Below are 72,089 nucleotides of genomic sequence, written 5' to 3'. Positions count from 1 at the left end.
TGCAAAACAAAAGAAACCAACGTTGGTTTCTTGTGTCAGACTTTAGGTTATTGCAGTGCAAAACCTTGTGACTTCCGGCTGGAGGTCCTGGGTAAGTTCTTTTGCCGTTTTAACATGGTCTCTTGAATTGGTTTATTTGTGCACTTTTGTTGGCACTTGGTTGATGGTGTCTTTTGGTGTTGGTTTAAGTTGCACATTGTAGGTGTGTGTCACAATTCTAGTCCCATGTTTTCTTTTGGGATAAGTAGACGATACCAAGTAGGCAAGGTCATTGTTATATTTATATTGATATTGATATTTATATTCACATATGTATTTGTTATAGATAAATATGTGCAACGCTTGGTCCTGAAGATGGTCCGATGGATTGATTTACCAACAAAGGACCGAAACGTCGACGCTTGACAACGTTTTGCTCATTGTTGTATCATCATTTGATTTCTAAATGATTGTACTGTGAAAAGTTTTTCTCGTACATGGTATTTGTTTTACATGTATATAGCAAAAGTTGCCATACTACTCAGACTCGTATCTGTCAATATAGTAGTATTCTGGTTGCCATATTCTACATATTTGCGTGTACAAAAGAATAATTGGAATAATAAAAAACAGTTTAAATCTGTTTTTTTCCTTGCTTCTCCTGAATAATTGATCACGATGGTGACAAATTACTGAATTTATTAAGTTGTGATTGAATGAATCCTATAGGGACAATTTTTTTGTATATTGTTAGTGGTACATATGTGGCGGCTGACGTCCGGTGCCTGAATTGTGCCGGGAGCAGGCTGGTGAGTGACGGTGCCGCGCTGGATCTGTGACGTGTTCCCCATGTGCAGCTGAGAAGGCGAAGACCAGGGGAGGGCCCATGCATCGGAGCTCCTGCGGCGGATGCCCGCTGTGGTTGCATGTTTGTGCTCACCCAGCTATCGGGAGAAGTGCTGCCTACTAGAGAGCATAATCAGGTACTCTGCACATTCGGAGGTGCAGAACAAGCAAACTCTGTCCCCCCTATACTGAGCGCACTACTGGGGGCATTGAAGTAAAAGCAGGGGCAAATAACAATGCTCAAGTAGAAAGGCGACTGGTGTGGAGCATATTGGTGGAGGTGGTGCTGTAAGAGACAGGTGTGGCCCGTGATAGACTTGACTGCTGGGTGTTGCCCACTTTCCAGACGCACCAGAACACACGAACACCCATACAAATGGCTGCACAGGCCTAAATGGTGAGAAGGCCTTGTTAAACAAAGGTGTCACGGGTGTGCTTCTCCGCATGCACTCCCAGAATACATCATACGCAGCCCTGTGTAATTGCCCTGACATGTATAATAAATTGGAACCTGTACAGCGAACCTCTAGCGTGACGACCCAGGATCTCCGGTTGGGAGCTGCTGCAGGAGATGCTAGATGCAACCCTGTTAAGAAACGCGGCGCACACGATAAACCTGCTAAATATCTCAAGTGCCACATAAAGATAACTTCCGGGACACCCACTGCCCTGCCATACTGCATGAGTGAGATATACTAGGTTGCCAGCACCAGCAGACTACACCCGAACTGCGCCACAGGCATTAGACATCTCATTGTCTCACGCCCGATGCCTTTCTTTGACGCAGAGCAGACCACGCTGCTGTGCCTAAAATCGCTACATTCACACGCTACTCGTAGTGAGAGATAGCCATGGGGAAACCAGATAAAAATCAGCCAAAGCTTCACTTTGAGCAACACAAAAAGACAGTGGATACTGGGACCGAGGCGCCGGGGCAGAGTCATGATGCTGCAACTGCGCCTGGCCCTGAGGTGGCAGTGGATTTTCAGTCAATGTTCGCAACAATACAAATAACACTATCTAACATCGACGGGAAGATAGACTCCCTAACCTATCGAGTTGACCGTATGTGGGAGAGGCTGGACAAATATACAGAGTGCATAGATATGGCGGAGCGCAGAATATCAGAGGCGGAGGACTCCCAACGTCAAATCGAAGTGAAGCAGACAAAAGCCTATAAAACAATACAGACCCTTTTGGCGAAAACTGAAGACTTTGAGGCCCGGTCGTACCGATGTAACCTGTGCATAATGGGGGTGGCAGAATCGACGCGGACAGAAAACATGGAACGGTACATTGAAACACTCCATATTAATCTCCTCAGTCGAGAAACATTTTCTGATCTCTTCATCGTGGAGCGTGCGCACAGGTCTCTCGCGCCGCCGCCGGTACCGGGGGCCCGACCTTGTCCCATAATTTCAAAGATACTGAACTTCAGGGACAGGGATGCAGCATTGCGTAAGGCTCGAGAGATTGGATTGTTGAATCATGAAGGGATGAATATAACCATATATCCGGATTTCACATCGCGAGGGGCAAGAGGCACTGAAGAAATTTCTGGATGTCAAGAAGAAGCTGAGAGAAATGAACATTCAGTATGCAATGATGTATCCTGCCTGCTTGAAAATCACAGAGGATGGAAAGAGCACCGTTTGTAATGACCCCAAGGAAGTCCTAAAGTACCTACAGATCAAACATCCACAGACATTGCTTCGTAAATCTCCAAGGGGTATGAATGCCGAGCAAGATCCCACCTCCGATGTAGAGTGACTGCAGTGACCTAGAAGCCTTGGCGCTCATGATTGAACATTTAGACTATACTGGACTCACAGCAACCCACTGCCCTTCATAAGCTATCATAAGAACTTTTGAACTAAATGGGGTATGTGAGTATGTCTTGATTTTAGATTAATATGACCCTCGATGTGTAGCTACTGTGTCCCCAAAGCCTTCATGGCATGCATATTTTGCCCATCGACTAGGGCTGTTACATACCCTAACAATAGAGGTACGTTATGATCTGTTGGAAACGTGGTTCCCCAGCTGACCCATAGTTGGGGTAATCAGCAGGAGGCCCTGCTCCCCCTGTGTATACCACAACCCTTTTTCTTTCCCAGAGTGAGGTTACTTTGAAGGTGGGATTAAGGGAGGGTTGTTTTTGTGTGTAGTTATGGGGACTTGTCTTTGCCACAGTTGGGATGGCGGAGTGGGTCGGGGGGAGGGAAGGGGCAGGATTTTGTAATTTGTTAGATCGCACATGTAATGAGACATTGCAGTTACATGGACACATGTACTATGTGATAGGGCAGGGCACACATGAGTATCTCTTATCTATTCACAAAACATGCAACATTGGAATTAATATTCATCAATGGTAGTATTCCACACGCACTCTGAGGCAAGAGCTACACCCCTGAAATTAATAATGTGGAATATAAGGGGACTTAATAATCCTAAAAAGATTAGGCAAGTTCTTGCATATCTTGACAGGCATTATGTTGACATTGCGATGCTTCAGGAAACGCATCTACTCAGGAACAGGGCAGACAGGCTGGGTAGTAAATGGGGAGAGATAACAGCATCTGCGACCTACTCTTCGTACGCACGGGGGGTCACTATTATTATACGTAAGGGCACAAATGTTCTCCTAGATCAGACAGTTATCGACCCACAAGGCAGATATGTCATTGTCACGGGCGTCTTGCGGGGAACCAAAGTGGGTCTTATTAACGTATATGGTCCGAACTCTGATGATCCTGACTTTTTCATGCACCTCCTGATGCAGATACGCACACTACCCGACATGGAACTGATATGGGGGGGTGACATGAACGTGGCGCTGGATGATACGATGGACAGATCTCACAACTCTACGGAACAACACACACATGCAGCTTCAGTCATTCTTAATGGCATGATGGAATTCCGCATGCTTGACATTTGGCGTATGCGCAATCCAGCAACGCTGGATGGCACTCATTCCTCAACAGTACATAATAGTTGGTCGAGATTAGATTTTTGGCTACAGACGAGCCAAGCCACTACATGGACGAAAGACGTAACGCATCTCCCCAAAACGCTCTCGGACCACAAACCTGCTGCTGGTGATTCCGTCATATGAACCGCCGCCATTTGTGTGGCGCTTTGACGCGCTGCGCTTATAGATCCTCTCTATAAAGACGAACTACAAACAGCTATAGAAGACTATTTTTCAAACAACACAAATTCGGTAGACAGTGCAGGTACATTGTGGGAAGCCTTCAAGGCCACACTGAGGGGCATCTGCAAAGGTACGAATGCTGGCATATTGAAAGATACTAGGACACAATTAAAGATGTGCGAGGACCGTATATGGCGCCTAGAAGCAGACTATGACAGGTCTAATAGTGCACTCACCCTGATTGAGTTACGGGAGGAAATGAACACATATAATACCCTAGCATCTGATGAAATAAAGTATACTTCTCGTCGGCATGTGGCGCATAGACTGGGGGAGTGTGGAAGGGCAGGCAGAGTGCTGGCGCACAAAGTTCGAACTGAGAATAAACAACACACGGTTACTCAAGTGGAAGACGACAGTGGACGCATACACTATGACACCCAAGGCATACTAAATACGTTTGTACAGACATATAGTGATTTTTATAAATCAAAGCACACTGCTCCCGAAGCTGATACTCTAAAATATATTGAAGACATAGCCTTAGTATGGCTGTCGCATTAACATCTAGAATACCTCACTCAACTCATAACGGAGGAGGAGGTGATGACCGCAATTAAATCACTACCTAACGGTAAATCATCTGGTCCTAATGGATATACTGCAGAATTTTACAAAGCATATCCGGATCTACTAATCCCACCCTTGATAGAGTTGTACGATGACGTCTATAACAACGATATTCTCCCCCCAACATTACGCGAAGCACTTATAGTGGCTCTCTTAAAACCAGACAAAAGACCAGACAAAGCAGACTCGTATAGGCCCCTGTCCCTGATAAACACAGACACTAAGATATTAGCCACAATACTGGCCACAAGGCTACAGCCACTCATGCCCATAATGGTGTTACCAGATCAGTCTGGCTTTATTCCTGAGCGCTCGACAGCACATAATTTACGCACCATTTTCGCAATCCGGCATCAACTAAACCCGGATCTACAAGTGGTGGCGGCACTTTTAGATGCGGCCAAGGCCTTCGACTCTGTTGAATGGCCTTATCTTTTTACGATACTACAGGTAATGGGCCTACCACCCATGTTCCTCAGTTGGATCGCCTTATTATACAACAAACCCATTGCCCACATCAAGATAAATAGGCATGTATCGGACACATTGGAAATACAACGCGGCACCAGACAGGGCTGCCCGTTTTCTTCATTATTATTCGCTATAGCGCTGGACCCACTGGCCTGCAAAATCCGCCAGAAATATGCATATGCAGCACTGCAATTCAGTCAAAGAACTATTATTATATCGCTATACTCAGATGACATGGTATTATATTTACGTGACCCAGAGGAGAATCTCTCCCCAGTACTGCGGAAATACATAAAGTATGGGCATATATCAGGACTACACATAAATTGGAGTAAGTCAGCTGTGATGCCTCTAACGGTGCACACTAAAGCGCCACATATGGAATTTCCACTTGTCTGGCAAGAAGATCCAATCAAATATCTAGGTATTTGGAGACACAGAGATGCGGACTTAGTACTAAGATACAATTATGGAACAACAATAGACCGCATAGAAATGCAGATAACCAGATGGATCACACTGCCTTTGTCACTAGCGGATAGAGTATCATTAATAAAGATGGTGCTGCTTCCTTAGCTGTTATATCTCTTTGTAAATATACCAATAAAACCACCTACCCCAATCTTCAAACGGATATGCTCAAACTTCAGTAGGCTCATATGGGCTGGGAAGCAATCTCGAATAAGCCTCCAAACATGACACTCCTGTATGAATTGGGAGGCTTCACGGTCCCAGATATCCACTTATATTATCTATGCACACAGGCGCAATATGCGTACTAGTGGTACCACCCAGTGCGATGCCTGCCACATCTGGCAGTGGAAGATGGTAATGCTGATCCGATACCGTTCATAAGTATACTCACACACACTCAACATCACCTATCCTCCAGAGAAATAAACACGATACGAACGACTTCGCAAGCGTGGCACAGTATTAGTCTAAAAGCAAACAAGACCCCAATCCATGCCCCGGGTCTACCGCTGACATGCAATCCCGCGCTATCAGTCACGCACGAAAAAAACAGCATGATGATCCTAGAACAAATAGACATGACGAAGATGAGGGATTTATATCCGGATGGCACGTTCATCACATTAGAAGATCTGTCCTATGTTACCAACCAGTCATTGCTATTCAGGTTTATTTAACACAGATTAAGGGCGGCTATTAGGGAATTATACCCCACATTCCCAGAGGAACCCCCAACATTACAGCCCCTACAGACATTGATCACAACACCTACTCATAGTAGCATTATTTCGAAGCTTTATAAACAAGTTCAGATGGAAATTGGAGCAAAAACCTATAAGGCCCGTGACAATTGGAATAAACTCCTAGACGCTCCACTGTCGGATGAGGATTGGTCAGCGTGCTGTGCACTTATTACATTACTGACGCCTAATGGCAGTCTTCTTATCATTCATTACAAATATATACACACCAAGCATACCATACCCCAGCCAAGTTACACAAATATGGGTTGCGTGACATTGCGCGTTGTAGGCGATGTGGGAATGATCAGGCAGATGCTCACTTAGCATGGAATTGCGATAAGATAAAACGTTTTGGGGAAATTGTGACTCATCCCCTGAGTGTGATGCTTTCAACTACACTAGTATGTACACCGCAACTATGCCTATTGGGCCTATGTATACCCGTGAAATCGAAGAAAAAGAAACTCATTGGCATTCTGCTACTCTTGGCAAAACGCAGGGTAGCGATGCATTGGGACAGTAAACTAACACCAACTCTAGCGAACTGGTTACAAGATGCGGTATACTGTAGAGACAACTTTTTAATTTACTCGGAAGAACTGCCCACCGCGTCAAAGCCGTCAGATATATGGGATCCCCTTACAACATATTTGCGTGACCACCCTAACGTATTTCAAACTAGCCATTGACTCAACTTTTGTTATTTTAAACATGCTACCGCAGAGTTGAAAGAATGCTCACTTGTGTGCTACTGGAAGATGTGATTTACAGACCATGTATTGTAGTGTCATTAAGATTATCTTGGAAATTGCGACTGTTATGTATGATTTTCAGAAAATTTCAATAAACAAAATAAAAAAATTAAAATAGAAAAACAAAGCTAGATACCTTTACTCCGAGGTCCCACTAAACCTGTTTTCAGTGTGGCTGAAAGCTCTGAGTTGGACATACCTGATTTTCATACTCACCTTATGTGTGAACTCCCCAGACAAGCCTCAGACCCTCTGGAGGTGAAAATAAATGTCCGACTTTTCTCTAGCTCTTGGGGCAGTTCATTCTGGCTAGTCCTAAATCCCCCTGATCCTCAGGGCAGGCACTATATCTCTCTTTGGCCTGGGCTCTTGCAAGGGGGAGTCCGTTCGTCGTCAGAAATCCTTCTGCCTTTGTGTCCCTGAAGCAGGATAAGGAAAGGCCCACCGCTTGACCCTCGGAGAATAATTCCAGTCCCTGGGTGCGAGTAGGAGTCAGGATTCCTGGTGTCCTCTTCTTACAGCAGGGTCTTCTTCTCCTTCAGTTGTGTTTTCCTTAAGTTCAACAATATTCTCAGTAGATAGTAGTGAGTGGGCAGTCTTATCTTGTGCATTAACAAGTGATTGGAGAATTTCTAGCCTTCTATCAATTGTGTTAAGCAGCACTTCCTCCTTACTGTAAACATTTCCTTTGACAGATTCAGAGTGGCAGAACCCTATTTCCCTCGAAACGAGAACTAGGCAGGCCCTCTAGCCATTCCCTATTAAGATGAGTTCTTGTACAGAACTGGTTCTGTGTCCTGAATGAAATTGAAAAAAAACAAAAAGAACAATTAATGGATGGAATGATGCACAATTTCAAACATTCACTCCCAGTAAAGAGATCTGGGCCTAAATCCATCTTTTTTTGCTCACCGTGGCACCCACGTTTTGACCCAGCCATATGCAAATCGGTCTTGACCCTGCTCCCCGGGAAGAGTCCAGGTCGAATTGCCAGAGCAGGTCTTCCCTGGACCAGAAACAAGCATCTTGGGACTGAGTTCGGGGTATCGTCCCTCATCAGCCTTGCTAGCTTGACTCCAGTGGCATGGCGAGCACAGGACCCACGTCTGGAATACCCTTCCCACTTAGAGCTATTACAATGACACAAAAAGAGGATGGACAGAATGCTAAACATTGTCAAACATTCAAGCTAGCCTGGCCGATGAGGGGTGATACCCCGTAACCAGTCCTAGTTTGCTTGTTTTCCCGTCCAGGGAGGACCTGGCCTGGCAGTTCATAATTTTGTGCTGCTGATAGAAATTGAGCCAAAGGGTCTAGGTTGGCTTTTAGGAATGAGAGGGAGCAGATCCTATCTGTCCCATTTGGGATAAACAAATCAAAAGAACAAGTGTTAAGGCTGTACTTTGTTTTGCTTGCCATCTTGAGCTCCACTCACATGGCTAATCACTGCTAAGTGGCCAGCAGTTAGCAAAACCCTCTTTTTTCTGGGCTCAGCATCCAGCAACTGTCTTCTCAGCCAAGGTCATTAACTCTCCCATCAAGGATGTTTATTCTATCTTTGAGCTGTGATGAGTGGTAGATCTGGTTTAAAGGCCATTCTGACCTAGCCAGCTCAAAGCACATTTTTATACATTCATTATTCAGTTAAAGTTATTAAAACAGAGGCCAATGCATGATTTTTAAAGTTGGTGGAGCCAAGCTACTGTATAAAAGAGACATTTAAGACAGTCCAAGCCGCATATAAGATTCGAGCACTGGTTAAGAATTTTGGTATGGGGCGTTATCGCCATTATACTCCTCTTTGGAGATCCCCGTTGTTCCCAATTATTTTTCATGATGAATATTGCATCAGGTGGGAAACGTATGGAGTTGAGAAACTTGGTGATTTTTTTAATTAAATCCGTTAAAATCATTTAAGGAGTTACAAATGGAATATGGTTCAGAAAAGAGGGATTTTGAGAAAATATCTTCAGTTTAGGGATTTTCTGGAAAAAAAAGGGTTGGAGGAATAACTGGGTTTGAGAAGAAGCCCTTACTGGAGCAACTTTGTGGCCTTGCAGGCTGTAAAAGAAGCCACAGTTATAAATGTTTAAGCGGGCACATTCCAGATGATCTCAAAAAGCAATCAGATAACTGGGAGAGAAGGCTGGGGACTACAGGTGTTAGCTTTTGGGAATCACTGGAATTGGGACAATTCCTGTTGCGTTCAGCTGGGCTGCAGGCACAGCAGTATAAGACATTATACAATCTGTATTACACTCCAGCCAGAATAGCGAGCTGAGGGAGGAATGCAGGGTCAAGCTGCCCGCGATGTGGCAGCCAGGAGGCAGATCTTGGAAATATGTTTCGTAATTGCCTGGTGGAAGACTCTCTCAAGCAAGGGATAGCTCCTGTTCTTATGGACGGACCTAGCTGCAAACAAAGATAGTTTTAGCTCCCCAGCTTATGCTTTTGGGGGTACATAACAACGTAGGAGGTGCTGATTTATAATATTTTGTTTTTGTGGCCATGACAGTAGCCTGAATTTGTTTGCTACAGCCTGATTTTTTTTGAGTTTAAAAAGCTTTATTGAATGAAGATAAAACCACGTAAAACATCATTACAAAAGTAAATAGTTTCAAAAAAGCAGGAAACATTTGAGAAACAATAATAAGTAGACTACTAACCCCCAAAAGGGGTATATAACTCTACCAATAAACTAAGCTTTTTGTGGGTAATTTTTCAAAGGGGGGAAAAGGGGGGGAGTAAAAGGGAAAAAAGCATTAAATTCAAAGTCTATACTTATATATATCTAATAACAAGAAGAAAAGAGAGAAGAAAGAAACATGAAACAAATCAAGGGGTATGTCTAGAGAGATAATCCGTTAAAGGTAACCATAACAAATCTCTTTTGATTAATAACGGTACAGTTGTGGCATAAGCACGATCAAGTCTGTGATGGTGACAAAGCAGATTCCACCAAGCATTGTATGCAATTTTTGAAGTGTCTTTCCAGTTAGTAGTGATTATCTGAAAGGAAATTGCTATGAAAAGGTCAATAAATTTATGGACATTACATTGAACATTCCATATGGGAGAGGAGCCACCCAGAAAAATATGTACAATCTCAAATGGGATATCAGTAGACAAAATAGTATTAAGTGTAGACCTAATGCGACACCAAAGAGCTTTGACCACTGGGCAGTGAAAAAACATATGAAGAGGGGGAGGAGCCAAGATGGCGATCGAGATGGCTCCTTAACCGCTCGGCTCCGGGAGCCTCCTCACCCCGCACATATATCCTGGCACTTATTCTGAGCTGCAACGGCATCAAAGTATGGGCGACGAGTCACTTTCACTTACCGCTTGCTCCTGAGGCTCCTGCGTGCTGCTGACCCGTTGGAGTGTCCCCGACTGTTCTGCGGCCTTCACGGAGCTGGGACCGGGGTCTCGAGTGTGGACGGTGGCCGGCCGCGAATGCAACAACAGCGGCCACTGGTGATGGTGAGGACTCGGCCGGTGGAGACTGCCGACCTGAATGTCGATGGCGACAGTGCCGACCCGACCCAACTGGCGGAGGACAAAGTGGGAAGTGTGATGCAGCTGGGTCGAGGGAGGTGCCCGACTCTTAGCCCCCCGCTCCGGTGTCGTCTCCGGGCCCGTTACTGACTTTGCCCGGAGTCAGCGTGTTACCCCCAGGGTGCGGCGGAGTTTTTAGCCTTTTGGTGACTCTCCTGAGAAACCTGCCCTGGCGAGTGAGATTCCCGCTGTGAATCCTGTTCCTCCCCGATGTGAGACCCGTTCCCGAGGTGAGGTGGAGAAGGTCGATGCCGGAGCTGCAAAGATGGCGGAGAGCACCCTCTTGCGCACACCTCACCCGGGCAGAGAAGCCGCTTTGCGAGAGAGTCCTGTGGCCTGGCGGCACGAGAGAGGGCCCACACCCAGGGATGTTTTGGCTGCGTTAACAACTCTGCATATGTCCCTGATCCGTGACGCCCAGGATCTGGGCAGGAGGATGGCCGCCATTGTTGTCCCACCGCTCCACATGGGTAGTGCTGAATCACAGGGAAGCGCCGATGTGCCCGCCTTTGCGTCAGTGATGGACGTTCCAGCTGCGCCTACGTTTGTCGGGACGCCGATAGACCTGGTCCGTGACATTGCTTTGGACTGTTCTGTTGCGTTTGGGAGTGACTCGTCGAGGCCTTTATCTGTACGGCGGCGGAAGAAACAACATCGATCCATGGTTTGGGTTGCCCCGGCGGCGCTTCCACATTTGTCGGATTGTATGCCCTTTTTCTCCTGGCTGGTGAGACTGAGTTCTGCCTAGGGGATGTCTCCGGCATCGGTACTGTCACACACGGAGTTCCACCTTGTATACCTTCCTGGGTCCTGGGGGCCATGGTTCCGTGGAGTACTGGCGCTTCTCGAGGCGCCCGGTACGGTTGGACCCGCCACATTGTACTCTAAGCCGTCTGCTGAATGGCCGTGTGTGTGTACTATTGATAGAGAAGGCCAGGGATGATGTCGTTTACGATATGGTGGGGCGTATTGTTGGCTGTCGGAGTTTTTTTAGGGGGACACTCCTCGAGGATGTCATCGCTTGACTTTGTGACTCTTGCTTACTGTGGCTCTTATTACCATGCTTCTGGTGTATATTGTGCGCGGTAGATGGGGGGGAGCCGGGTGGTCCGATTGTTGGCCCTTCTTCATAAATTTTCTTTTCCTTTTTCTTCTTCTTTCTTCTATATTTCGGGTCTCTTTTAGGGCGATAGGCACGCTGCTGGGGGGGGTAGGCCGTAGCCTTCTGCAGGGGTGCAGGGTGGGGGTAGGGGGCAGAGGGTTGTTTATTTGTCCTTTCTTTGTCTCTATGGCCCTTTCCTTTGTCTTTTCTAGGTGCCGTCGTCTTCATGATTCCTACGATCTGTTTTGTTTTTCTGGGCTGGGGTGCTGCTTTGACATGACGTGTATGTGTGGTTCACATTTGTCCTGACTCGTATGCCTTGCCCATGTGTCCTTAAGTGTACTCGCACTTATTGCGGATTACTGTTCCATGTTACTATTGTGGGATCATGTATGACTGTCTGGCACTCATTCTGATACTTTTTCTGTTTTATATTTCTTAATTGAAAATTAACCTTCTTCACTCCTGCCTATTATGCTGTACGCTTGCATGTGAGTCGTATCCTGTATACTTGCCTGACCCCGGCTTATGGACCGCCGTCTCCTTTTCTATTGCTCTGTTTACTTTACGAATTGCTTAGCGGCCGGCCGGGATGGTTGTAGGCCCATGCTTGTATTACTGTGCAGTGATAATAAAGGTTTAAAAAAAAAAACATATGAAGAAAATCACTATGATCGCAGGGGCAAGACCAACATTTTTTGGAGTCTAGTAATTTGAATTTATAAAGGTCTAAGGGTGCAAAAAAAAAGCCTATTATAAAAAAAGTTGTGTGGTGCTAGCAGAGCGGGAGACTGTGTGTATTTTAGACCAGAGAGCATCCCAAAGTGATAGGGAGAATTCTTGGGCTAGGTCCGCTTCCCATAAAAGTTATAATTTAGATTTGGCCCGCTCAGTAGGGGAATAAGAGAGAAGCTTATAAATGGCCGAGGCTCTAAAGGGAAAGGTAAAGTCTGGTGGGGAGAAAAGGGGAAGTACATCATAAGAGAGGGGAATGTCCAAACAGATAGTGGAAGAAAGAGTATGTTGAAGTAAAAGGAAGTGGGTAGAGTGTTTGGTAGAGAGATTAAAAGAGTCTTGCAGATCTTGGAGAGATCTTAAAGAGTTATCTTTGAGCAGGTGGTCATAGGTAAAAATGCCTTTATCAATCCATTCTTTCCAGAAAAGTGCTCTGTTGTTGATCTTGAGGAATTTGTTGTACCAAATCGGGGTCATCGAATGAAGGATGGAGGGAGAGAGAAAAGAACGGGAAAGTGAAAGCGTTAGTGCTTTTGAATGCTTAAAAACAGGGGTAATGAATCTTGTAGGAGGCTGAGATAAACGGGAAGCTGTAAGAAATGAGAAGGGAGCAAGTTGTGCAAGTTCTATAGAGCTCCAGGCTGTTAGAGGGAATGGGGACAAATCAGTAAGGAAAGGCCAAATCTGTTTGAGTGTAAATGCAGAGTGATAACGGGAGATATTAGGAAAATTAACACCGCCCAGATTCTTGGGTTGTTGGAGACGAAAAAGGGAGATTCTGGCTTTGCGATTATTCCATGAAAATTTCGTTAGAAGACGTTTAATGGATTTTAAAAAGTAATGAGGGAGGGAGATAGGAAGCATAGAAAGGTAAAATTTTACAATAGGGAGTAGCATCATTTTAATAGTCGCCAATCGGCCCCACCAAGAGAGGAACAGTGGGGACCAACGTTCTATGAGTGAAGAGGCTACAGCCTGATTTGACCCAGATCCTCACACACATCATCGTTGTCTGGCGAGGCTGCTCTCAATATTCCATCTGAAGAGTAATCTATATCAATGTATGGGCCAGAAGGCTAGGTAGAGGGTGGCTCAGATCCGGTCCCCTATGTTTGGGTGGCTACAAGTGAGGAATCTCTAGCCTCTAGGTGTTTATACAAAAACGCCGGTCAGATAATCAGTAAGAAATGTATATTCTCTTTTGCCATGACAAAAAGCTTATACTATGTGTATATTTTGGTAAAATGTGGTGAAATTAATTTATTGGTGAGATGTTTCTATTTAATGAATTTATAAATACAGTTATTAAAACACTGATTTCATTATTAAATCACATTTTTAAAACGAAGAGGAAAATAACTTAGAATTACCTTTCTAGTATTTTCCTCAAGAAAGATGCTAAATAAATAGTTTTATCACACAGATGCCTAACATATGGAAAACTCAGCTAAAACTGCACAGTTAAAACAGATTTTAGGCCTTCTGTCACTGTGAGGGCACACTTTGTAGATATATAGAGCACTATTTTGTATATACATATTTCCCCCTGCTTTGTGAACTAACAAGGAGTACTTTGGGGTGATGTACAAAGTGGGGATCTTGAGGCAGCTGAGGAGAGGAGCCATGCCAGCAGTTTTTCAGCTCTGTCTTTTCCTGTTTTATAATAGTAAACTCTCTAAAGTCTAAACTACGGGTGTGTGAAACTTGCCTAAATTGACTTTGTGTAATTATGTGAAATTACTGCATAGTTATTATATATTCTAATTCTAATTATGCTGAATACAAATCCATCATTTCCCTCTATACCTGAAATGTGTCCTTGAGTCAATTTGTGGAACGAGAAAGCATTTTGACAAAAGCACTGCTAACCAAGTTTTTTCTTAGCATTGGTGGTATATTGTTACTGCAAACTGCACATTCACAGTAAATTTGTACGACAAATGATACATAATTAAGTGAAGCGGCACAATGGCATTATTTCAGGAATTTGGCATAACATGCATAGCTCAAAACTTCCAAAATTACGCAGATTATGCGGGCATCACTTACATTTTTCTCAAGCCTAGTCTAAAAGAGGCAAAGTCAGGCTCCATTGGCTCTTCACCATCCTTCCTCAAGTTGATAGCTGGATCCTTCCTCACTTTTACTTCTGCACTGATGTGGTGCTGTGCTCATACTCATGTTTATTATTAGGTTTTGGAAGCCCCAGTTAGCACTGTAGCAAGAGTGGCTTTGGGGCCATCTTTGGTGAGTCCCCTCCAAAGGATGCTTTTCTCAGTATTTCCTGATCAACTCAAGGAAGGAAGGTGGCCAGATCCTCCTCTGTCTGCTCGCGTCTAGTAGTGTGCTGTAAGAAATGTGCATCATGTGCTGCAGTGGAAGAATTTCTCTTCAATTATATTGATGCCTGATAGGAGTGTCTCTTGCGGACTCTTATTTCCCAGATTCTTGTTGGTTGAAATTGAACGTTGTTTTGATCTTCCCATAGACTTTAGCAGTGATTGTTGTTTTGAAGGGAGAGAAGTCACTTTGATCCTGACACTTGAGTCAGTAATTGCAGACTTGAGAATTGTGTGAAAAAATGGAGTGAAGTAGGCACTTACAAGTCACCTTTGAAGGTGCCTCAGATTTCCTTTTGAGGAAGGAGTATTACCATGCCGACTCATTGAATGCAATGTACATTCTTTATTCTGGTACGCCACCGTTATGTGTGCTTCTTGATAATAGATGATGACTGATTTTCTCCTTGTGAAAGACTTTATGAGTAATCATTGTTTATTTATCTTTGTCCTTGCTTTACCACTTCAGAACATGAGAACACTCCTACTCCCACTTCAAAATGCAGTGATTTTAGGAACAACTAGTACAGGTGATTATGTTTACACCCGTAGTGGCTCGTCCCCTGCCAAGTGGGGGGAGTGGGCCGGCGCGGAGGAGGGAAGGGGGAGCTGGGGAGGGTTCGCGAGAAAAAATACACTTACCTTAATGCCACAAACGTCCCCTGCCGAATCACGTTCTTCCTGCTTCTGGCTCTGGGCACAGGCTCCCAGCCTGCCATGCGGCCAATCCTGAAGCTGCTCTCACATGAGAGCATCTTCAGGATTGGCCAGAGCAGCAGCAACTTGCGCTCCCAGGCAGACTGGGTTGCTGTGCCTGCTCTCTCCAGTTCCAGCAATGCAGGTAGGGCTGGGTAGAGCTTCACTGTGAATGAGGGGTTTGGCCAGCCTGAGGCGGCCAGCCAAACACTTGTATGACGGAACAATGAAATCCATAACCTTGCATGCCTAAACAACGCGGTCTGAATAACGACACGTCTTAACCACACATTGCTTCATCAGGCCTGCCTTTACCACAAATGTTCTTGGTAAAGACATGCATGGTAAAGGGGTATGTGTCGCTAAGGCCGCCATCCCCCTCCCCACTGCCCTAGGGCACAACCCTCTTGCCCCCCTCCGGCCCTGAAGTGCAAATACCCCTACCCCCTCCCAACTCCCTCGCTGTGCCCACCCCTGATCTAATGCCAAAACCACTGTCCCTTAACCCTGTCCCTTAATCTGACTCAGTCCAGCACTTACCTAGCCCTAAGAACTCCCCTACCTTCCTCTAAGCCTTAAAAACGACTCCGACTACCCAATCCCCTCCACTGCCCTGAGCCTAATACCTTAACCCAGAGGTCTTCCAACTGTGGGGCGCGCCCCCCTGGGGGGGCGTGAATGTGTTCCCAGGGGGGCGCCAATGAGTCTGCAATTACATGTAAAAAAGAGATAGCCTGGAAGTGCGATAGGCGCGTTTCCAGGCTGTCTTCTTTCACATGCAGCAGTTAAAGCCCATTGAAAAAGTGTGAGGAAGGTAGGCTTTTGATATGGTCGGTCAAATATACTGTTTTAAATGGTGAGGAGTTATTGTAAACATTAAAAAGCATAGACACAGCCATTAAACGTCATTAAGGAAGTGTTGATTTCTCTTTTAAGGGATTGCTTTCCTCTGTATTCCAGTGGGAAATCGTGAGTTTTTTTCTTCGTGTTTTACTTGCGTTATACTTTATACTGTTGAAAGATATTCTGTTGTCATTTTAATTAATCATATAATACATGTATTCTGGTTCTGATTCAGATTCCTTCTGTGGGTAGGTGTTTCTGTGTAGGAAACAACTGGGTTATTTAAAATGTTTGTGCTTATGGGTGTCTCAGAGAAAGCTACATATTTGTAAGTGTTATTTCTTGTGTGTATGTAAGAGAGTAAAACATATGAAGGGTGTGCATGTGTGCGTGTGTGTGTGCGTGTGCTTGTGTGCATGTAAGAGTTATATATGCCCAAAACATCGCCCAAGCAACAAGGGAGGGAGGCAAGGGGCTAAATAGACTTTTTGATAATGTTGGTTTTTCACACAAGCAGAAAGCTTTCTTTGGCCATCTAGCCTAGAAGTAATAGTCCTGTTTAGTGGGCAGAGTGGACAGCCTGCTTCGCAGAGCTGTAGGCTTCATTGGTGCGGCAACTGCAGGCCATAATTGCTGTGCCAGTGTTCTTTGATCTTCTAAACAATGGTCCAAGGGAGCGGAAAACTTAGGCAGAGGAGACCCTCACCTTGATTTGGGCATTAAAGAGGGAGAGTGACAATGATGGGAGGGAGAGGGATGATGAGGAGACATGGGAGGGAGAGGAATGGGAGCTCATTTTAACAAACGTCAGAGACGACACCAAGGCAGTACCTATCCTCAGTGAAACTGGTGCAGTGACACTTTTGATTATGAATGCTTTGCAATACAAAGTGGACATGGGGGCTCATTTTCTTTGCTGGTGTTAGAGCAGATGGGGTCCTTGGCACAAAAAATGGGGGGAGCGTGCAGTAGCTCATTTTCTTTCCAAAAGAGACCAGACTTGTTTCAAGTTTGAAATGATGGTCAGGCAAAAGGCGGGGAAGGAGTGAAAGAAGAAGTGATAGCCTGCTTCTCAGGGCTACAGCCATCATTAGGGCAGCAGGTGGAGTGCATTGGGGCCCACAAAACCCCAATTATGTGCAGTAGTGTTTTTGGTGAATCATTTTCTTGTTTGATGCTGTTGCTTTTCTATAAGTATAAAAAATGAAAAAGGAGCGAGGTGAGGCACTCTTGGTGTCAATCAACCTATTCCATAAATCTTCAGTGTGTTGATTTATTTATGTGCATATGGGGTACAGCCCTCCGACTACTGGGCGTCCAAATAACGCCAGGCGCCAGGTGCACCACACCTAGCGTGATTAGCTTTTTTATAAATCCCACATTTAGTGTGGCTACTGAGCTACGGAATGGCAGCCCTGAAATTATCTCATGATCATCCCTACTCCTCCCACTCCCCAAATCCTTGCCATATAGTTTTGGAGGGGGGAGGCCCCACTTCAAAACATTTTGCTTAGGGGGACTTAGAGCAAAAAAGTTTGAAGACCTCTGCCTTAACCCCTAATTTAAAGAACTACCCCAACACTCCCCCAGCCCTAAAAACTAGTCTGACCCACTCAGCCCTATAAAATACCGCTGACCCCCTGGCCCTGAAATTTTGCACCACCCCCAGCCCTGAAAACTAGCCCTACCCCCCATCACTGAAAACTAGCCCCAGTCCCCACAGTTCCCCCAGCCCTGAAAACAACCTCCAACACCCCAGTCTGGAAGACTAGCCCAAAGCCCCGAAGCACAGCCCACAAAACTACCCCTGACCCACCCCCAGCCCACAAAACTAACCTGACCCCTTGCACACAAAACTACCCCTGACCAACCCCCAGCCCACCAAACTACCCGACCCACCCCCAGCCCACAAAACTACCCCAACCCACCCCCCAACTCCACTTAAAAGAACCCAACCCACAAAACAACCCCGACCCCTCCAGCCCACAAAAGTATCCCGACCCACCCTCCATCCCCACCTACCTCACAGCGGATCACTCTCTGCTTCCTTCTTCCTGCTTCCATCCGTCTGAAGCTAGACTGCCCCCGACCCACCCAAGCCAACAAAATATTCCCGACCCACCCCCAGCCCACAAAACATTCCTGATCCACCCCAGCACACAAAACATACCAGATCCACCTCCAGCCCACAAAACAACCCCGACCCTCCCAGCCCACAAAAGTGCCCCAACCCACCAACCAGCCCCTCTTAAAATAACACCGACCCACTCCAGCCCACAAAACAACCCCCGACCCCAACTCACCGCACTTACCTCATCGTGGATCTCTCCCTCCTTCCTGCTACCGTCCGTCCGCCAGCCCTATCCCACATTGGCTTAACCACGCACATGTGTGGTTAAGGCATATGTGTGGTTAAGGCATGCGTAGTGGCGCTTGCGGAGTCGGTACAGTTGTGGTTTAGACCGCGGTGTTCTGACTGTTTCCCCAGCCAAACACCTCATACGCAGTGAAAGGAGTGCCCACCATTCCCCCACCAGCAGTGTCATCTCCTAGAGCCGACCCTAAGACTCGTCAGAGTCCTGGGGGTGGGTCCAGGGGATTCAAATAAAATGATAATAAAACCGGCTTAAAACACGTTTTATTTACGTTTTATTTGCTGATGGTGGCAGAGGGTGTGGCACTCCTCCGCTCAAATGGAGCGGCCGCCAATGGTTTACACGTGCACGGGGTGGGAGGCTTAAAAACAAGGGCAGTTGTATGTAACCATCTGTCTTATGTGTTACAGTTCTCCCTACGCACTGTTCCTTTCCTCAAGCCCTTCCACTTCATCAGGCCACTCTGGTACTCTGGGATCTTTGGTAAACAGAGTCAGTGATGCCAGAAGGTGGGTCTTTTTATAGTCAAACCTATCCAGAGGCCTCGTGAACATGTTTCCAGTAGAGTGGTATATTTAAGTCTGACATTATGTGAACAGTCTCTGCATTGGGTTTTGAGATCGGGATTGATTGCTCAAGCAGGACTACTTCCCTGTTGAGGACTTTCTTAAACCCTGTGTCATGTGTTGATACTGACACCACTGAGAACTACTTTAAAGGTCTCCCGTTCAACTGTTGTGCCTTGGACTGTTCCCTCATTTTCTCTGAAGTAGTTAACTATAGTGTCTTGGAGAGTTTTTCCAAATATGGCATCATGAATGCAGATGGCAGCAGTTTCCACAATGGTGTAGTGGTGGTCAGTCTACCACCCATTCTAGATTCTATAGCATTTTGGTGTGGTCTGACATTGTGGACTACAGATAAGTAGAGTTGTGTATCAGGTATCCCATATTAGCTGTCCAAGGAACATGTCCAGATGCTTGTGTAAATTGTGTACTGGAGAATAAAAGGAATATTTACTTTTTTGCCTGCATGTCTCAACAGATGTCAGTATATACTAATCAAATGGAAGGGGGAGAAGGAAAACGCTTATCCCTCAATTTCCTTAGGTTAATGCAAAAAATCAAATGGGGAGGGATCACTTGTCCTGCATGAACCAGGGTATGCAGGAGATCGTACAACGGTGTCTCCAATAAAAAACCCTCATGCACGTGTTGGGTAGTGTGGTAAGCGGTATATCTTGGTTCTCCGCTCTTCGAACACGTGTGTGCATAATCATAGGGTTAGTTTCGGTATGCAGCCTCCACCAGGAGGATCTTACCCTTGGTAAAAACAGTAGTGACCCAGTGATGTGGAGAGAGTGTAGAACAATTAAAAATCCCCCGGATACCCAGTAGTAGGAATTTTATTAAGTCTGGGTTCGGGTGGATCCCATTAGGGGAATGCTCAAGTGGCGTGCGCTCTATTGAAAAGATTAGGTTCTCAGGACGCACTAGCATTCAAGGAGATTTAAAATGGCCGACATGTTTCAGCCCTCTATGCCGGGGTTCGGACTTTAGGGCTTTCTTCAGGACCCGTAGTGATAGGTGAAAGTGATACTAGCTTACTAAATTTTAGCAAGCAAGTGTTTAGAAAAGGGAAATTATCAACCTGTTTCTTTTTCTTCAAGGTCACGATGTACCTAAAATTCAAACATAATAGAGACATACACAAAGGGAAAAAAGGGGTAAGGGAGACACATAACGTAGCGAATTCACTACTAGACAAAACTAGTTGTAGCAACTTAAAATGGCAATACTTCGTAACCCCCAGTAAATGGCAGTGTCAACTCTCTCTTTATCCAGCAAGCTTTCTCATGCAAAAGGTAAATATCAGGTTTATAGGTGGTATATCATTCTGTTAAGCAGAACGAGTGTATGGGGTTGGTAAATCTCTCACCACTCGGATAACTGTTATGGTGGGTCAAAAATATGGTTTACGGTATTCAATTACCATGTGGTCGTATAACATGCAATAACATTGATAGTCATGTGCAGTATCTACAATTCGAGTGTATGGGGTTGGTAAATCTACCACCACTCGGATAACTGTTATGGTGGGTCAAAAATATGGTTTCCGACATTCAATTACCATGTGGTCGTATAACATGCAATAACATTGATAATCATGTGCAGTATCTACAATTCGATCTCAATCATAATTAAGGTATGCCCAAATTAATCGTGCTGAACTCTCATGCCGATGTATTCTGTGCGCTAAATATCGTACCTGAAATGCACATCAGTTACACCTCCTTCGGGTGTGACAAGGGCTTCGAGGGGGCTAGGTAAAAGGGACATCTATACATTAGCGCGGAGCGGTTTGTATAATACTTGCGGTTTTGTAGCTGAATTCTGTCTCGGGCGGATACCTAACGCTCCTCTCCTCGCGCCTCGCGTTACGCTGCAGCTGCCTCTTGTGACCCGGAAGTGGCGGGGCTCCGCTTCCGGGTCGTTTTTGAAGTCCTCAGTTCGAGGCAGTAGAAAGGAGACTAGGCGCCTCTTACTATTAAAAATATTGTGAGGTAAAAATTACGAGATTATGAATCCTGCAATACGTTGTTTTCAAAAAGAAGTGGTTCTGATACTTCATTGCAAAAAATTATGTATGTTCCGAATGGAAATAAAAATAAAAATAAAAATGTATATAAAAATAAAAATGTTGATTAGTTGGGAGTTCATACGTGATGTTATTAAATTCGAGGGCATACAGAATATAACAAAATAATCAAATTCGAGGACTGTGTTAATCACTGCTGCCTCTATAATTGCAACTCATGGATAGGTGTCCTGTGTTGTGTCTTTTGGAGGCAGACTGCATTCATGGGTGGAACCTTCAGGGAATGTATAATTTCTTCAGTTGTTAATTGCAAAGCGGGAACACGTTTAATATTTCAGCACGCTCAGCCAAGGAATATTATCATTCAGACCTCTTGTGTCTGTCCCCAAACGATGGACCCAGCGTTGCTCCTTTTCAAAAAGGATTCTCTCTGCATTGCTGTCTTTTATGTCCAGAGTTTCAAGGATGACCCAGTTAAGGTCATCCACTGTGTGTTTTTTTTACAGAAAGTGACTAGCCATCATGGTTGTGTTTTTTTTTACATTTGACGTTGCTTCGGTGTTCTACAATCCTTTATTTAGCTTTCCTACATGTCATGCCAATATAGTTAAGATGGCAAGGGCAGGTGATCATGTACACTACGTGGCTGGTATTGCAGTTAGTGTGTTTCAGCATTCTCCATTTAAAATTGGGAAGTAATTGTAATTCTTTGGTTGGTTGGGTCAGATTACAGACTGAGCAAGAGCCACAAGGGTAATGACCAATAATAGGGGGATTCCCCCATAGATTGGTTTGCTGTCCTTGTTTTGCTACAGACGGTCTCGTGTGTACCAAGATATCTCTCAGGTTCCGACTCCGTCTATTGGCAAATCTCGGTTTTGGCCAAGAGAGTGTTCCAGACGTGAGAATCCTCCAGTTTTTGTTAACGATCTTCTTAACTTTGTCAGTGACTGGACTGTAGGTGGTGACACATGTGGTTAGGTCCTCAGGTTCTGTTTTTGTAATGGTCTCCAAAGGGCCTTCTCTGTTTTGGTTTTGTGCTCTTTTCTTGCATTTGTTTACCACTCGCCTTGGATAATCTCGATGTTGTAGTTTTTTGCAAAGGTCTTGTGCTTGGGCCCGGTATTCAATGTTCTTGCTGCAGTTCCTCCGCAGCCTTAGGAACTGGCTGTAGGGGAGATTTTCCCTCAAAGGGCGGGGGTGAAAGCTCTTGAAAGAAAGGAGACTGTTCTTGGCTGTTTCTTTAAAGAAAGTGCGTGTTTTTAGATGCCCGTCTTCTGCATAGATTGTAATATCAAGGAAGTCCAGGATTCTTTTGTCCGCACTGTACGTGAACTTTAGGCAGTTGTCTTTTGTATTTAACCATGTGTGAAAATCCTTAAGATCTTCTTCATTCCCTGCCCAGATTAGTAGGATATCGTCTATATACCGCTTCCAAAGCAGTATGTGACAAATGTCAGAGCAGCACCACTGCTGCAGCCAATCAGTGAATCTTTCACTGCTTTGGTGACTCTGTGATCCCTGCTGTGGAGGGTGGACCTGTCGAAGCCACATCCTGTTCACACTTGTAGTCGCCCCCCAGTATCTTAGAGGTGCATACTTTATTGAGCATCATTGAGATCACGTAATCAAAATGTGCATTTGATTGGCCCGGGGCAGCGCACATGCTGGCTAGTAACAATTGTTCCCCATCTTATGTGCCTTCCAATTTAGCATATTTACTTTCTTTGTCAATGTGTTGTGTAGGATCCTGTGTGCTATCCAGATTAGTGTATCTTTCGCATAAGCAAAATGTGAGGTACCAATGACTTGCACCATCCATTTATTGTGTAGCCTAGCTATTTCCGTGTGTGTCCTATAGACATGCTACATGCACGTCTGTGCCTCAGATACACAGAAGGACAACATGGTGAATATTAAAAAGATAGATCATTTATCAAGTTTTCTAAGCTTTGATTGTTGTGAAGGGCAAGTAGTTTTATTCTCAAGTATTGTACAGGTTGGTTATCCAATTTTACAAAGGAAAGAATAGAATCAAATGAAGAAAAACTATTGCCATAATAATTCTAGTTCTTCAAATAGAAACCCAACTCATGGTCACCGTAAAGATCTTTATCAACAATTTTGGTGTATATAAACGACCACAATACTCTGTATAAAATGGCCTTCCTAGTTTGAGAAATTGCATATTTTAAGTAAAAAAATATTTTTGGGGACATTGCATAAAGAGTTGCTTTCATCCAGTGAACCACTATATCACATTGGACATATGTTCTTCAGAAGCAGCAGCGGCCACAGCAGGATCAGCAGCTGCAACCAGAAGACAAATGTGGATGACGGCCTGGAAGGCGGGCACATCCCAGAAGAACTTGCTGATTCACTTGTCCTTCTTGGAGTTGAAGCTGTTAGGTCACAGCTAGAAGCCTTCATAAAAAAGAAATCTGTCAAAGATAGGACATTGATGGCATCAGAAAGGCCTCTGTCCATTGGGCGATTTCCCTCATCTCAAGGAGATATTGGTCCTTCTTTCCAGCCCACGGCTATAAACCATGGGAGGGACAAAGATGGGGAAAGGTTGTCCCTGCAGCAGACAAGTCCTAGCCGCAAATTAGCCAGATGTCCAACTCTGCTCAACCCCCTCCAAAAGCATGACTGTGCAGCAGAGGCAAATCAGCTTCTGGTGGGAGGAAGACTGACTTTCTTGCTAGAAAAATTGAGGTCCTCGATAAGAGGTCAATCGGTTCTGGAAAGCATAAAACATGGGTGCTAGATAATGTTTGAAGATATTCTAGGAGAATGTTTTGGCCACTTTCTTGCCAGGAATGTTCAGAAGTGCCACACATTGCTGGAAGGGCTTCAGAAACTGCTGGACAAAAGAACTATGTTTTCAGTTGCTGCTTCTAAGAAGAGGAAGGGATGCTACTTAACTTATTTCTGGTGAACAAAATGACTGTTATGGACTTAAAATAGGTAAACTGTTACCTCTCTCGTGTAACATGCGATATAAAATTCGCTGCACAGGCATACATAACAACTGTAGATTTTCGTGCGTCTTTAGACCTCCTAGGTGCATACTTGCACGTTCTAGTTCACAAAGCACCTCAAAGATTTCTGAAATTCTGCATGCAGGGCAGTCATTAACTGAGTCGGATGTTATGCTATGTTATTTTATGTTATAGTATGTTATGCAGATTTGTAGAGCACAATATCACCCAGGAGGGTATGCTGGTGCCCAAATGGTGTGTGTCTAGGCACACCTAGGGCCTAGTGATACCGCCTTCAACTTCTTGCGGAATTTAAGAAGTAAAGAGGAGGGTCTTATGTGTAGTGGCAGGTTGTTTTCAAGCTTTAGGACTGACTAGTCTCCAAGAGTCTTCACTGAGGTGTTAGTGCTTTTAGTAGGTGTGATTCATGCAAGAGGAATACAAGGCTTTCAATATTTGTAATGACTGGTTGATTTTGTCTTCTTTTCTTAAGGCTGGCCAGCATTTGAGAGAAGTTTATAGCGTACGGGAGGAGCACAGGTTTTTCATTAAATGACAATAAGGCAAACTTGGTGTCAAACAAGGATCTACATTTCATAGGGCCCTTTTCAGGACAATTCTTCTAGAAGTGTTTCTCCTGGAGACAAAGAAGGAAAAATTGGTCTCATCTCTCGCCTCTCACCTAACCATGAGGACTCTGACAGCATGTCAGTGCTTGAAGTGCAGGGGTTCATGCCTGTGCCTGTAGTGATCCTCCCTTGGGCCAGGTTACATCTCTATCCCTTAGGGAACCACTTTCTGGGTTTACAGGGTCCAAAGTAACGTCAAAGATTGCTAGTCTCTTCAAATGTGGCTGGAGGTGCTCTCGTCCAAGACTGTGACAGTGGATGCAAGTGGGTTGGGCTGGGGTAAGCAGGGGGGGAAGACAAAGCCCAAAGGGTGTGGTCCTGGGATCACGCTAGGTTTTCTTTCAATTGGAAAGAATTGAAGGCTGTGCCAATGGCTTTATGGTATTTTTCTCCGCCTCTGTGGGGTCAGAATGTACAAATCAGGACGGACAATCGGGTGGTCCTTACTTATATGAACTATCAAGCAGGAACATGGTCTGATGGTCTATTATCTCTAGCTCAAGAGAGTTGGGTGTGGACAGAGACCAGTCTCCTGTCTCTGTGCGCAGTATTTCTGGAAAGATAGAATGGGACTGCCGACCACTCTCCGCAGAGCGTTCCCTCCTCTGGTCTCTGGCATTAAATCAGAAGTGCTCCCCTAGGTAACTCAGAATTTTCAGATGCTGGATAAAGATTTGTTTGCAGCCACCGAGAATGTTCTACTGCCCCAGTTCTGTGATCGAGCTTGGTGAGCGGAGGCCTGGGGAGTGGATGCTCTTTCCTTAAAGTGTCCGAATGTATTGATGCATGCTTTTCCTCCCATCCCACAGATTCCAAGAGTATTATAGAAAATTCAGCAGGACCAGATAGAAGTTATCTTGGTTGTCCCTTGCTGGTGATGCAGTTCACAGTTTTCTTTTCCCCTCCAACTGCCATTGCATGATTACTTGACCTTGCCACTGCTTTTAAGAGGCATTCCTGTTCTACCGGGGTCTCTAGACCAACTTCAGATGGGGCTATGGCACTTGGAAGGTGAACCTGTAGGCAGTGATGTGTTCTGCTGAAGTGGCAGCACTCATTCAATAAGCACATTGTCCATCGGAATTAAAATCCTATTCTTGACATTGGAAACATTTTGAGAAGTGGTGCATGCTGAAGAATGTAAGCCAAACTACTGGAGATCCTGTTCTGCGTGTGATTTTTTGAGGGATGCTATTTTACTAGGATTGGCCATGTCTACTCTGCGGTCTCAGTGGACAGTCATTTTTGCTTAGGAGCCCGTGGTTACAGTCAGTAGTGTTTTTGATAGTGAGTCTGCCTAGAAGTCTCTCCTCTAGAGATTGATGATCCACTGCCCAAGTTCCAAGTGGAACTCCAGAGGTTCTTCAAGCACTCGAGAGAGCTCTATTTGAACCATTAGATATGGCAGCATTTAGATTTTTGTCATATAAGGTCATATGTTGGGTTGCAATATCTTCAGGAAGTTTCTTTCTGTGTTCCATTGATCTTCTGATTTGGTTTTGCAAGTGTATTGTCCAGATCCATAGTTCCTGAAGAGTAATTGGTGCACTTGCCAGATGTTCGAAGGGATTCGAGATTTATCCAGCCACAACAAACCCTTTTGAAAGGTAGATTTTTGTGTTTGTAACATTTGGGTCTTCAAGGCATGGACTAGGGTCATCATCAGCAACACTAGGTTGGTGGCTGAAGAAATGTATTATAGTGGCCTATGAGAAGCAGGGAGATACTCTCTCAGCCCAGGTGCAAGGGGAATATCAACATCCTGGACAGCATTGAAGAGGGCTTTAATGACAGTCATATGCAATGCTGCCACTTGTACCCCCCACACCTTCATGAAGAATTACATACAACAATTGGGCAGAAATGGCCTGGTTACCCACCGCTAATCTTCATTACTATAAGTCCTTGTCTTCCTTGTCACAGTTCAGGTTTCCCATCCCACCCATTTCTTTTGAGACAAGGATTCGGCTTCAAGGTTAGTGAAGATTACTGGTAAGTAACTGGGCCATCCATATCTATTCCCACCCACACCAGCTGCAGGTTGTAAATAGGGCTTTGCCATTTTCTTTGAATTTACTCAACTTTCGTTGTCCCTTATTTATTTATTTACAGAGTTTTATAAAGCGTGAACATGACCCATCAGGGTATCAGAGCGCTGTACATAAAGCAGTCCGTCAGTATAGTAGCCTATGAGAAGCAGGGAGAAACGCTTTCAGCCCATGTGCAAGAAAGATCAACCAGGGGAATGTCAACATCCTGGATAGCATTAAAGAGGGCTTTAATGACAGCCATATGTAATTCTGCCACTTGGTATATCCCCCACACCTTCACGAAGCATTACAGACTACAATTGGGCAAAAATGGCCCGGTTACTTACCGCTAATCTTCATTACTATGAGTCCTCGTCTTCCGTGTACCAGTTCAGGTTTCCCATCCCACCCGTTCCTTTTGAGATGAGGATTCGGCTTCAAGTTTAGTGAAGATTACCTGCAAGTAACTGGGCCATCCATATCTATTCACACAGGCACAAGCTGCAGATTTTTAAATAGGGCTTTATTTTGAAACAGAAGGGGCAATCCCAGGGACCTGGGTACGAAGAATATATAACACCAAAGGTAGTCCCTACAAGGTAAGTGCAGCCCTTGACTTTCACAGCAGTAGCCACAAAAATCCCTTCAAGGCACGTTTAATGCAGACGGCTCATTGTCATTCTTTATGTGATGATTAGCAGCAGACAGAATGACATACTTTGGAGAAGTGATCTGACTTTCCTTAGAACTTTTGAAAGGTTTTCCTTGATTATTTTTGCTTGCACTTACTTTGTGTAAGCCAGATGTTGTATCAACACATGCCAGGTACATCGAGACTCTTGCTGAATTACTCTGGTGCCTTCTATAAACCTTCTTGTCCTGATGATGACCCATTTCAAATTAAATTTGCAATATGGGTTGAAACATCGAAAGCATTGAATGTGGACTGTGTTTTTTAGCTGGCTGGGATTTCCGACACTTGTGTTACAAGTGTTGCTTCAAACATCTCTGTGGTACTGAAAATTCTGGACCCGTGTCATAAACATCGTCGTATCATGACGATTTTGGTATCAGCAGGCGGAGAATGACTAGTATACCATGCACAAGCATTTTCGTCACATTCGAGTGACGAAATCACCCTGAAATCAGTGTTTCCGTCCTGAACCCTCGGGTTCCATTTTGTGTACGGCAGCCATTTTGTGGGTTGCCCTCACATAGGCCGATGACTAAGGCCAAAAACGAGTCTGAAGGACACGTACACCTTTACTGACTTCTGTGTGACCTGGGCAAGCTGACTCCACTGCCTGAAGCCAAACCTGTTCGGTCAGTTCCTTTCCCAGTGGCCGAATGAGATTAGTATCAAGGCACACCATATCATAAACCTTTCATCGCACACAAACCATGCCTAATCTAGCACACACCTGTCCCTGTTTCTTTCTTTATGACTTGCTTTACGAGGAGGAGGTGCCCATTTTTATTGGGGGTCCGTCGATATCTGATGAAAATACTGGGCCTTGCCGGGTAATTGATTGTGGGCTGGACAAACTGAAATATGGGCTTGTCATCATGACTCTGCTTTTTCTTTGTAGTGAAAATATGTGAATGGTCAACTGTAAAATAAGGAATGTTTGCCTAAAGCATAATATTTTGTATAAAAAGAGAAGGCTGGCTTTGTAAGTTGAGCAGTCTCCTGAGAATATACACCGTGTTGTACTTCTAGGATACCTGTTACTGGCTGCAGCCAATAAATTCGATCTTTGACTTCACCTAGAAGACTCTGTGCTTCTGTAGTCTGAAACAGGAAGGACTCGAAGTCTTAGGGTGTTGTCCCTGGCACCACTGGGTTCCAAAAAACCCAGTACTTCAGTTGGCGCCCAACGTGGGGCGATATCAGCGGTACCGGTCCAAGCCAGAGGTTCGTGAGGAGCTTCGTGTGAAAATTCTGGAGGAAGGCCGCCACTTCATCGACCCCTGTATGTCGACGTGGTACGAAAGTCTTTGCTGTGAGGTTCCCCGCTTCCCGACGGCTACGAAGGACTGCTGCCCTGACTATCGCCCTGTTTTGGACCCTTGATGATTGGTAGAGCGAAACGATAGACGAGTCTTCTGGTGACGTCATCGATACCTCAGTTAAGTATAAGTGGAGCGTCTCCCAGTCCTTAGTTTGGTTCTTAGTTTGGGTATCCCTTTGGGATTTTTGATTTGGAACTTGCAAGTGCCAAAGCCGAAGGACTCGTGTATTCACGAGACTATTGTATTCGATAATCCTTTGAAGTTTGAAGCTAGACTAGAGAGCGAAGATGTCTGGTCTTAGCAGACTTGGAAATTTGTTTTGTCTTGGTTGTAGTAGGGATTACCGATTGGAGGACTCGTGTCCGGTTCCTCCGATTGGAACTCCAACCTATGAACTGTATGTGAAACATGGAGTAGGCCCCATCACATACAATGAAGTATGAATCCGATACACCAGGAAAGACGGTGTTTTAAAGTGGCCCCAATATGGTAGTTTTGACACCGAAGTTCTGGATAATTTAGAGGTTAAACTCTTTAAGAAGAAAGCCCGGCCGGCGATGTTTGACTCTTTCCGCCTATGGCGTAAGGAAGCTAAACAGAAAGAAATTAAATTAGCAAAGAGAAATAAGAGAGAAAGGGGTATCTCGATAATGCAAGCTGCTATGCAGTTTAAAGATAACGAAGAAGAACAAGCAAGTGAGCAGTTGCACAGGCAACGTAAAATGGCGATCGATAAATGTTATCCAGTTTTGCCGCCTCTTCAGCAAGATGCAGCAAAAGAACTTGAAAAAGATCCTTTAATGTCGCATTTGTTGAGTTCGCCACCCCCCTATGCGCAAAATGCTACTGCACCTCCGCAACCTTTAGTTGTGCAACCCCCGATTGTGGTGCCTCAGGTTCTTCCACAGATTCTTCCACAGCCACCAGCTGCTCTTCAGTTGGCCCCTACTCCTCTGGTGCAGCCTCCTCAAGGGCCGCCGACTTTGACATCTGCTTTGCCGTTACTTCCTACGACTTTGACTACTATATCGACTACCATTCCTGGTTCTCCTTCTGATACTGCCTCTGCGTCTGCCTTGCCTCACTCTGCTTTTCCTCCTGTCCTTTCATCAACCTCTCCCTCTGTTCGCCAGAGAATGACTAGTACTGTTACTAATCTTCTATAGCCTCTCTTTGGAGCAGCAAGTATGACCCCTTTTTCAGAGCGTAAACAGTTACGTAGCCAACTGCCTGATTCTAGAGAGAAGGAGACATTGAATTATTTAGCACATAAATGGGTTACCGACCCGACAAGATATGAGCTAGAGTCTGTTATGGATGTCTTCCATCAATGGGAAGCACCGAAGCAGAGATATGTTTTTGAGAAAATGTGTGCTTTTCTTTGTGAGGATTTAGAGTTAAATGATTTGGAGCCTAATCCGCCTGAGTTGTGCCGTATACGGTTCGAGTTTGCAAAGGGAGCAATTGTGGGCTCCGATGCTGAGAAAGCAGTTGCGACATTATTATCATTCAGGAGTGAGGATGTTTCTCAGTCGTTGTTTGAGTCTGATTCCTCTGTTAAGAAGAAGGCGAGACAGTACCCAATGAGAGAAGTTCCTCCAGTATGGAAGGACGCTGTTGCGGCCGATGTCGCTAATCACGTTGATGCTGTACCGGCACATTTTCAACGTGTTTGGGTACATGTCCCATGGAAGGGACCTGAAGTCTTGGCTCTTAAGCAGACTTTACCTGACCCCTGTAAGAATCCTGCAGGGTATTATAAGGAGTTATCTCAGACTTTAGACTCATGTATTATGAATTTAGCCGACATAGACATGTTGTTTGGGAATGTTGTTCCACAGCCTTTGTGGGGTTTGATCCGCCATACAGATCATGGGCAAGAGTTAGGTGATTCCTGGGCTAATATTAGTGCTGTAAATGATAGACAAGTTGGTGGTGCTAAACCCGAGCCTTTAGTAGCAGACCTCCCTGGTAGGATCATTACTTACATGAAGACTTTAATGCCTGTGATGCGCGTGAATTGGGATAAGTTGTCTGCATGTAAGCAGAAGAAAGAAGAGACAGGCTCTGATTTCTTCACCAGGTTTGAAGAAACGTTTATCGACCACAGTGGTCAAGATATGAGTACAGAAGGTTGTCAACGATTGTTCGTTGACAAGTTCGTGCACAATTTGCTTCCCGAGTTGTGTAAGAAATTGAAAGATTCAGAAAGTTCTTGGGCCGTTTCCTCTTCAGCACAAATACTGGCTACTGCACAGTATTATGAAAATAGGGATAAAGACAAGAAGGATAGAGCAGACAAGAAAACTAAAGAGCTGAAGACGAAGGTTCTTTTACAGCAAGCGTATCCGCCCCGTAATAATCAGCGTGATTATCAGCAACCTCCACAGTTTCAGAGAAACTCGCAAAAGTTCGAGCCTTCTCAACCACGTTTTCCTGTAGGCCCTAATCAGTGTGCATATTGCAAAGAAGAAGGTCATTTTAAAAGTGGCTGCCCGGCTTTGTTACAGCGTATAAATGGTGTCCCTAGCACAAGAGGTCGAGGTATTTCTCAAGCTCCTAGAGGTAGAGGACGTGGGAATTTCCCCCAGAACGCGCGTCCTTTTCCCCCTCAAAATTCAATGAATAGTTTTGATCAGCAGAATAACGCGTCTTTTAGGACGGCTCAGTACTATGCTGATGACTACTATGCAGAAGATGAGAATATGGAAGGTAATGATTGCAAGGACAGCCATAGACAAAGAGAGGGAGTTGTTTCAGTTCCAGTAAATCAGAGTGGACCTTATGTTGAGGTGATTACATCAGGCGTGTCAGAGCCTTTTCTGTTGGATACTGGTGCTACAAAGAGTTCTATTATGCACTCTAAACTCCCTGGCGCACCTTTGTCTGGCGAAATTAATGTTTCAGTAGGTTTTTCTGGCGCCCCGGTTAGGAACCCGATTTCTAGTCCTATGTCCCTTTCTGTTGGACCTTGTGAATTAGAAGCACCCCTTATTCTGACGACAGGTTGTGGTGAGAACTTGTTAGGATTGGATCTGTTGAAAAGATTGTATGCGACATTGTACTGTTCTCCTTCGGGAGTACAACTTACTCTGGGTAAGAAAGTGGTCTCTCCAATGTATTTGTCGAAGGATAAACTTCCGACAGAATTGACTTCTCTTCCTAACGTTCTTTGGGCTACTGGTCCTAATGATGTGGGTCTTTTGGAAATACCGCCATATGTTGTGACATTGAAAGCCAATGTTAAAATGCCACAAATTCCCCAATATAAGATCTCTAGTGAAGGTGAAAAAGCGTTGCTAGCGATCATTTACTATTTGATTGAAAAAGATGTAATTGAAGAGACAAGAGGCAACGTTTGCAACAGTCCTGTCTGCCTGTTTTGAAACACACCGACCCTTCTCAGCCACCTGTTTACAGGTTTGTGATTGATCTTAGAGAGGTCAATAAAATAGTTGTGCCACAATTTCCAGTTGTTCCTGATATCACTGCCCTATTGACTATGATTCCAGCTTCCGCCACTTGGTTCTCGGTGATTGACTTGAAGAATGCTTTCATCAGCATCCCGATTGCCGAGGAGAGCAGGGCTATTTTCGGATTCAGTTTAGGAGGCCGAAGTTTCCGCTTCAAACGCACTCCCCAAGGATATTGTGAGAGTCCGTCAATCTATAGTCAAGCTCTAAAAACACAGCTTGATACGATTGTTTTACCTGATGGCGCTACCCTTATTCAGTACGTCGAAGATTTGCTCGTCGCTGCAGATACTGAAGAAATCTGTAAAGAAGCCACGTTGTCATTGTTGCGTCATTTGTCTGATTTGCATCACAAGGTGTCTCTCTCGAAATTGCAATATTGTCGACAAGAAGTGACCTACTTAGGTCATCTCTTATCGAAGGAGGGAAGGAAACTGACCCCAGAAAGAATTCAGGCAATTGCAAAATTGAGTGTGCCAATGACACAGAGAGAAGTGCGTGCTTCCTGGGGTATTACATCATATTGCAGACAATGGATACCAACTTTTTCTTTGTGACCCCAGAAAGAATTCAGGCAATTACAAAATTGAGTGTGCCAATGACACAGAGAGAAGTGCGTGCTTTCTTGGGTATTACATCATATTGCAGACAATGGATACCGAATTTTTCTTTGTTGGCCAAACCTTTGGTGGCATTAACTTGTAAAGATACGCCGAATCCCCTTCCGTGGTCTGAAGATTGTCAGAATTTTTTTTCCGAATTAAGTAATGCATTATGTTCGGCTCCTGTGTTGGGTACCCCCGACTATAGTAAGCCCTTTACACTGTATGTCCATGAGAAAGAAGGTTGTGCATTGTCAGTGCTGACTCAGTCTTTTCGTCGACCCTGGACCCGGTAGCTAAAGCGTTGCCAAGTTGTCTGAGAGCCACGGCGGCAGCAGCTGTCTCTATTCGGCAGTCTGCTGGTTTAGTGATGAATAATACATTGATTGTAATGGTTCCACATGCAGTGGACACTTTGTTAAACAGGACCAAGACACAGCACTTAACTAGTGCTCGATTGTCAGGTTATGAGTTGACACTTTTAGCGAGTCATGTACACATAAAAAGATGCAACACGTTGAATCCAGCTACGTTGTTGCCGATTGTAGCGGAGACAGATGCTTCTGAACAGCATGATTGTTTTCTAAGGACAGAGGAAGAAACGAAAGGGAGAGTAGACCTAAAAGACACTCCTCTTGTAAAGTGTGATGGTACCTTATGGGTGGATGGTTCATGCTTCAAGCTTCCGAATGGTGACACGACTGCAGCATATGCTGTTACGACTTTGCATACGATTGTTGAAGCTGCACGTATCCCACATAATTCAGCTCAAGCAGCAGAGTTAATTGCACTTACGAGAGCATGTGTGTTGTCGAAAGGAATGAAAGTGACCAAATATACTGACAGCCAGTATGCGTTTGGTGTGGCTCATAGTTTTGGACGATTGTGGAAAGAGCGTGGGTTTCTGACTTCGCATGGAGCTAAGATACAGCATGGTCAGTTGGTAAATGAACTTCTTGAGTCACTTACTTTGCCAGTACAAGTTGCGATTGTGAAATGCAGTGCACACAAGAAGGTTACTGATGATGTTGGTCGTGGTAATGCATTTGCTGACGAAGTCGCAAAAGAAACAGCAAGGGATGCGATGAGTCGAATGCATGTTGCAGGCCCTGCAAGATGGGTTGGTGACGTTGGAATGTGTGAAGATACGATAGAGAGTGTGAAGTCAATTCAAGCTGAAGCTACAGAGAAAGAGTTGAATGTGTGGAGAGAGAGTACGGGTAAAATGGATACAAATGGTTGTTGGATTGAATTGTCAGAGCATCAGCGATGGTTGTTACCCGATGCGTATGTGCTTGCAGTGGTTACAATGGCCCATGGAATGGCTCATATCAGTGTGAAAGGGATTTGTAAGTTGTTGGCTCCAGTATGGCAAAATGCTGGAATTCCTAAGTGTGCAGAGAATGTGGTCAAGAATTGCATGGTGTGTCTGAAATACAATCCTGGTAGGGGAACCCCAACTCCAGCTGGTCATTTTGCGCCTCCTACGTATCCGTTCGAGGTTTTGCAGCTAGATTTCATCCACATGGAAAGGTGCAACAATTTGAAATACGTTCTCGTTGTTGTTTGTGCCTTTTCAAGATGGGTAGAAGCATATCCCCTGAAAGATAACACTGCCTTATCCACAGCTAAAGCCCTTGTCAAAGAATTTTTCCCTAGGTTTGGAATGCCAAGAATGGTCTGGAGTGATAATGGGAGTGAATTTGTGGGTCGAGTGATGAAGAAAGTATGTGAAGGGCTAGGTATCCAACAACAATTCCACGCTGCAAATCACCCCCAATCAGCTGGACTAGTAGAATGCTACAATGACACACTAAAACTGAAATTGGCCAAGATTCAAGCGAGCTCTGGTCTCAAATGGCCTGACGCTCTGCCTTTAGCACTTCTATCAACAAGAATGACTCTGCATTCGCGAGTGGGACTTAGTCCTTATGAAATCGTGTTCGGCCGTCCGGCCGACATATGGGGAGTGCCAAGGCCGACAAAATTCAGTGAGATCGAACACCCTGTACTGCTTGATTATTTGTATGAATTGACGGCTAAATTGTGTGTTTTACACCAACAGGTTCACGATACTCTGCCTCAGGTCTCTGAAGCTCCAGGGCATACGATCGATCCTGGGTCATGGGTGCTGGTCAAGAACTTCCGTCTGCAGACAGAGCCCCAATGACAGCCAGTGCAGTCCGACAGTTGAGACACTGCACGCACATTTGTTTGAAAACTATCATTCGGATTCCACCCGCCGCCATTGACAGCGTGGTACTCGAGAGCACGTTTGGACGGCTTTCCTATCTAAGTGATTTTTCACATATGGCACACCATTAAAGGGTGTCCACCTTCACTACTGGGGTTACATGAATCTAATGTAACTTAGCCCCGTCCCTTCGCCACCTTCCCCGTCCTGATGAAGACCCGTTTATGAGGATATAAACTGCCCTTCTTATCCTTGGGTCGAAACGTCGACAAAGCTTTCCCCCATTTGGAGCCTGCATCTTTGGTTGTCCCGGTCCCTTTTCCCTCCTATAAAAATACGGATGAACTGAATACCGTAACATGGCAAGAAAGAACAACATTTTTTGCTGATAAAACGTTGAGGGCAGGCTCCTCTAGAACCACTCTAAGGATTGTTTAACCTTAGACCTGTGAAAATAATCTGAACTCATCTTTTCTAGACCCTCTCGGTCTTTCTCTGTCTTACACGAGCACCTAAAACCTTTCACTTTACTCTAAGCACGCTACTTGACTGGTAACCCCTCTTTGCTTCTTCAAAATCTGTATATTTGTATTCTGAATAATGATGTGAATTTTTTAGAAAAATAAAAAGTGGAGTAATTTTTCCTCTACTTTTAAGACATTCAAAAGGTACTGTGTGTTGTGTTGGACACTTGATTCTATTGGGCGATTGTTTTCTCTTATTGTTCTCAAAAACGTCTTCATTGCAGGATTGAATCGCATGTTGAATGAAATTTAAACTAAGTAATGCTACAAAGTATCAATAATCGTACTTGGAGCTAACGTCTAGGACCACTCTATCTGTAATACTCGATACCCAGGTCCTAGGACTTTGATTGGGTCACCCCATTTATGATAACGGTCAAGAACTTCCAGCGGACAAAGAATGACCAGCCCCGTTGGACCGGCCCCCACCTAGTTCTTCTCTCAACGAGATCAGCCGTTCGAGTGGAAGGAAAGAAGAACTGGATCCACGGCGTCCACTGCAAAAGGGTCCCTTTGCCTCTGCCGTACGACCGGTGGGTCCAGGAGGGTATCGTGACTCTGAGACTGAGACTGTGCCTCGTTTTCTGCCTTTCAGTGATGCACGTGTAAAAGGAACAATTTCTGAACGAGAAAGTGACAATCTTTTGCAAGAAGCTGTGCCACCATCAATTCGATTGGGCACTACAGAACCTGAACTCCTGTTCCAGGACCAGACATTACCTGGAAAGAGACGTTATAATCTAAGGCCGAGAACTATGGACTAATAAAAATTTCCTTTTCTTTACTATTTTTGAAAGTGCAGCTCTCTCATCTGAGAAACTTTTTTATTTTTGTTTTTCGAACCACCATCCGGGTTCAGCTGTAGGGTCGCGGTTGCCGAAGTCTTTGGAGTGCAGCCGAAGACGTTAGGTCGACGGTTCTGGTTGGTCTAAGGGAGTTGCCCTGGACTGACAGATTATTTCAAAAAGGGGGTGGTGATGGACAGAGTATCTGAGTTAATCAGAACACTCCTACCCAGTCAACAGACCAGCGCTTAATCCATAACCGTTTTTTAGCTCACTGCACCATCCCAGTTCAGAACCTGGCTATATGCAAATTAGTCTGTCCCTGGCCCAGTGCATCATGGGAACAGGGCAGACCAAACTACCAAGCCAATTCTTCACTGGAAAGGAAACAAGCTTCCGGGGACCGGTTTCTGGCATTACAGCCGTCTTCGGCCCGGCTTGCTTGAATCCTGATGGTGCAGTGAGCAAGGGACTCATGTCTGAACATACCCTTCCACACTTGTGGTGGCCAAAATATTTCAAAAAGGGGGTGGTGATGGACAGAGTATCTGAGTTAATCAATCAATCAATCAATCAGGTCATTTGTAGAGCGCACTACTCACCCGTAGGGTCTCAAGGCGCTGGGTGGGGGGGGGTGCCATTACTGCTCGAACAGCCAGGTCTTGAGCTTCTTCCTGAAGGAGAGGTGGTCCTGGGTCAGGCGCAGGTCGGTCGGGAGTGAGTTCCAGGTCTTGGCGGCCAGGTAGGAGAAGGATCTTCCTCCTGTTGTCGCTCTTCGGATGCGGGGGACGGCGGCGAGGGCGTGGTTGGTTGATCTGAGGAGGCGCTTGGGCGTGTAGAAGTTGACCCGGTTGTTGAGGTAGCTCGGGCCTTGGTCGTGTAGGGCTTTGTGCGCGTGGGTGAGGAGACGGAAGGTGATTCTCTTGTTGACCGGGAGCCAGTGCAGATCTCTCAGGTGTCCGGAGATGTGGCTGCGTCGGGGGATGTCGAGGATGAGTCTCGCCGAGGCGTTCTGGATCCGCTGGAGTCTCTTCTGGAGTTTGGCAGTGGTTCCGGCGTAGAGGGCGTTGCCGTAGTCCAGTCGGCTGGTGACGAGGGCCTGGGTGACCGTCTTCCTCGTCTCGGTGGGGATCCACCGGAAGATCTTACGTAGCATGCGCAGGATGTTGAAGCATGACGAGGAGACGGCGTTGACTTGTCTGGTCATGGAGAGGGAGGAGTCCAGGATGAAGCCCAGGTTGCGTGCGTGGTCCGTCGGTTTGGGTGCGGTGCCCAGGGCGGGGGGCCACCAGGAGTCGTCCCAGGCGGAGGGCGAGGAGCCCAGGATGAGGACCTCCGTCTTGTCCGAGTTCAGTTTCAGGCGGCTGGTCGTCATCCATTCGGCTACATCTCTTATCCCTTCGTGCAGGTTGGCTCTGGCGGTGGCGGGGTCGTTGGTCAGGGAGAGGATCAGCTGGGTGTCGTCGGCGTAGGAGATTATGTTGAGGTTCTGAACTGGGATGGACTCAGAACACTCCTACCCAGTCAACAGATCAGGGCTTGATCCATCACCGTTTTTTAGCTCACTGCACCATCCCAGTTCAGAACCTGGCTATATGCAAATTAGTCTGTCCCTGGCCCAGTGCATCATGGGAACAGGGCAGACCAAACTACCAAGCCAATTCTTCACTGGAAAGGAAACAAGCTTCCGGGGACCGGTTTCTGGCATTACAGCCGTCTTCGGCCCGGCTTGCTTGAATCCTGATGGTGCAGTGAGCAAGGGACTCATGTCTGAGCATACCCTTCCACACTTGAGGTGGCCAAAATATTTCAAAAAGGGGGTGGTGATGGACAGAGTATCTGAGTTGATCAGAACACTCCTACCCAGTCAACAGATCAGGGCTTGATCCATCACCGTTTTTTAGCTCACTGCACCATCCCAGTTCAGAACCTGGCTATATGCAAATTAGTCTGTCCCTGGCCCAGTGCAACATGGGAACAGGGCAGACCAAACTACCAAGCCAATTCTTCACTGGAAAGGAAACAAGCTTCCGGGGACCGGTTTCTGGCATTACAGCCGTCTTCGGCCCGGCTTGCTTGAATCCTGATGGTGCAGTGAGCAAGGGACTCATGTCTGAGCATACCCTTCCACACTTGTGGTGGCCAAAATATTTCAAAAAGGGGGTGGTGATGGACAGAGTATCTGAGTTAATCAGAACACTCCTACCCAGTCAACAGATCAGGGCTTGATCCATCACCGTTTTCTAGCTCACTGCACCATCCCAGTTCAGAACCTGGCTATATGCAAATTAGTCTGTCCCTGGCCCAGTGCATCATGGGAACAGGGCAGACCAAACTACCAAACCATTTCTTCACTGGAAAGGAAACAAGCTTCCGGGGACCGGTTTCTGGCATTACAGCCGTCTTCGGCCCGGCTTGCTTGAATCCTGATGGTGCAGTGAGCAAGGGACTCATGTCTGAGCATACCCTTCCACACTTGTGGTGGCCAAAATATTTCAAAAAAGGGGTGGTGATGGACAGAGTATCTGAGTTAATCAGAACACTCCTACCCAGTCAACAGATCAGGGCTTGATCCATCACCGTTTTTTAGCTCACTGCACCATCCCAGTTCAGAACCTGGCTATCTGCAAATTAGTCTGACCCTGGCCCAGTGCATCATGGGAACAGGGCAGACCAAACTACCAAGCCAATTCTTCACTGGAAAGGAAACAAGCTTCCGGGGACCGGTTTCTGGCATTACAGCCGTCTTCGGCCCGGCTTGCTTGAATCCTGATGGTGCAGTGAGCAAGGGACTCATGTCTGAGCATACCCTTCCACACTTGTGGTGGCCAAAATATTTCAAAAAGGGGGTGGTTATGGACAGAGTATCTGAGTTAATCAGAACACTCCTACCCAGTCAACAGATCAGGGCTTGATCCATCACCCTTTTTTAGCTCACTGCACCATCCCAGTTCAGAACCTGGCTATATGCAAATTAGTCTGTCCCTGGCCCAGTGCATCATGGGAACAGGGCAGACCAAACTACCAAGCCAATTCTTCACTGGAAAGGAAACAAGCTTCCGGGGACCGGTTTCTGGCATTACAGCCGTCTTCGGCCCGGCTTGCTTGAATCCTGATGGTGCAGTGAGCAAGGGACTCATGTCTGAGCATACCCTTCCACACTTGTGGTGGCCAAAATATTTCAAAAAGGGGGTGGTGATGGACAGAGTATCTGAGTTAATCAGAACACTCCTACCCAGTCAACAGATCAGGGCTTGACCCATCACCGTTTTTTTAGCTCACTGCACCATCCCAGTTCAGAACCTGGCTATATTCACATTAGTCTGTCCCTGGCCCAGTGCATCATGGGAACAGGGCAGACCAAACTACCAAGCCAATTCTTCACTGGAAAGGAAACAAGCTTCCGGGGACCGGTTTCTGGCATTACAGCCGTCTTCGGCCCGGCTTGCTTGAATCCTGATGGTGCAGTGAGCAAGGGACTCATGTCTGAGCATACCCTTCCACACTTGTGGTGGCCAAAATATTTCATTAAGGGGGTGGTGATGGACAGAGTATCTGAGTTAATCAGAACACTCCTACCCAGTCAACAGATCAGGGCTTGATCCATCACCGTGAAATGCCAGAAACCGGTCCCCGGAAGCTTGTTTCCTTCCCAGTGTAAGAAATGGCTTGGTAGTTTGGTTTGCCCTGTTCCCATCATGCACTGGGACAGGAACAGACTAATTTGCATATAGCCAGGTTCTGAACTGGGATGGTGCAGTGAGCTAAATAACGGTGTTGGATCTAGCCCTGATCTCTTGACTGGGTGAGAGTATTCTGCTTAATTCAGAAACTCTGTCCATCACCACCCCTTGTTGTTAAATATTTTGTCCACCCTAAGCGTGGAAGGGTATACTCAGATGTGAGTCCCTTGCTCATTGCACCATCAGGATTCAAGCAAGCCGGGCCGACGACGGCTGAAATGCCAGAAACCGGTCCCCGGAAGCTTGTTTCCTTCCCAGTGTAAGAATTGGCTTGGTAGTTTGGTTTGCCCTCTTCCCATCATGCACTGGGACAGGAACAGACTAATTTGCATATAGCCAGGTTCTGAACTGGGATGGTGCAGTGAGCTAAAAAACGGTGTTGGATCTAGCCCTGATCTCTTGACTGGGTGAGAGTATTCTGCTTAATTCAGAAACTCTGTCCATCACCACCCCTTGTTGTTAAATATTTTGTCCACCCTAAGCGTGGAAGGGTATACTCAGATGTGAGTCCCTTGCTCATTGCACCATCAGGATTCAAGCAAGCCGGGCCGACGACGGCTGAAATGCCAGAAACCGGTCCCCGGAAGCTTGTTTCCTTCCCAGTGTAAGAATTGGCTTGGTTGTTTGGTTTGCCCTGTTCCCATCATGCACTGGGACAGGAACAGACTAATTTGCATATAGCCAGGTTCTGAACTGGGATGGTGCAGTGAGCTAAAAAACGGTGTTGGATCTAGCCCTGATCTCTTGACTGGGTGAGAGTATTCTGCTTAATTCAGAAACTCTGTCCATCACCACCCCTTGTTGTTAAATATTTTGTCCACCCTAAGCGTGGAAGGGTATACTCAGATGTGAGTCCCTTGCTCATTGCACCATCAGGATTCAAGCAAGCCGGGCCGACGACGGCTGAAATGGCAGAAACCGGTCCCCGGAAGCTTGTTTCCTTCCCAGTGTAAGAATTGGCTTGGTAGTTTGGTTTGCCCTGTTCCCATCATGCACTGGGACAGGAACAGACTAATTTGCATATAGCCAGGTTCTGAACTGGGATGGTGCAGTGAGCTAAAAAGCGGTGTTGGATCTAGCCCTGATCTCTTGACTGGGTGAGAGTATTCTGCTTAATTCAGAAACTCTGTCCATCACCACCCCTTGTTGTTAAATATTTTGTCCACCCTAAGCGTGGAAGGGTATACTCAGATGTGAGTCCCTTGCTCATTGCACCATCAGGATTCAAGCAAGCCGGGCCGAAGACGGCTGAAATGCCAGAAACCGGTCCCCGGAAGCTTGTTTCCTTCCCAGTGTAAGAATTGGCTTGGTAGTTTGGTTTGCCCTGTTCCCATCATGCACTGGGACAGGAACAGACTAATTTGCATATAGCCAGGTTATGAACTGGGATGGTGCAGTGAGCTAAAAAACTGTGTTGGATCTAGCCCTGATCTCTTGACTGGGTGAGAGTATTCTGCTTAATTCAGAAACTCTGTCCATCACCACCCCTTGTTGTTAAATATTTTGTCCACCCTAAGCGTGGAAGGGTATACTCAGATGTGAGTCCCTTGCTCATTGCACCATCAGGATTCAAGCAAGCCGGGCCGACGACGGCTGAAATGCCAGAAACCGGTCCCCGGAAGCTTGTTTCCTTCCCAGTGTAAGAATTGGCTTGGTAGTTTGGTTTGCCCTGTTCCCATCATGCACTGGGACAGGAACAGACTAATTTGCATATAGCCAGGTTCTGAACTGGGATGGTGCAGTGAGCTAAAAAACGGTGTTGGATCTAGCCCTGATCTCTTGACTGGGTGAGATTATTCTGCTTAATTCAGAAACTCTGTCCATCACCACCCCTTGTTGTTAAATATTTTGTCCACCCTAAGCGTGGATGGGTATACTCAGATGTGAGTCCCTTGCTCTTTGCACCATCAGGATTCAAGCAAGCCGGGCCGACGACGGCTGAAATGCCAGAAACCGGTCCCCGGAAGCTTGTTTCCTTCCCAGTGTAAGAATTGGCTTGGTAGTTTGGTTTGCCCTGTTCCCATCGTGCACTGGGACAGGAACAGACTAATTTGCATATAGCCAGGTTCTGAACTGGGATGGTGCAGTGAGCTAAAAAACAGTGTTGGATCTAGCCCTGATCTCTTGACTGGGTGAGAGTATTCTGCTTAATTCAGAAACACTGTCCATCACCACCCCTTGTTGTTAAATATTTTGTCCACCCTAAGCGTGGAAGGGTATACTCAGATGTGAGTCCCTTGCTCATTGCACCATCAGGATTCAAGCAAGCCAGGCCGACGACGGCTTAAATGCCAGAAACCGGTCCCCGGAAGCTTGTTTCCTTCCCAGTGTAAGAATTGGCTTGGTAGTTTGGTTTGCCCTGTTCCCATCATGCACTGGGACAGGAACAGACTAATTTGCATATAGCCAGGTTCTGAACTGGGATGGTGCAGTGAGCTAAAAAACGGTGTTGGATCTAGCCCTGATCTCTTGACTGGGTGAGAGTATTCTGCTTAATTCAGAAACTCTGTCCATCACCACCCCTTGTTGTTAAATATTTTGTCCACCCTAAGCATGGAAGGGTATACTCAGATGTGAGTCCCTTGCTCATTGCACCATCAGGATTCAAGCAAGCCGGGCCGACGACGGCTGAAATGCCAGAAATCGGTCCCCGGAAGCTTGTTTCCTTCCCAGTGTAAGAATTGGCTAGGTAGTTTGGTTTGCCCTGTTCCCATCATGCACTGGGACAGGAACAGACTAATTTGCATATAGCCAGGTTCTGAACTGGGATGGTGCAGTGAGCTAAAAAAACTGTGTTGGATCTAGCCCTGATCTCTTGACTGGGTGAGAGTATTCTGCTTAATTCAGAAACTCTGTCCATCACCACCCCTTGTTGTTAAATATTTTGTCCACCCTAAGCGTGGAAGGGTATACTCAGATGTGAGTACCTTGCTCATTGCACCATCAGGATTCAAGCAAGCCGGGCCGACGACGGCTGAAATGCCAGAAACCGGTCCCTGGAAGCTTGTTTCCTTCCCAGTGTAAGAATTGGCTTGGTAGTTTGGTTTGCCCTGTTCCCATCATGCACTGGGACAGGAACAGACTAATTTTCATATAGCCAGGTTCTGAACTGGGATGGTGCAGTGAGCTAAAAAACGGTGTTGGATCTAGCCCTGATCTCTTGACTGGGTGAGAGTATTCTGCTTAATTCAGAAACTCTGTCCATCACCACCCCTTGTTGTTAAATATTTTGTCCACACTAAGCGTGGAAGGGTATACTCAGATGTGAGTCCCTTGCTCATTGCACCATCAGGATTCAAGCAAGCCGGGCCGACGACGGCTGAAATGCCAGAAACCGGTCCCCGGAAGCTTGTTTCCTTCCCAGTGTAAGAATTGGCTTGGTAGTTTGGTTTGCCCTGTTCCCATCATGCACTGGGACAGGAACAGACTCATTTGCATATAGCCAGGTTCTGAACTGGGATGGTGCAGTGAGCTAAAAAACGGTGTTGGATCTAGCCCTGATCTCTTGACTGGGTGAGAGTATTCTGCTTAATTCAGAAACTCTGTCCATCACCACCCCTTGTTGTTAAATATTTTGTCCACCCTAAGCGTGGAAGGGTATACTCAGATGTGAGTCCCTTGCTCATTGCACCATCAGGATTCAAGCAAGCCGGGCCGACGACGGCTGAAATGCCAGAAACCGGTCCCCGGAAGCTTGTTTCCTTCCCAGTGTAAGAATTGGCTTGGTAGTTTGGTTTGCCCTGTTCCCATCATGCACTGGGACAGGAACAGACTAATTTGCATATAGCCAGGTTCTGAACTGGGATGGTGCAGTGAGCTAAAAAACGGTGTTGGATCTAGCCCTGATCTCTTGACTGGGTGAGATTATTCTGCTTAATTCAGAAACTCTGTCCATCACCACCCCTTGTTGTTAAATATTTTGTCCACCCTAAGCGTGGATGGGTATACTCAGATGTGAGTCCCTTGCTCTTTGCACCATCAGGATTCAAGCAAGCCGGGCCGACGACGGCTGAAATGCCAGAAACCGGTCCCCGGAAGCTTGTTTCCTTCCCAGTGTAAGAATTGGCTTGGTAGTTTGGTTTGCCCTGTTCCCATCATGCACTGGGACAGGAACAGACTAATTTGCATATAGCCAGGTTCTGAACTGGGATGGTGCAGTGAGCTAAAAAATGGTGTTGGATCTAGCCCTGATCTCTTGACTGGGTGAGAGTATTCTGCTTAATTCAGAAACTCTGTCCATCACCACCCCTTGTTGTTAAATATTTTGTCCACCCTAAGCGTGGAAGGGTATACTCAGATGTGAGTCCCTTGCTCATTGCACCATCAGGATTCAAGCAAGCCGGGCCGACGACGGCTGAAATGCCAGAAACCGGTCCCCTGAAGCTTGTTTCCTTCCCAGTGTAAGAATTGGCTTGGTAGTTTGGTTTGCCCTGTTCCCATCATGCACTGGGACAGGAACAGACTAATTTGCATATAGCCAGGTTCTGAACTGGGATGGTGCAGTGAGCTAAAAAAACGGTGTTGGATCTAGCCCTGATCTCTTGACTGGGTGAGAGTATTCTGCTTAATTCAGAAACTCTGTCCATCACCACCCCTTGTTGTTAAATATTTTGTCCACCCTAAGCGTGGAAATGTATACTCAGATGTGAGTACCTTGCTCATTGCACCATCAGGATTCAAGCAAGCCGGGCCAACGACGGCTGAAATGCCAGAAACCGGTCCCTGGAAGCTTGTTTCCTTCCCAGTGTAAGAATTGGCCTGGTAGTTTGGTTTGCCCTGTTCCCATCATGCACTGGGACAGGAACAGACTAATTTTCATATAGCCAGGTTCTGAACTGGGATGGTGCAGTGAGCTAAAAAACGGTGTTGGATCTAGCCCTGATCTCTTGACTGGGTGAGAGTATTCTGCTTAATTCAGAAACTCTGTCCATCACCACCCCTTGTTGTTAAATATTTTGTCCACACTAAGCGTGGAAGGGTATACTCAGATGTGAGTCCCTTGCTCATTGCACCATCAGGATTCAAGCAAGCCGGGCCGACGACGGCTGAAATGCCAGAAACCGGTCCCCGGAAGCTTGTTTCCTTCCCAGTGTAAGAATTGGCTTGGTAGTTTGGTTTGCCCTGTTCCCATCATGCACTGGGACAGGAACAGACTCATTTGCATATAGCCAGGTTCTGAACTGGGATGGTGCAGTGAGCTAAAAAACGGTGTTGGATCTAGCCCTGATCTCTTGACTGGGTGAGAGTATTCTGCTTAATTCAGAAACTCTGTCCATCACCACCCCTTGTTGTTAAATATTTTGTCCACCCTAAGCGTGGAAGGGTATACTCAGATGTGAGTCCCTTGCTCATTGCACCATCAGGATTCAAGCAAGCCGGGCCGACGACGGCTGAAATGCCAGAAACCGGTCCCCGGAAGCTTGTTTCCTTCCCAGTGTAAGAATTGGCTTGGTAGTTTGGTTTGCCCTGTTCCCATCATGCACTGGGACAGGAACAGACTAATTTGCATATAGCCAGGTTCTGAACTGGGATGGTGCAGTGAGCTAAAAAACGGTGTTGGATCTAGCCCTGATCTCTTGACTGGGTGAGATTATTCTGCTTAATTCAGAAACTCTGTCCATCACCACCCCTTGTTGTTAAATATTTTGTCCACCCTAAGCGTGGATGGGTATACTCAGATGTGAGTCCCTTGCTCTTTGCACCATCAGGATTCAAGCAAGCCGGGCCGACGACGGCTGAAATGCCAGAAACCGGTCCCCGGAAGCTTGTTTCCTTCCCAGTGTAAGAATTGGCTTGGTAGTTTGGTTTGCCCTGTTCCCATCATGCACTGGGACAGGAACAGACTAATTTGCATATAGCCAGGTTCTGAACTGGGATGGTGCAGTGAGCTAAAAAATGGTGTTGGATCTAGCCCTGATCTCTTGACTGGGTGAGAGTATTCTGCTTAATTCAGAAACTCTGTCCATCACCACCCCTTGTTGTTAAATATTTTGTCCACCCTAAGCGTGGAAGGGTATACTCAGATGTGAGTCCCTTGCTCATTGCACCATCAGGATTCAAGCAAGCCGGGCCGACGACGGCTGAAATGCCAGAAACCGGTCCCCTGAAGCTTGTTTCCTTCCCAGTGTAAGAATTGGCTTGGTAGTTTGGTTTGCCCTGTTCCCATCATGCACTGGGACAGGAACAGACTAATTTGCATATAGCCAGGTTCTGAACTGGGATGGTGCAGTGAGCTAAAAAAACGGTGTTGGATCTAGCCCTGATCTCTTGACTGGGTGAGAGTATTCTGCTTAATTCAGAAACTCTGTCCATCACCACCCCTTGTTGTTAAATATTTTGTCCACCCTAAGCGTGGAAATGTATACTCAGATGTGAGTACCTTGCTCATTGCACCATCAGGATTCAAGCAAGCCGGGCCGACGACGGCTGAAATGCCAGAAACCGGTCCCTGGAAGCTTGTTTCCTTCCCAGTGTAAGAATTGGCCTGGTAGTTTGGTTTGCCCTGTTCCCATCATGCACTGGGACAGGAACAGACTAATTTGCATATAGCCAGGTTCTGAACTGGGATGGTGCAGTGAGCTAAAAAACGGTGTTGGATCTAGCCCTGATCTCTTGACTGGGTGAGAGTATTCTGCTTAATTCAGAAACTCTGTCCATCACCACCCCTTGTTGTTAAATATTTTGTCCACCCTAAGCGTGGAAGGGTATACTCAGATGTGAGTCCCTTGCTCATTGCACCATCAGGATTCAAGCAAGCCGGGCCGACGACGGCTGAAATGCCAGAAACCGGTCCCCGGAAGCTTGTTTCCTTCCCAGTGTAAGAATTGGCTTGGTAGTTTGGTTTGCCCTGTTCCCATCATGCACTGGGACAGGAACAGACTCATTTGCATATAGCCAGGTGCTGAACTGGGATGGTGCAGTGAGCTAAAAAACGGTGTTGGATCTAGCCCTGATCTCTTGACTGGGTGAGAGTATTCTGCTTAATTCAGAAACTCTGTCCATCACCACCCCTTGTTGTTAAATATTTTGTCCACCCTAAGCGTGGAAGGGTATACTCAGATGTGAGTCCCTTGCTCATTACACCATCAGGATTCAAGCAAGCCGGGCCGACGACGGCTGAAATGCCAGAAACCGGTCCCCGGAAGCTTGTTTCCTTCCCAGTGTAAGAATTGGCTTGGTAGTTTGGTTTGCCCTGTTCCCATCATGCACTGGGACAGGAACAGACTAATTTGCATATAGCCAGGTTCTGAATTGGGATGGTGCAGTGAGCTAAAAAATGGTGTTGGATCTAGCCCTGATCTCTTGACTGGGTGAGAGTATTCTGCTTAATTCAGAAACTCTGTCCATCACCACCCCTTGTTGTGAAATATTTTGTCCACCCTAAGCGTGGAAGGGTATACTCAGATGTGAGTCCCTTGCTCATTGCACCATCAGGATTCAAGCAAGCCGGGCCGACGACGGCTGAAATGCCAGAAACCGGTCCCCGGAAGCTTGTTTCCTTCCCAGTGTAAGAATTGGCTTGGTAGTTTGGTTTGCCCTGTTCCCATCATGCACTGGGACAGGAACAGACTAATTTGCATATAGCCAGGTTCTGAACTGGGATGGTGCAGTGAGCTAAAAAACGGTGTTGGATCTAGCCCTGATCTCTTGACTGGGTGAGAGTATTCTGCTTAATTCAGAAACTCTGTCCATCACCACCCCTTGTTGTTAAATATTTTGTCCACCCTAAGCGTGGAAGGGTATACTCAGATGTGAGTCCCTTGCCCATTGCACCATCAGGATTCAAGCAAGCCGGGCCGACGACGGCTGAAATGCCAGAAACCAGTCCCCTGAAGCTTGTTTCCTTCCCAGTGTAAGAATTGGCTTGGTAGTTTGGTTTGCCCTGTTCCCATCATGCACTGGGACAGGAACAGACTAATTTGCATATAGCCAGGTTCTGAACTGGGATGGTGCAGTGAGCTAAAAAAACGGTGTTGGATCTAGCCCTGATCTCTTGACTGGGTGAGAGTATTCTGCTTAATTCAGAAACTCTGTCCATCACCACCCCTTGTTGTTAAATATTTTGTCCACCCTAAGCGTGGAAGGGTATACTCAGATGTGAGTACCTTGCTCATTGCACCATCAGGATTCAAGCAAGCCGGGCCGACGACGGCTGAAATGCCAGAAACCGGTCCCTGGAAGCTTGTTTCCTTCCCAGTGTAAGAATTGGCTTGGTAGTTTGGTTTGCCCTGTTCCCATCATGCACTGGGACAGGAACAGACTAATTTGCATATAGCCAGGTTCTGAACTGGGATGGTGCAGTGAGCTAAAAAACGGTGTTGGATCTAGCCCTGATCTCTTGACTGGGTGAGAGTATTCTGCTTAATTCAGAAACTCTGTCCATCACCACCCCTTGTTGTTAAATATTTTGTCCACCCTAAGCGTGGAAGGGTATACTCAGATGTGAGTCCCTTGCTCATTGCACCATCAGGATTCAAGCAAGCCGGGCCGACGACGGCTGAAATGCCAGAAACCGGTCCCCGGAAGCTTGTTTCCTTCCCAGTGTAAGAATTGGCTTGGTAGTTTGGTTTGCCCTGTTCCCATCATGCACTGGGACAGGAACAGACTCATTTGCATATAGCCAGGTTCTGAACTGGGATGGTGCAGTGAGCTAAAAAACGGTGTTGGATCTAGCCCTGATCTCTTGACTGGGTGAGAGTATTCTGCTTAATTCAGAAACTCTGTCCATCACCACCCCTTGTTGTTAAATATTTTGTCCACCCTAAGCGTGGAAGGGTATACTCAGATGTGAGTCCCTTGCTCATTACACCATCAGGATTCAAGCAAGCCGGGCCGACGACGGCTGAAATGCCAGAAACCGGTCCCCGGAAGCTTGTTTCCTTCCCAGTGTAAGAATTGGCTTGGTAGTTTGGTTTGCCCTGTTCCCATCATGCACTGGGGCAGGAACAGACTAATTTGCATATAGCCAGGTTCTGAACTGGGATGGTGCAGTGAGCTAAAAAATGGTGTTGGATCTAGCCCTGATCTCTTGACTGGGTGAGAGTATTCTGCTTAATTCAGAAACTCTGTCCATCACCACCCCTTGTTGTTAAATATTTTGTCCACCCTAAGCGTGGAAGGGTATACTCAGATGTGAGTCCCTTGCTCATTGCACCATCAGGATTCAAGCAAGCCGGGCCGACGACGGCTGAAATGCCAGAAACCGGTCCCCGGAAGCTTGTTTCCTTCCCAGTGTAAGAATTGGCTTGGTAGTTTGGTTTGCCCTGTTCCCATCATGCACTGGGACAGGAACAGACTAATTTGCATATAGCCAGGTTCTGAACTGGGATGGTGCAGTGAGCTAAAAATCGGTGTTGGATCTAGCCCTGATCTCTTGACTGGGAGAGAGTATTCTGCTTAATTCAGAAACTCTGTCCATCACCACCCCTTGTTGTTAAATATTTTGTCCACCCTAAGCGTGGAAGGGTATACTCAGATGTGAGTCCCTTGCCCATTGCACCATCAGGATTCAAGCAAGCCGGGCCGACGACGGCTGAAATGCCAGAAACCAGTCCCCTGAAGCTTGTTTCCTTCCCAGTGTAAGAATTGGCTTGGTAGTTTGGTTTGCCCTGTTCCCATCATGCACTGGGACAGGAACAGACTAATTTGCATATAGCCAGGTTCTGAACTGGGATGGTGCAGTGAGCTAAAAAAACGGTGTTGGATCTAGCCCTGATCTCTTGACTGGGTGAGAGTATTCTGCTTAATTCAGAAACTCTGTCCATCAGCACCCCTTGTTGTTAAATATTTTGTCCACCCTAAGCGTGGAAGGGTATACTCAGATGTGAGTACCTTGCTCATTGCACCATCAGGATTCAAGCAAGCCGGGCCGACGACGGCTGAAATGCCAGAAACCGGTCCCTGGAAGCTTGTTTCCTTCCCAGTGTAAGAATTGGCTTGGTAGTTTGGTTTGCCCTGTTCCCATCATGCACTGGGACAGGAACAGACTAATTTGCATATAGCCAGGTTCTGAACTGGGATGGTGCAGTGAGCTAAAAAACGGTGTTGGATCTAGCCCTGATCTCTTGACTGGGTGAGAGTATTCTGCTTAATTCAGAAACTCTGTCCATCACCACCCCTTGTTGTTAAATATTTTGTCCACCCTAAGCGTGGAAGGGTATACTCAGATGTGAGTCCCTTGCTCATTGCACCATCAGGATTCAAGCAAGCCGGGCCGACGACGGCTGAAATGCCAGAAACCGGTCCCCGGAAGCTTGTTTCCTTCCCAGTGTAAGAATTGGCTTGGTAGTTTGGTTTGCCCTGTTCCCATCATGCACTGGGACAGGAACAGACTCATTTGCATATAGCCAGGTTCTGAACTGGGATGGTGCAGTGCGCTAAAAAACGGTGTTGGATCTAGCCCTGATCTCTTGACTGGGTGAGAGTATTCTGCTTAATTCAGAAACTCTGTCCATCACCACCCCTTGTTGTTAAATATTTTGTCCACCCTAAGCGTGGAAGGGTATACTCAGATGTGAGTCCCTTGCTCATTACACCATCAGGATTCAAGCAAGCCGGGTCGACGACGGCTGAAATGCCAGAAACCGGTCCCCGGAAGCTTGTTTCCTTCCCAGTGTAAGAATTGGCTTGGTAGTTTGGTTTGCCCTGTTCCCATCATGCACTGGGACAGGAACAGACTAATTTGCATATAGCCAGGTCCTGAACTGGGATGGTGCAGTGAGCTAAAAAATGGTGTTGGATCTAGCCCTGATCTCTTGACTGGGTGAGAGTATTCTGCTTAATTCAGAAACTCTGTCCATCACCACCCCTTGTTGTTAAATATTTTGTCCACCCTAAGCGTGGAAGGGTATACTCAGATGTGAGTCCCTTGCTCATTGCACCATCAGGATTCAAGCAAGCCGGGCCGACGACGGCTGAAATGCCAGAAACCGGTCCCCGGAAGCTTGTTTCCTTCCCAGTGTAAGAATTGGCTTGGTAGTTTGGTTTGCCCTGTTCCCATCATGCACTGGGACAGGAACAGACTAATTTGCATATAGCCAGGTTCTGAACTGGGATGGTGCAGTGAGCTAAAAATCGGTGTTGGATCTAGCCCTGATCTCTTGACTGGGTGAGATTATTCTGTTTAATTCAGAAACTCTGTCCATCACCACCCCTTGTTGTTAAATATTTTGTCCACCCTAAGCGTGGAAGGGTATACTCAGATGTGAGTCCCTTGCTCATTGCACCATCAGGATTCAAGCAAGCCGGGCCGACGACGGCTGAAATGCCAGAAACCGGTCCCCGGAAGCTTGTTTCCTTCTCAGTGTAAGAATTGGCTTGGTAGTTTGGTTTGCCCTGTTCCCATCATGCACTGGGACAGGAACAGACTAATTTGCATATAGCCAGGTTCTGAACTGGGATGGTGCAGTGAGCTAAAAAACGGTGTTGGATCTAGCCCTGATCTCTTCACTGGGTGAGAGTATTCTGCTTAATTCAGAAACTCTGTCCATCACCACCCCTTGTTGTTAAATATTTTGTCCACCCTAAGCGTGGAAGGGTATACTCAGATGTGAGTCTCTTGCTCATTGCACCATCAGGATTCAAGCAAGCCGGGCCGACGATGGCTGAAATGCCAGAAACCGGTCCCCTGAAGCTTGTTTCCTTCCCAGTGTAAGAATTGGCTTGGTAGTTTGGTTTGCCCTGTTCCCATCATGCACTGGGACAGGAACAGACTAATTTGCATATAGCCAGGTTCTGAACTGGGATGGTGCAGTGAGCCAAAAAAATACGGTGTTGGATCTAGCCCTGATCTCTTGACTGGGTGAGAGTATTCTGCTTAATTCAGAAACTCTGTCCATCACCACCCCTTGTTGTTAAATATTTTGTCCACCCTAAGCGTGGAAGGGTATACTCAGATGTGAGTACCTTGCTCATTGCACCATCAGGATTCAAGCAAGCCGGGCCGACGACGGCTGAAATGCCAGAAACCGGTCCCTGGAAGCTTGTTTCCTTCCCAGTGTAAGAATTGGCTTGGTAGTTTGGTTTGCCCTGTTCCCATCATGCACTGGGACAGGAACAGACTAATTTGCATATAGCCAGGTTCTGAACTGGGATGGTGCAGTGAGCTAAAAAACGGTGTTGGATCTAGCCCTGATCTCTTGACTGGGTGAGAGTATTCTGCTTAATTCAGAAACTCTGTCCATCACCACCCCTTGTTGTTAAATATTTTGTCCACCCTAAGCGTGGAAGGGTATACTCAGATGTGAGTCCCTTGCTCATTGCACCATCAGGATTCAAGCAAGCCGGGCCGACGACGGCTGAAATGCCAGAAACCGGTCCCCGGAAGCTTTGTTCCTTCCCAGTGTAAGAATTGGCTTGGTAGTTTGGTTTGCCCTGTTCCCATCATGCACTGGGACAGGAACAGACTCATTTGCATATAGCCAGGTTCTGAACTGGGATGGTGCAGTGAGCTAAAAAACGGTGTTGGATCTAGCCCTGATCTCTTGACTGGGTGAGAGTATTCTGCTTAATTCAGAAACTCTGTCCATCACCACCCCTTGTTGTTAAATATTTTGTCCACCCTAAGCGTGGAAGGGTATACTCAGATATGAGTCCCTTGCTCATTACACCATCAGGATTCAAGCAAGCCGGGCCGACGACGGCTGAAATGCCAGAAACCGGTCCCCGGAAGCTTGTTTCCTTCCCAGTGTAAGAATTGGCTTGGTAGTTTGGTTTGCCCTGTTCCCATCATGCACTGGGACAGGAACAAACTAATTTGCATATAGCCAGGTTCTGAACTGGGATGGTGCAGTGAGCTAAAAAACGGTGTTGGATCTAGCCCTGATCTCTTGACTGGGTGAGAGTATTCTGCTTAATTCAGAAACTCTGTCCATCACCACCCCTTGTTGTTAAATATTTTGTCCACCCTAAGCGTGGAAGGGTATACTCAGATGTGAGTCCCTTGCTCATTGCACCATCAGGATTCAAGCAAGCCGGGCCGACGACGGCTGAAATGCCAGAAACCGGTCCCCGGAAGCTTGTTTCCTTCCCAGTGTAAGAATTGGCTTGGTAGTTTGGTTTGCCCTGTTCCCATCATGCACTTGGACAGGAACAGACTAATTTGCATATAGCCAGGTTCTGAACTGGGATGGTGCAGTGAGCTAAAAAACGGTGTTGGATCTAGCCCTGATCTCTTGACTGGGTGAGATTATTCTGCTTAATTCAGAAACTCTGTCCATCACCACCCCTTGTTGTTAAATATTTTGTCCACCCTAAGCGTGGATGGGTATACTCAGATGTGAGTCCCTTGCTCTTTGAACCATCAGGATTCAAGCAAGCCGGGCCGACGACGGCTGAAATGCCAGAAACCGGTCCCCAGAAGCTTGTTTCCTTCCCAGTGTAAGAATTGGCTTGGTAGTTTGGTTTGCCCTGTTCCCATCATGCACTGGGACAGGAACAGACTAATTTGCATATAGCCAGGTTCTGAACTGGGATGGTGCAGTGAGCTAAAAAACGGTGTTGGATCTAGCCCTGATCTCTTGACTGGGTGAGAGTATTCTGCTTAATTCAGAAACTCTGTCCATCACCACCCCTTGTTGTTAAATATTTTGTCCACCCTAAGCGTGGAAGGATATACTCAGATGTGAGTCCCTTGCTCATTGCACCATCAGGATTTAAGCAAGCCGGGCCGACGACGGCTGAAATGCCAGAAACCGGTCCCCGGAAGCTTGTTTCCTTCCCAGTGTAAGAATTGGCTTGGTAGTTTGGTTTGCCCTGTTCCCATCATGCACTGGGACAGGAACAGACTAATTTGCATATAGCCAGGTTCTGAACTGGGATGGTGCAGTGAGCTAAAAAACGGTGTTGGATCTAGCCCTGATCTCTTGACTGGGTGAGAGTATTCTGCTTAATTCAGAAACTCTGTCCATCACCACCCCTTGTTGTTAAATATTTTGTCCACCCTAAGCGTGGAAGGGTATACTCAGATGTGAGTCCCTTGCTCATTGCACCATCAGGATTCAAGCAAGCCGGGCCGACGACGGCTGAAATGCCAGAAACCGGTCCCCTGAAGCTTGTTTTCTTCCCAGTGTAAGAATTGGCTTGGTAGTTTGGTTTGCCCTGTTCCCATCATGCACTGGGACAGGAACAGACTAATTTGCATATAGCCAGGTTCTGAACTGGGATGGTGCAGTGAGCTAAAAAAACGGTGTTGGATCTAGCCCTGATCTCTTGACTGGGCGAGAGTATTCTGCTTAATTCAGAAACTCTGTCCATCACCACCCCTTGTTGTTAAATATTTTGTCCACCCTAAGCGTGGAAGGGTATACTCAGATGTGAGTACCTTGCTCATTGCACCATCAGGATTCAAGCAAGCCGGGCCGACGACGGCTGAAATGCCAGAAACCGGTCCCTGGAAGCTTGTTTCCTTCCCAGTGTAAGAATTGGCTTGGTAGTTTGGTTTGCCCTGTTCCCATCATGCACTGGGACAGGAACAGACTAATTTGCATATAGCCAGGTTCTGAACTGGGATGGTGCAGTGAGCTAAAAAACGGTGTTGGATCTAGCCCTGATCTCTTGACTGGGTGAGAGTATTCTGCTTAATTCAGAAACTCTGTCCATCACCACCCCTTGTTGTTAAATATTTTGTCCACCCTAAGCGTGGAAGGGTATACTCAGATGTGAGTCCCTTGTCATTGCACCATCAGGATTCAAGCAAGCCGGGCCGACGACGGCTGAAATGCCAGAAACCGGTCCCCGGAAGCTTGTTTCCTTCCCAGTGTAAGAATTGGCTTGGTAGTTTGGTTTGCCCTGTTCCCATCATGCACTGGGACAGGAACAGACTAATTTGCATATAGCCAGGTTCTGAACTGGGATGGTGCAGTGAGCTAAAAAACGGTGTTGGATCTAGCCCTGATCTCTTGACTGGGTGAGAGTATTCTGCTTAATTCAGAAACTCTGTCCATCACCACCCCTTGTTGTTAAATATTTTGTCCACCCTAAGCGTGGAAGGGTATACTCAGATGTGAGTCCCTTGCTCATTGCATCATCAGGATTCAAGCAAGCCGGGCCGACGACGGCTGAAATGCCAGAAACCGGTCCCCGGAAGCTTGTTTCCTTCCCAGTGTAAGAATTGGCTTGGTAGTTTGGTTTGCCCTGTTCCCATCATGCACTGGGACAGGAACAGACTAATTTGCATATAGCCAGGTTCTGAACTGGGATAGTGCAGTGAGCTAAAAAACGGTGTTGGATCTAGCCCCGATCTCTTGACTGGGTAAGAGTATTCTGCTTAATTCCGAAACTCTGTCCATCACCACCCCTTGTTGTTAAATATTCTGGACTGACAGAAGCATTCCTTAGCATAGAACACCCTACCATCGCGAGCAGCAATTAGAGAGGATGGAGTTTTTCGAGATGGAGAGACCTGCCAAAGAGACGAACTTTAAATCTAAAATTTGTAGCATGATGACCAAGAAACGCTTTTTGATACTATGCATTCTTATGTTGTTTAGTGTAATGATGTTTTTAATTGGATATGCCTTATTCTCTTTTCGAGTGACATTTGCACCCACTACACAGCCCGTACCTCCTTCCACTGTTTCCTCGCATTCTTTTCACCCATTTCCTGAACATGAGTCCGCTAGGCGATTAGAGTTTATCAATAATAAGCATGGGCGGATTTTGCGGATCCACGATTCGCGGATTTAGCGGATCCACGGATCGTGGATCCGCAAAATCCGCCTATTTAGCGGATTCAGCGGATTTGCGGATTGGGGCGGGGCTTCCTCGAGTGTGTGGGCGGGGCCAAACGGACGGGGCTTCCACGCGAGCGCACATGCCTCTTGTGTGTCTAAAAGGTCAGAGCAGCATCAATGGTATATTTGGGAAGAAGGCACATCTGCCCAGCCTCCCAACGCTCACGATTTTTTTGGGGCTGATGCATGAGTCACTGCATTTGCGCTTCAACTAGTTCCAGCGACCAAGTGTGTGTTACTATGCAATCGCGCCGAAGTGCGCAGGGGTCCCTTTAGTGAAATGTCCATCATAGTGGGTAAATGGCGGGAAGACGGTGCACACCTCGAGTGTGTGAGCGGGGCCAAACGGACGGGGCGTCCATGCGAGCATGCCTCTTGTGTGTATAAAAGGGCAGAGACCGATCAGAGCAGCAGATTAATTTTTGGGCTGATCAATGAGTCACTGAATTAAAGCTTCAACTAGGGCACCGTTGAAATAATTTACCATGGCGCCGGCAAGCTGCCAGCGCCTTCCTGCAATAGTTACTTAATTAGCTTCAACAGGAAGCTCCAACTGTTAAAATAAAGCAGGCGCTCGAGCCCCTGCTGTATCTTATCTATTAGAGCTTCCTGTCGAAGCTAATTAAGTAACCATTTGAGGATGGCGCTGGCAGCTTGCCGGCGCCATCGTAAATTATGCAGGCTTGAACTTTTGACCGCAAAATCCGCTCCGATCGCGGATTGCGGATTCTCGGTAAATCCGCGAGAGTTCGCGGATCGCGGATTTACCGAAAATCCGCAAAATCCGCGATCGGAGCGGATTTTGCGCTCATGCTTAATCAATAACTCTTTCGTCCAGCTTTTGCACCAACACCAACTGGTAGTTAACACGACTAACTGTTGGGTGTGTGGTCTTATGCCTCACACTACGGATAAAGGTATCCCTTATCTAGTCCTGCCATTCAGTCATAATGGTTCTGTGAGGGCATACAGAACGTTCATCTACGCTCATGAAGTCAACCCCCTACGTTCTATAAAAGATAATCCAAAGAATAGTGCTCTAGTTAAGGGTATAGTAGATATGATTAGGGAAGCTATTTCCTATGAGACTATCCCGAGAGACGAGACACTAGCGTATATTGGATGGAACGTAACCGGATATGGAGTTACTCTGAGTGAGAACCAGCGAGCAAAGAGATCCTCCCCGATTTGGATTGTACCCCATCAGGGTCACCTATGTCTGCAAGGTAATGGCAAGAATCCCAGAGCTCAGTTAGGGAAGAGTACCTGCACTGAAACGTATGTTTTTGCGTCTCAGACTTCCCCTTCGTTCCTAGCAGCTAAGGGTACCTATTTCATCTGCCATGATAGAGCCTATACATGGTTGCCCCCTGACTTTTCGGGCACATGTTTTGTTTCGTTCCTGTTGCCTCCCACCTACACAGCTGCAGCAGATTACCATAAGACAAGGATAGTTAGAGGTGTCTTCAGTAAAGAAGACACTGTAGGACAAGAATTTGGAGACTTCGTGAAGGGTTTTCTGCCGTTTTGGGGACCCATGGTTAACAGCAGGAACATAAGGCAATTGACGAGGGTGGTTGAATCCACCGTAGTTGAAACTGCCGGTGCCCTTAGTAACTTGACTGCGGAGCTCCAGTCGGATCGTCTTATGACTCTTCAGAACAGGGTTGCATTAGACGTCATACTTGCAGACCGAGGTGGGGTATGTAAAGTGATTCAATCGAGTTGCTGTGTTTTCATCCCAGATAACGCTCCGACAGTATACCAGGCCATTTCCAAATTGCATAAGATTTACGAATCTATTCATGTGGATAAAGGAGATTGGTCGTTGGTGGGGTGGTTCTGGGAACTGATATCCGCCTGGGGATGGAAGATTCTGATGGTCATTGGGATGATCTTAGCCCTTCTTTTCCTGTTCTGGCTGTGCGTACAGTGTGCTCCTGCTATATGTGGCCTCTCTGCTACATCGTGTGTAATGGAAACCTGTATCGAGGGACGAACTAAGTAATAGGATGATGCTACAGCAACATCTCAATGACTTTATGAATATAGACCTGGACTCAGATTAGCGTGAGTATAGGTTAATTGCCTATGTAAGGGCAAAAGGAGGGACTGTGGTACTGAAAATTCAGGACCCGTGTCATAAACATCGTCGTATCATGACGATTTTGGTATCAGCAGACCGAGAATGACTAGTATACCATGCACAAGCATTTTCGTCACATTCGAGTGACGAAATCACCCTGAAATCAGTGTTTCCGTCCTGAACCCTCGGGTTCCATTTTGTGTACGGCAGCCATTTTGTGGGTTGCCCTCACATAGGCCGATGACTAAGGCCAAAAACGAGTCTGAAGGACACGTACACCTTTGCTGACTTCTGTGTGACCTGGGCAAGCTGACTCCACTGCCTGAAGCCAAACCTGTTCGGTCAGTTCCTTTCCCAGTGGCCGAATGAGATTAGTATCAAGGCACAACATATCATAAACCTTTCACCGCACACAAACCATGCCTAATCTCACACACACCTGTCCCTGTTTCTTTCTTTATGACTTGCTTTACGAGGAGGAGGTGCCCGTTTTTATTGGGAGTCCGTCGATATCTGATGAAAATACTGGGCCTTGCCAGGTAATTGATTGTGGGCTGGACAAACTGAAATATGGGCTTGTCATCATGACTCTGCTTTTTCTTTGTAGTGAAAATATGTGAATGGTCAACTGTAAAATAAGGAATGTTTGCCTAAAGCATAATATTTTGTATAAAAAGAGAAGGCTGGCTTTGTAAGTTGAGCAGTCTCCTGAGAATTACACCGTGTTGTACTTCTAGGATACCTGTTACTGGCTGCAGCCAATAAATTCGATCTTTGACTTCACCTAGAAAACTCTGTGTTTCTGTAGTCTGAAACAGGAAGGACTCGAAGTCTTAGGGTGTTGTCCCTGGCACCACTGGGTTCCGAAAAATCCAGTACTTCATCTCATGATCCCTACCAGTCACATATATATATATATATATATATATATATATATATATATATATATATATATATATATATATATATATATATTGTCTTGTAAAGAACACTGGTGCACTTTATATTCACTTCATTCACTTGCACTGTGCTGCCACTCACAGGAGCACCTATTATATGAGTTAAAGTTGAGAGGTTCTTTTGAATCTTTAATTGCTCTTGAACCATTTTTTTTTCGTCTGCATATAATACCTAAATTGTATAACAAACCTTACCTGTAAGGAGGACGTTGTGCGACTACTTCCGTGGACGTCAAGGACTACACTTCCCCCATAGGGACCACATTTGTTGTTAGGTATTAAATAGGCCTTTGCAGTGCCTGAAATGGAAAAATAGAAGTGCAGGTACTCTGTACCAGAGTGCCTACTTGTTTCTGAGAAGTGCCGGTACTCTCTGATTAAAAGTATTACAGCGCATATCAGCAACGAGGCGATAAAAAATTATCGCCGCTTTAGCGTCCGTTTTCGGACGAAAAGCGGCGATGATTTTATCGCCTTATCAGCAAGGTCACGCTATCGCGTCAAACCTTGCCTTATCACCATTTCCCTTAACGCCCAGCGTTGCATCTCTAATGAGATGCAAAGTGGGCGTTCCTCCCCAGGATAACGGGAGAAATGTCGCTAAGCGACATTTCTCCTATTATCAAGCCTCACGCAAAGCAGCATAGCGACAAGAAAAGTAGCGATAACCTCTGTTATCACTACTTTCCTTACGCCTGCTTTGAAACTGACTTAGCTATGATATCCTATGGAAGGTGGATATCATGGCAAAGTATGTGAGGCCCTATCAGCAAGCTATCGTCAAAAGTTGTGTGATTATCGCTGGATTTCCAGCGATAATCGCACAGTTGGCAGCTTGCACTCTGAATTTTATCGCTTTGGAGATAAGCGTTGCTGATAGCACCCTGTCTCCGCGATAAAATTCAGAGTTGGCCGGTGATAATTATCCTCACGCTAAGAGCGCTGAGCGATAATTATCGCCGGCCCTTGCTGATATGCCCCTACGTGCTCAGGTACTCTCCCTCTCAAAAAAAATATGTGCCAGACAGTTCTGGCCCATTTAAAGTACTGGGGGGCATATTATCAAGAAGGGCGTTAGCATTATCGCCGCTTTAGCGGCAGGAAACTGCTGTTAAAGCGGCGATAATGGGCTTGATAATATGACCTTGTGAATTCCCATAGAAGCCCAGGTTCACACCAGAACCTGGGCTTCTATCTATGGGAATTCACAAGGGCATATTATCAAGCCCATTATCGCCGCTTTAACGGCAGTTTCCTGCCGCTAAAGCCGCGATAATTTTAACGCAGTTTCTTGATAATATGCCCCTGGCTCTTTTGTTTGAACTAACCCAACTTTCCATCTCCTTTCTTTCCTGCCCCTCGCCTCGGGCTCACCCTCCCTTCACTCAGGCTCGCCGCATCTCTCCCTCCAGTGTCTCTCTCTTACATCTTAATCGTTTTTCTGCCAAGTCAATTATTCATGGGTTTGTGCTCGTGTGTGTCTGTGCAACTGAGCTGTGCCCCCCCTCCCCCGCCCCCCTTTAATGCATCCGGACCTTTCATGCTGCTCACATTATACAGAGCACTTTATGAATAAATAACCAGTGTAATGACAGCAGGAGAGTTCATCTCCCATGAAACTACCTTATGCTAAATCTGCTCTGATTCTATAGAGCAAGCGCCAAAACAAAATCTCTGCAGCGAGGCGCTTGCACATATTTATATCACATATTTAGTACAGATGGCGACTTTCAAAGGTTTGGGTAAATGAAAGCGGCCTTCTGCTTTATTACAACTTTCACAATTCAAAAACTACAGGGTAATATTGTAGAATTTTACCACAAAAGACGCGAAACAAGGCTAGCACGGAAATTCAGGAGAAGTTGATGATTGGAGTCAAAAAGCAAAACGATAACTGGACGAGTTGCATTTACAACACGTGCGTTACGCAACCGGAGACAGGTTTGTAAATTCAGCCCTGGTTTCGTGTGAAATGAGGCTGTGACCTCCAACAGGGCGGGGCGGAGGCAGTTGTACTCGAGATCGATACACCCCATGGAGAGAAAGCTCCCTGTTGTGATCTTGTAAATTAATCTTGTATTTACCAAGCTATTATGTCATGCCTGGAATGTGGCCATGTCACAGATTGCAGTGATGCTTGCGAGTGTGGTGTAGGCATTCTGATGTTATCGCCCTGCTGTACAGTTGGTGTTGTGCTCTGCGCTTGGATTAAACAACTTTACCACTAACTGGACAAGTCGAGCCTTCTTAACCCTCCCGTTGACCAAGATTGTCTCAAGGCATGCTGTCGCTGAGCAATGTACTCTTTTGTGACCCTTTTTAGGTCTCGCTTAGGCAGTGCGCATGCGCTGTCTCTTCGAGACATCTAGTAATCTATATGCGAGGGGAATCTCCGCCTATTTATCGCCGCTTGCCATTAGTTAACTTTTGGTTTTTGTTAGCGGGCTTGTTATTGGCTCTTCACCCGATACGTAACTTCCGCACAGCCTAACTACAGTCTCCTTATGCTGACACAGCGTATTTAAAATAGTGCGCATTAACATGCGCGCGGTACCTTACATTACTATTATACGCATGCGCCAAAAGTTTGATGTGTGTGCATGCGGCACCAAAGACCACAAAACCATTGACAAAGCCAATAGACCTAACCCGTTGTAAGTATGATGTTCCTTGTAACATCATATATCTTGATGCAATGACAGAAATCCTCAATTACAAGTCGGGGGCACACTATGCAAAGCACTGACTTTTAGCTTCCGTGATGTAAGCCACGCCCTTCATCATATTAGCCACGCCCCTTCTGGTTTTTATTGTATGGAATGCTAGCAAACAGCACTACTATGCGCAGTGCAGTGGGTGCAACATCTCAGACGTGCGGGAGTATCTACTGTGCACAGTGTCACCGGCACTTATTTGGAAGTGCTTTGGATTGTGCCTGTGCAGCTGCAGTGCCAGGGGCTACAGTGCGCTTACTCCCATCTTGTGTGACCTGCATCTCGAGCCCTGGAAGGCGCTAAGAGTCCCGCGTCAGTCCGCACCTCACCTTGTCCTGAGTTCTTTACCCCCTCCTCCTCTGGGGCCTCGCAGCTTTCAGCCTGCACCGCAGCTGGACTGTGGTGCGCTGGAGCTGGCGCTAGGATGTACAGACTGCCTGTCCCGCTCTCCCAAATAGGATCAGCCTGACATATCACACGGGCGGCGGCCATCATACACCTCAGGCAAGGCGCTGACACCGGCCCACGCACACAGCCCACCCCCCTTTTACGAGAACCTTTCCTCTCACTCCCACCACCTCTAGCACCCCTCCCCCAAGGCACTCTCCTCTCTCCAGCAACCCTCTTCTCACCAGCACTCTTTTCCAGGACCCCCCCCACACCTACTGTCACTTTCGAGGAGCACCCCTCCTCCTAGCAACACCCCTCTATCTATCTCCGGATACCCATTCCTATCACCAGCACCCCATCTTCTCCAGGCCCTTTTACTTACCACTAACCCCTTTCCCACAGAACCCGCCCTCTCACCAGCACTCTCCTTCCCCAAGTATTGCTTTCCTCAGCACCTCCTCTGGTCATCACCGCCTCCTCTTCCTGCAGTCTCCCCACAGTAGCACTGTTTACAGACCTGGCAACTTAAAAAAAAAAGAAAACATTTGCAATTCAATAGGTCTCGCATTTACACAAGTTTAAGCTATTGGCATTGTAAATGACAATGCCTTTTATTTATGTTTTAAAAACGAAGACAAAAATAAAAGGCATTGTCATTTGCAATGTCAATAGCTCAAACTCTTGTAAATGCATGACCTATTGCATTGCAAATGCTTGGTTTTTTTTCGGTTGCCCTCGTACAATAACATTATACAAATAGGATCACAACATGGACGTCATTAAGGAAGTAGGGCTTCAACAGATATACCCTGATCTTAAGACCACCTAAAACATTTTCATTGGACCCAGACAGACATTTTTAAACTACATTTTCTTGTTCTTTTGCACTCTGCCCCTCACCCATCTTTTAATGCTCATCTTCTGAAAAAACACCTCTGCTCCTCCCCTTGGGGAGTCATAGCCCACACCACGGTATGAGGACAGTACCCATATGGTGAATCATGTCACCTAACGGTAAGTAAGGGTTCTCGTCCTGAGGGATCTCTCTCCCCTCACTTAAGTCTCTAGATAGCACTCGTCCTTCTTGAGAAAAATAGCTTTCTTTTATCTGGTTTCTCCTTTCTGTCTACACTCAGCCAGAGTATTTTCTGTGTGACTTATACATATTCCAGTTCAAACCAGTCCTGGGAGCCAATGTCTCCTGCTCTGGTGCGAAACTGGACAAATGACATGGGAGTAACCTCCACCCTGTCCAGACCCTCCCCCTGGGAGGGTCCCCATAATCCTTCAACTTTCTCCCGAGGGTACTTAAGGGCTTACATGCCTGTAGAACCTTTGATTTGTCGTGGACAAGATTCAGAACTGAAAGCACTGCACTTCGACCGTCTGGACACTTTTGGACTTCGCTGGACTTCGTTTGGGCCTGACTTAGTGTCCCTCTCAGTCTGCTGCATCGTCTGTGCCTGTGCACCATACAGGATCCATGTAGGACCTGTGGAGCATCCAAGACATCCGAAGATAATCTCCCTTGGAGTGATGGAGTCAATCCCCTGCATTCGCAGGCACCACAACACTGCTGAACGGTCTGCTGATCCCGAGCTCCTACAGACTCCAAAGAGTTCAGCAACACAGGAGGTGGGTTCCGATGTCCCTCAAGAAGTGAACTGCCCTCTTACTCAGTTTGAGGCCAGAATCCTTTGTGGGGGCTGCAATACCCGAACCCCTGTGCACTGTGTACTTTTGCAAGTGCATGTGCTTTTTGGCAATTGTGTGACAAGTGCATTGGACTCCCAGTAGCCCCAAACTCTGCCAACTTGTCCTGCAAAGATCTTGAACCACCCCACACCGAGTGCTCAGTGGCCTGTTGTTTTGTGAAGCTGCTCAAGGTCCTCTTGCAACTTCCTTGGGCTCCCCTGATTGCTCGGGCCTGCCCTGACTCCCCTGTGTGTGGTGAGTCTCCTGGACCTTGCTGGTCCGAACCGTACACTTCCTTTACTTCCTGCATGGGTTACATTTGCCAAGGCTTGTTGGTGCTCTCGTCGGACAGCGAACCCCTCAGCACTCATCATCCTTAATGGGACAGTTCGTATGTGGCTCCTGGTTGTCCTCGACGTTGTCTGGTCCCCGCAGCTGCAGAGTCAAGGTCCCCGTCAACCGTGCTGAAGCACCTGACATCGGTGGGCATTTGTCTACCGAGGCCGTGGTCACTCTCGAGTGGCCCAGGCTCTGTCCCCTCTGCTTTAAGGTACTCTTCAACAAGAATCCACATTTGGATTCCAACGGACACTTTCTACTCTTCCAGCAGCAGCACTTTCTCAAAGTCCTCCATTGGGTTTGACGGAGGTTTCTGCCACCACTTCACACCTATGTACCCGGCTTCCTTGGAATAGGTAACTTAGGTACTTCAGTACCCACGGGTGGGATGGCTCTCCAACTTCCTCTCCTCAACAGGGTTTCTTCGAGGTCCAATGGGAAGGGTCCTTAAACTTTAAAATTCCAACCGCGACTTTCACATAGACTTGTAGGGACCATGCGGTCGTGTTCTCACACTGCACACGCTCTCCGTGGGGTCCTTATCTACTCACCTTGGGTGGTTCCTAGGGTCCCAGCAATTCTACATCCTCTCAACACTGTCATGACTTGAGTCGTGGTTCTTATACCACTTTCTTAGTTTATGGTTTTGTCCTCCCCCCCTACCCGGGGCCCACTGTGTATTGGTGCTATTTACTGTTGTTTCTTTGCTAAAGTATTGTGTGATTTGATCTATCTCTGAGTAGGAGATACTATAATCTACTAGGTACTGTTATATATTAAATACACATTTTTATAACTACTGTGTTGTTCTCTTTTCATTTGGTTTATACAATAAGATTGCATTCTGGTAAAACTATCTGCTTTACACTCCTTCAAGACTACGCCTGAAGGCTGCTCTCCACGGCAACCACTTGGATAGCTTTCTTGTTGTCTGAGATCTCTTAAATCACCATAAGGGTTTTCTGGACTGGTGCAAGGTGCCCACTTTAACTAGTATACATCATATACCAGGCCAGCTTCTCACATCCAGGCTATACCCAATAAGTACAGCGGAATCTGAAAAGCTTCTTAGAGGTTAAAAGTAAGCTGAGAACCATAAGCCTCAGGTATATTCTACTATATCCTGGCAAACTGCTCTTGATTTTGGAGGGCAAGTTCAATTTCTTCGACTTGCAAAAGGACATCTGGAGGTGGCTGAAGATGTGGGACAAGGTCCATTGAGAAAAAGCTGGCTCATGGTGAACTGGTTCCCGTAATGACACAGCATTACACATCCCAAACTGGAGATCGTGCAAAGAGCCTGTGTCCAGTAAGACGCTGAGTCACGGCAGTGAGAGTCCTTTGAGGATTATCATTCAGGGTGATGGCACCATGGAACTGGTTTCCCCGGAGGATGCATTAAGACCAGAGGGAGACCTGCCTACCCCAGCGGCAGCCGTGGTGATATGTGACTCTGTTACCTAATTCGGGATTCTGTATTGCTTTTATGTTTACTTCTTTCCCCTTTTTTACCTTCTAGGGGGTGAAGGCATCCTGCCATGGGTGCAGATGGAGCTGTATCAGACTACTATTTATATTACAAGCTGGTTTGGTTCTTAATGTGTCAATTGGTATGGCATTGACCCTTGTCTGGGGCTTCGGGGAATCTTTTCCACGAGAAGTGGTAGGCCATGGGTTGTGGGTAGTGGGTTAAGGCTGTGGGACCTGACAGCATTGATACCAATGGATGAGCAGCACGATTTACTGTTGTTTTACTGTTTATCTGAGGTGAGGAGAGTGGGGCATGTTGTTTTGATTTGCACTCTGTTTCTTGTGAAGGGTGCATTTGTAGTTGCAGTGCAAATGAAGTGCCACATTGCTAAGTTTCTTTTGATGGGCTCTATGAGTTGGCCAAAACTGTGGGTGGGGATGAAGACATTTTCTGAAGGGATGGGCTAACTTTCCTGATGGCTGAGTGTACGAATAGTATCACGTGGACTGTCAGGGTATTGAAGGGCTACTCCAAGTGGTATAGGATATACTCGTATCTTAGGTGTAACTAGGTACAGACAACCTGCCTTCAGGGAACCCATCTTATGAGTAGTGAACCTCAAACGTTAGGGAAGAAGTGGAGGAGACAGCTCTTCTCGGTGACTTACTCATATGCCAGGGGGATGGCCATTTGGATAGCACCTTGGGTTCCATTTCATAACACATACAGTGAAGCAGATGTTGAGGGGGTTATCTCCTGCTCTAAGCCACACTAGATGGCAAGACTATCATAATTCTAAACACTTATGCCCCTAATGTTAATAACAGGAACTTCCATGAGGGGATGCAGGAATTACTAGAGGGAAGTATGGGGTCCCCAGTGATCTGACCGGGAGACCTTAATTGTGTCCTGGATGGCGGAAGGATTGACACACACCAAAATAGTGGACCAAGCCACTGATAAATAGATCACTTGCCTAGGTTAATCAGAATCTGGGATTCCAGGATAGGTGGCGCATTTCTGCCGAACTGGAGGCTCACATTGAATCACTCTACGTAGAGACCCTTAGTAGCAACTGGCCTAGCCATCACAGCTCTATCCATATCAACTCTTACATTGGACTGGAGCCTACCATCAAGATCACACCAACCCAAGTAGCACTTATTATAAAACAAATACACCCTGGAGAGTCGCCCCGCCCTAATGGCATACCAAGAAAGGTGTATAAAGCATTTAAGCACAAGTGTGCTGTACTCTTGGCCACCCTAGTTGAGGGAAGGAGAATGGGGGGCCTATTCCTGACTCCTGGCGAGGCTCTCTCCTAGTCCCTATCCACTAACCACTTCCCACGTCCAGTCCCAATAACTATCAGATGATTGCCCTACTTGATGTCGAAGGGAAGGTCTATGCAAGCACTCTACTTCAAGAATTGACTACCTGGGTGGAAGACCACAAACTGATACTCTTTATTCAAACCAGCTTCCAAAAGGGCTGCCACATTGAAGACAATTAGATTTGTCTAGCCCACACGATTGAGGGCACGCTCGCTACAAAAGGAAAATCGCTATATCTAGGGTTTATCGATTTCCAATAAGCTTTTGACAGTGTTGTTCGTCCCAGACTGTGGGAAAAATGTAAGAACTGGGGCATTCCCCAATCCCTATTGAATGCTCTCATCGCCCTGTACACTGACACCTGGGTAAAAAAAAGAGTTTCTTCTGCATGGCCAACAACCAGCAAAATCATGACCAACAGAGACCCCACAACTCTTTAACCTGTACCTAGCAGACCTGCCGGAGTGGCTGTCTCTCTCTCGAACATTTCTGCCCAGAATCGCATCTACGAAAATGTAATCAATGCAATATGCAGACGATACGATTCTCCTCGATCAAACCCAGGTGGGCCTCCAGAGGCTCTTTAACTCATTGGTTTAGTACTGCAAAAGAAAAGCTTTAGAGATCATTATCGCCAAAACCAAGGTGATAATGGTATCTAGACAACAAGCAAGAAAGCGCTTCTGATATATTGAAGGATAATCAATAGAGGTAGGGGCCGCATATAAGTACCTAAGAGTCTGGATAGATCATAGAGGAAAAGTGGCTCGCTGCCTAGAGGAGGCCTTTTTAAGAACCAAGAAATCCCTTCATTCTCCCGATTTCTCTCAGTTAATTCGAGTGATAGGTGCTAAACTTCTACCGCCTTTAGCCTTTGGCGCAATAACCTTCGTATCTCTAACAAAAGAGAGGGACCCAAAAACCAAAGGGGTAGGGTGCCAAATTACAAATTGTCAAAAGAAGTTTCCCCCTTGGATGGACTAACAAACAGCTAACACTTATATCCACATCATTGCACCCACAATTAATTTGAGCAACAGGTAGAAAACAAAAATAATAGAAGTGATAATAATAAGTTCATAAAAAGTATACAATGTATTCCAGTATGAATTAAAAAGCATAATATACAATATTATACTGTAATATGAACTGATTTGAATAAACCTCTTGCTGTGTAGACGCGTAAAATCGCACGCTTCTAGCAGATGTATACAGTAGTACTGTTGAATGGAATTAACGGTATTCCTTTTTTCCGATGTAGAAACTACTTGGGAGTATATTGAATCACTTCCCTCTGTCTCAATAAATCTTGTATACACAGGATTTTCATCTCCAATACAGGTGTGCAAGCTATATGAAATATTGAATAACTTTTTTACAGCATACTTTGAGGAAATATGGCACAGCATAATACAATCCCTATTCCTTTTTTCCATCCGTTTAAATAACCATTATATGGTATCGCTGAAAAAAACAGAAGGTCTGTGGCCTATAGGTATCTTGCGAAAAGGTAAAAATACCCTTGTTGATTTATGTAGATACCCCCCTTATATATAGGATACCTTATAGCGGGCTGTTGAGTGAGAACTTAGTTAAATTTAACAAGTATCAATGTCAGACCACTAAAGGTATTAATGGGAATCCTTAGTGAGTATATATTTTCTTGTTGTATGCTATTACATAGTAAGGTGAGGATCAAGATGCTATGTTATTGTGTTCTCTAGTTAAATTGCTATGCAATTGGGGATACACCGATAAATGAACTGATAACAAAAATGTGATGTATGGCAGAATTGTCTTAGTTTTTGAGCATTTAATGTAGAAAATAACATTGTGTAGAGTGATGTAATATGTTCTTTGTAAAAAAGTTTTCTTTGATGCACTTCTTATTTTGTGTATTTTATATTTTTGTGTTTCAGATGTATTTTTATTACTAGTGGGAATTGATTTTTAATCCTGAAGAAGGTGTTGGCCTTTGGAATAAGTGCCAAAACCGAAACGCGTCGATGCAAATTGGAGATTGTGATACATTAAGTCATTGGAAATAATTACTCCAATTGTGATTTTGAACATATGAGTTGGAGTTTGAATATGTTTTGTTACTAAAGTATTCACTTCTTTTTGATTGGAACCATTTTCCGTACTTTTTTGTCCCACTTTTGTGTGTTTTTAGTATTATGTGTTTAACTGTATTTTACCAGTATAATATTGTATATTATGCTTTTTAATTCATACTGGAATACATTGTATACTTTTTATGAACTTATTATTATCACTTCTATTATTATGTTTGTTTTCTAACTGTTGCTCAAATTAATTGTGGATGCAATGATGTGGATATAAGTGTTATCTGTTTGTTAGTCCATCCAAGGGGGAAACTTCTTTTGGCAATAACCCTCGTAAACAAAATGTTCATTTAGTAAGACAGAGCGCAATCAGCCTCTTTTCGCAGAGTGTTCCATTTACCCAATTTGACCTTTCACGCCCATATCCACATGGATTTTAGCCTGCGATCCCAAAAATTATAAAGGCCTGTGACCTCACACTAAAGAGTCACATTTGGTCCCTGCTAAATAACCCTAGAACCACCTGGAGTCCATTTTTAACACACTGCTTGGATGCACTAGAAGCCCAAGATATATAGTCCAGCTCGCTACCCACAGATGTGTGGCCGCAAAAGTATTGACCAAACAAACAAAGATCTAGTCAGTGGAACATGATGCACTTGCCATGAAAAATCTCTCCCATGGTAGTTGGGCATCAAAACTCTATGCTTGTGAAACCCCACCACACTATTTGTCATCCACCATGAATCCATCAGTGAAACATCATTTAATGAGAATATATTTTGGTCTAATCCCCTTGATGGCATATAAGTATGGCCATAGGAATAAGGAAGATATGCCCTCTCAATGCCGTTTCTGCGGCAACAGGGAGGAATCCTTAATTCACGTTATATGCATATGTAGGACCTTGCGCCCCTTATTAACTTTTTGGCTGTGTCCAATCAGGCGCATCCTCAATGTGTGGACATGTCAAGGGTCCATAGAGGAGTGACTCTGCTCAGATAGCCGCCCGTTTTGTAAAATACATGTCTGAAATCAAATCTATTTTACCCTTACTTTCTTCTAATATAAACTCCTTTTTTAATAGAGAATGGAAATTGTTTTTAACAACTTTTTGTAAGAATTTCAATGATTTTAATTAATTGTGCAATAAAAAAATATTTTAAAATTCCACTCCCAGAGTGCACTGAATACACTTACCATTCCTTGACACAGAACACTTAAAAACGTTTTTTACAAAAAACACTTAAATCACCACTCCTCCGTCCTCTTCTTTCTGACTCCGGTCCCGTAGCAGGATGCAGGAAGCACCCAGCTGTGATAGCCAATCACAAAGCTGCAATGTAACTTTGTGATTGGTCTGAGCACTGAGGATCTACACATAGCCAGGGAATGGGGGCCTGGGCATGTTCTCCACACAGGTTTTAATGCAGCCTGCATGGAGAAGATGCGAAGTGTGTATGAATGTTTGGCCGGCCCGCTCCAAACTCAAAGCTGCAGCAGAAGGAAATATAAAATGATAATAACACAAGTTATTATAATTTATGTTTTCTTTATGTCACTGCTGCAAATCAGTGGGGCGACGAGCCTCTGCCTTTGCGGAGGAGCTGCCACTGCTTGCAATTGGATATTTGGTGTTACTGTTACACAAGCAGCAGAAACCCTGGGGCATTCGGTGGGTGGCTCCAACCATATCATCTTGCTATATGTGGATGATGGGCTGATTTACCTTCATTCCCCTGGAGAGACAGTGCTGCTCCTGATGAGGCTGCTGACCTACTTTGGCACAGTTTCCGGTTTGAAGGTCAGTGTCCGGAAGACGCTGTTATTTCCCCTGGGAAGGCTGGTGAGGACACCTCATGAGCAGCTTCCAGACCTGGGGATTCATTGGGAGACAGAGAGTTTCCGATACGTAAGCATCATGGTCATGCACACAGAGCTGCTCACTGGAGCTTGGATGTGTGTAGGATCCTGGAGGGCCTTACGGGATCTATCATGTTTTGGAATAAATTGTCCCTGCCGGTGATGGGTAGGGCGGCGGTCGCCCACATTTATTTTCTTCCACGCTGTCTATATCTGGCAAACAAAAATTGCTGTTCCCTCTTGGTCCACAAGTTGTCCACAAGCTAAACAGCCTGTTAGGTTCCATGATTTGGGCCAAACGATGGAGCAGGGTGGCTCTGTTAGTCCTTAAAACGGACACAGAGGACGGCAGCTTGGCAGAAACTCTATTGGTTCACTGCACATCTACAGCATGCCACCTGGTGGCTTGCAGAGCCTTATAAATGGGAAATTGGGACATGGTTGGGGAAGAAACACTGGTATGTTTACTAATGTGAGGGGGAAGATTGTCGTGTTCAGTCCCATATCTAGTCCAGGACACAGCTGCGATATGGGAAATGGTGAGGTAATCTGCTGGAATCTGTGGGGAGCCACACATTTCCTCCCACCTAGCATTTCCCCAAGTTTCCCAATAAAAATAGTACCTCACTTGTCTGGCTGGGCCTAGTGCCTGCGGCAAGAAAGGATCCAAAACACAATTTAACATCATTTTTTTCACTGATAACCAACCCTTTATTTTTAGTTTGAGGGCCCTAACTCAGCTGGCACTTAGGGAAACCAACCAAACCCATACATTTCTGAAAATTAGACACCTGGGGGAGTCCAGGGGTGCATTACTTTTGAGGTTCTCACTAGGTTTTTCTTTACCCAGAAGTCCTCAAACTTTGGCTAAATCAACATTTTCCTCACATTTCTGTGAGGGAAACTTCAGGAATCTGTGGGGAGCCAAACATTTCCTACCACCCAGTGTTCCTCCAGGCCTCCTGTTAAAATGGTACCTCAATTGTGTGGCTGGGCCTAGTGCCTGCAACAGGAAAAAGCTCAATATAAAACAACATGGGCGCAATTTTTCCACTGAAAACCAACGGTTTTTCGGGACATTGGGTAGGCGTGGATTTTGGGTGCTCAGACCGCACCCAGGGCAACCTACTAAACCTGGACATTTCTGAAATCTAGAAACCCAG

This window comes from Lissotriton helveticus, chromosome 4_1 (genome assembly GCF_964261635.1).
Source record: "Lissotriton helveticus chromosome 4_1, aLisHel1.1, whole genome shotgun sequence".
Taxonomy (NCBI): Eukaryota; Metazoa; Chordata; class Amphibia; order Caudata; family Salamandridae; genus Lissotriton; species Lissotriton helveticus.
Note: the sequence above shows the minus strand (reverse complement) of the source record.